At 36.6% G+C, this 61,797-nt stretch overlaps 4 protein-coding genes across 5 annotated transcripts; 2 read left to right on the top strand and 2 right to left on the bottom strand.

The window, feature by feature from the left end:
- Window positions 1–6,627: 6,627 nt before the first annotated feature.
- Window positions 6,628–10,398, bottom strand: LOC126370489 (uncharacterized). Its single transcript, XM_050015371.1, has 2 exons — window positions 10,131–10,398; window positions 6,628–7,604 (listed from the first exon to the last, which is right to left on the bottom strand). Exons 1-2 carry the CDS (start codon window positions 10,314–10,316, stop codon window positions 7,464–7,466), a joined length of 327 nt encoding a protein of 108 aa, XP_049871328.1. The 5' UTR covers window positions 10,317–10,398; the 3' UTR covers window positions 6,628–7,463.
- Window positions 10,399–18,591: 8,193 nt separating this feature from the next.
- Window positions 18,592–21,023, top strand: LOC126370475 (putative nuclease HARBI1). Its single transcript, XM_050015347.1, has 6 exons — window positions 18,592–19,141; window positions 19,220–19,350; window positions 19,449–19,647; window positions 19,748–19,892; window positions 20,453–20,699; window positions 20,833–21,023. Exons 1-6 carry the CDS (start codon window positions 18,917–18,919, stop codon window positions 20,960–20,962), a joined length of 1,077 nt encoding a protein of 358 aa, XP_049871304.1. The 5' UTR covers window positions 18,592–18,916; the 3' UTR covers window positions 20,963–21,023.
- LOC126370479 (uncharacterized) lies at window positions 20,287–23,369 on the bottom strand. The gene is made up of 10 exons (XM_050015355.1): window positions 22,872–23,369; window positions 22,620–22,800; window positions 22,312–22,494; window positions 22,103–22,171; window positions 21,930–21,998; window positions 21,599–21,685; window positions 21,396–21,482; window positions 21,201–21,320; window positions 21,017–21,108; window positions 20,287–20,401 (listed from the first exon to the last, which is right to left on the bottom strand). Exons 1-10 carry the CDS (start codon window positions 22,895–22,897, stop codon window positions 20,368–20,370), a joined length of 948 nt encoding a protein of 315 aa, XP_049871312.1. The 5' UTR covers window positions 22,898–23,369; the 3' UTR covers window positions 20,287–20,367.
- Window positions 23,370–42,562: 19,193 nt separating this feature from the next.
- On the top strand, window positions 42,563–48,351 carry LOC126370458 (roundabout homolog 2-like). Of its 2 annotated transcripts, none has more exons than XM_050015318.1 (17): window positions 42,563–42,859; window positions 43,299–43,491; window positions 43,792–43,895; window positions 43,977–44,133; window positions 44,323–44,524; window positions 44,611–44,797; window positions 44,881–45,005; window positions 45,086–45,217; window positions 45,313–45,510; window positions 45,595–45,898; window positions 46,015–46,130; window positions 46,204–46,415; window positions 46,493–46,656; window positions 46,754–46,885; window positions 46,958–47,109; window positions 47,194–47,639; window positions 47,716–48,351. In XM_050015318.1, exons 1-17 carry the CDS (start codon window positions 42,763–42,765, stop codon window positions 47,795–47,797), a joined length of 3,003 nt encoding a protein of 1,000 aa, XP_049871275.1. In that variant the 5' UTR covers window positions 42,563–42,762; the 3' UTR covers window positions 47,798–48,351. The 2 variants fall into 2 exon arrangements, with proteins under 2 accessions (XP_049871275.1, XP_049871274.1); XM_050015317.1 differs by having other exon boundaries at window positions 47,179–47,639.
- The last annotated feature ends 13,446 nt before the right edge of the window (window positions 48,352–61,797 follow it).

The raw sequence follows: 61,797 nt of genomic DNA, 5'->3' as shown, positions 1-61,797 counted from the left end.
AAAGCCTTCGTCAAGTTCCATAGAGTGGTCCGTGATTGTAATACTGATGGGCTCTATCGCGAGTTATTATGGTGTGGGACATTGTTTCATTCCCCTCATTTTCATAATAAGCCTGAAAGGCGGTTTCTCTGTATTGTTTCCGAGTAAGCTTTTATCGTAATTTACATGTCTGAAAATGGTAGGCTAATATTGCATTTCCTATTCTCATTATGATTACCTAAATGCGGCCATGAATAAGGAATAATTATAAAATGTTTACATTATACAATTAGTTTTTGGAATACCTACGTCATAAATCCATGGTAGATATACATGAGTACATTATAATCAATTAAAACACTGGGAATAGTGGTAAATCGTTCCACACTTGCGTATAAAGGTAGATGAGAGGAAGCCGACTAATGTAGACCACTTCCAAACTGTTACACAGCACGAAAATACACATTTTCAATATAGCCTCTGCTCCATCCACACGGCATAACAATAATCGTTTTCAATCAAAGGAGTTGAAATAAAGATATTTTTCTTTTACAACATGCAGTGTGCGGTAGTAAAGACTCCCCTTAGGTCTGTCGATCCCCCGTCATCCAACTGTTTTACTGCGTGTTGTTTCGTACATCGATCGGGGAAGAATACCTCCTTCAAGTATTTGGAGTACTTACGGAGGTCCAATCCCTTCCGTTTGGGTTGTAACTATTTTACGACTTTGAACGCCACGTTTGCCGCCTCAGGGATTCTACGTTTTAATGTGGCAATGCACCCGTACTGATATACCGACGTGTACTATTGATTTGGTGGTATAAACTGCTTTGATACTCAGTTTGTATTATCCTCGTACCTACTTGATTGGAACAGCCAAGTTATGAGTAAGGTAAGCTATCTAAACCAAATATGAGATTGTTGTGATATAAGTCTAAGTAAGTATATTAAGACTATATTAGAGTTATAGCCCCTACATATTTAAGTCTAAGTATATTGAGACTGTGTATTAATGTTTCACCCGACTTTTCTATTTTATATCGAAAACAATGGTAGATGCGCTTCAAATAATTCCGGTTGCTGGCAACCGTACAAATCTTATCAACCAAAAACAACCGGAACGGAAATAAAACGAAATCTCATTACAACAACACCGAAGAATCTCTAAGCAACTCCATTACCATTATCTAAACGCCCCTGAACAAAAGTCGCGTCTAATCAAACATCTATCAGCGGCAAAGCTAGGCTTAGGGGCGAAACAAACGAGCAAATTAGTCGGCTCGAACGTCGAGCCGAGCCGAGCCGAGTCTGATTGATGGATGTGGCCCGAGTCTTACGCAATTAGCCTGCAACAATCCGCCCATGACAACTATGCGATGGATTAAAGTGGTTTTGTTAAGTTGTAAACACATAAGCCTAGCGCCAGATGCTCAAATTTTGATTGATTTATGTTTTAATGTCACTTTCGTGTCAAATAAAATAATGATTATGTTGATGGAAAAACATGGCATCAAAATCATATCTGATTTTATTATAAGTCAGAACGGTTGCGGTATCTAAGTAAACCAGAAATAAAAAAAGTTAAATTTTCGTGTTCCAGGATACTTAAGTATGTAGGTAAACTATACAATTACGGAATAAACTCAATAAAAATTTTCATACCAAGTTATTTAAAATATCATTATTTAAACAGTGACTTCCCTTGCTAAAAACACGTCATAATTGTGAACTCTGAACTGTGCTCGAGATAACAAAGCTAAGCTAACTATAGGTTATTACTTATATATAACTTAAAGCTTTTCCAAGTGCGCAATTTCGTCAGTTAACCTAGACAATTTTATTCAATTGTGTTAACTCGACTGTTTAAAGTAGCCATTATTCAAATACCAGGAATACCCGAGCGCATAATCTGGACTCCGAAGATTGCCTCCCTTGATATCCCTCTTCCAATAATAGAACAAAGGGATTTCCGACTTAGGTGTGTAACATTACGAGTTCCTTTTGTTGCAATACAAAGGCAAGTTCGTTGACCCCAGATAGCCCTGGCTCAATAACACTGACTGGGCTAAAAATACACAATGAACTAGGTTAATGACTCCTTTTAGTACAATCAGCCCTTTAGGAGCGATAGCCGCAGTGATATTGGTCTATTCGCCAAATCTTGCTAATGGACATGGTGTTCATTGAAAGCAAGTGTAAATCATTGAATAGTAATTTTACGCATCATGTTTCACCCACAATTCAGCACATGCCTAAACCAGTGATTGTCGAATTTGTTTTCAAATTCATCTTTGGATCATAAATGATTATCACGTGCTCAGCGGTGAAGGAAAACATCGTTAGGAAAACCACATTCCTGAGAAATGCATTTTCGGGGTATGTGACCGAACCTGTATTGGGCTAGTTTTCCCTTCGCGGGTTGAAAGGTCAGACAGGCAGTCGCTTCTGTAAAAAACCGGACCTGTCAAATCTTTAGGCTTACCTAAGTAAGCGAACCCTGTGAAAAAACGGTATAATACCTATACACCACGAATTTATTAAGATGCTTCAAATGCAGAGAAAACTAACCTCTCTAACCTCAGTACGAGATATTTAAGAATTTATATCCTTAAAAAGTATATCGAATGCAGTAGAAGCAAAATAAGAATATAATGAATAGCAAGCAGATGCTGGTTCTTAAATAAAGACTTTCCACATTGAATTTTCTTCCTTGTTGATTGTTTTAAAATAACCCATTACAGCAGCAATTTCCTTTTACTGCCCTCGAGTGGAGTAACGCTACCTCTGGAGTAACAAAATAGCTTTCCAAACTGGAAACTCTTTTCCAATTCACCTTTAGAATATCGCGATAGACTTACAAACAGCTTTGCGTTAGAAAGTGCTGCTCTGAATTCAATTTTGGTCCTTATTTCTGTATTTATAAGAGATAGGTGGGTTAAAAGGGATTTTTTTTGGAAGAAAATGTTGGAAAAGTAGTGTATTATTGGAAATTCCTAAACGTAGGAACGCTCGCTGTATCGCGCGGACGATGGTTGTGCTGCGATTTCAGAGCTTCGGACGTGCAAGATTTTCCACTTCTCGTGACGTCACATTTTGTTTGTGCAGAAAATGGAACAGCGTTTAACTTTAAACCGATTGAAGATTATCGTTATAGTTATATATGGGTTTCGTGCGCGGTGAGTTTGACTAAAGTTGTTGAAAGTGTTACGAAACAAATACTTACCTATATATTTGGAAATCGCAGTCACTTATTTTTGCTTCTTTGCTTCTAATGCAAACGTACCTTTCTAAGCGATCCTCAAACATCGAACTTCATTTCTAAGTAGGTATCTATCTACTTTCTGCAAAGTAAATATCTTGTAAGTTTCGAAAGAGCCAGCCCTGAAAACTTAACATAAAATATTTTAAATGTTTCCATAATTAGTTAATTTAAAATTCACGAGGCGAGAGCATCTTTTGGCGGGTTATCGTAGCACGCAGAACTAGCAAAGTACAAACTGCCATAAAACAAAGTGTCGGTTATTACATTAATAACGAAGGGGCAGACCTACCCTTTTTGTTTATCCCCGGAGCGGCAATTTACGCTCTGATGGAAACCTACATACTATACATAACCAACTCATATTTTTATAAAGAATACATAGATATGTTACGCTATAAAGTTAATTTTGTTTTGGAAGAATAGTCCTTCGCAAATGCTTTTCAAGCTTATTATATCTCTGGAGTATTCTTAGTCTGTCACCATACGGTTCATCACATCCATATCAGAGGTGGCTACGGGTTGTCTTACAGCTTTGTCTACCTAAAGAAGAGCTACGTCGTTACTTTCTGTAGTTATGTATAATTGTATATCTATGTAGTATTATATATGTATCTTCGTCGCTAAAATAATTGAAAATTATGGCCCACCTTGTTATATTAACTTTAAGCCTACCCATTACCCATGTAGACTTTTTTACCCATTCATTTTTAGAAAGGTTTACCTCCAATTTCAACTGTCCATGGAAAGGGAGACATATCTAGCATCGCACCCTCATCCGTGTCGCGTGACCACTAGCGGTATCCCTGATTTATTAAGGCTGTACCCACAAAAACCCACTCGTAAGCTGTTTCCTTCCACATCCGATGCGTTTTCCACTCAACCTCTGTCTTAGTAGAGTTTTTGTTTAGCTGATTTATGGTACATGTGCGATGTGAAATACTAGCGTTTGTTCTGTTCGCGATAAAAAGTCAAGTTTCATGATGTATGTTAGCAAAAAGCGCAATAAACCAAGTTTTATCGGACTTGGTTTTTCTTTGTTTACTTGCTTGATTTTATAAAAGAATTATGAACGATTAAACACTTTCTGAGTAAGCTCGTTACGCCGCCGACACTTTCTTCACCTATTTAAGAAACAGAATGGTGTCAAGAGCATTTGGTATAAAAAAAGATTATTTGCAATTGAAAATTATATACTTAATCCTTTAAGAGTCTATGGATAATTTTCCAACGACTACTCTTCCCAAATGACGTTCCAAATGAAATAATTATGATTAATTATAATATAACTATGACAGAGTAACATAACACATGATATAGCATCAGGCTTTTACTCCCGAAGGGGTAAATAGAGGTGTATTGTATAGTACACAGGGTGTTAGTGACATTGCAACGAAAACTTTGAGGGATGATTCAAACCATGATTCTGAGTTGATATCAAGTGGACTTTTCCTTCGCAAAAGTATGGAACTGAAAATAATTAAAAAAGACACAATTTTTTATGAATTTGCCGACAGGAAATTCCACTTGATATCAGCTCAGAATCATGGTCGAAAAAAAATGGTTGATATCAAGCAAAAGTATAGAAATGAAGATAATTGAAAAAAACACACACATGCCAGTGAGGGGCGGGTTATTTAATGACTAGTTTTTAAGTTTGTATTTGTGACGTATTGTTTAAAGATAAATTAGGAATATCGATTAACTATTAAGATATATTAAAACCCTTATGAGTATTGAAAAAAAACTAAAAATGAAACTTTATTTTTGTGACGGAAAATTCCACTTGACATTAACTCAGAATTATGGTCTGAATCATCCGTCAAAGTTTTCGTTACGATGTCACTAACACTCTATATATACACCCACTCCTTGCTAAATACAGGGTGTTAGTGACATCGTAACGAAACCTGAGGGGGATGATTCAGACCATGATTCTGAGTTGATATCAAGTGGAATTTTCCGTCGCAAAATTCATCATTTTTTTTTAGTTTTTTAAAATTATTTTCAATTCTATACTTTTGCGATGAAAAAATCCACTTGATATTAACTCAGAATAATCAGCTGTTTCATCCCCTTCAGTATTCGTTACGATGTCACTTACACCCCGCACAAGTACATACTGTACCCATACAAGTAGGTATGGGTGTTAGTGACACCGTAACGAATACTGAGGGGGATGATTCAGACCATGATTCTGAGTTGATATCAAGTGGAATTCTCAGTCGGAAAATACATGAAAATTTTTGTTTTTCTTTTTATTATTTTCTGTTCCATACTTTTGCGACGGAAAATTCCACTTCATATCATCTCAGAATCATGGTCTCAATCATCCCTCAAAGTTTTCGTTACGACGTCACTAACACCCTGTATATTGTGTGGTTGTTATGACATAGTATTCTGACGGTATATATTTTTCTTACCTAAAAATGACAGCATGATTATAGCATGATTATAATATTATAATGATGTGCAAAAGTCTGATAAAATTTTATAATTTCAAGTTTATGATAGGTACACTGTTTTACAACATGGCGCGTGGACAGGGCATGTTAACATATTTGCTATTGTAATTATGATGAGCTTTCGAATACCCAACTCACGTCCAATCTCCATCAACAAACAATGTGAGCAGCATTCAGCCGTGGACAGGAGTAAAGGGCGTGAAATTAACTTGCAATGGAAATCCACGGAAATGTCCTCGGAAAAATATATGATATCACAAGAGAGAAAAATGTAAGCGTTTTTGTTTCACCAAATATAATAGTATTTTAATACGTAGGTGCGTAAACTTTACTCATCCCGTATTGTAAAATTCCCACTATTGGATAAATCTACAAAATTAACATACGTACATAAACTCACGCCTATTTCCCACCGGGGTAAGCAGAGACTATAGAATTCCATTTGCTTCGATCCTGACTCACTACTCTTGATTCCTCCACATTCATCAATCGCTTCATACACGCACGCCGGTTCAGAGTAGATCCAACACCAAAAAAGAAAATTAAAGGCTATCAAAAACCTATACATGGAGATGTAAAGCATACCTTCTATATATGATCATATTTCGTATCGTAATACACCTGTGAGTAAGACAATGACAATAAGAGAAGTTATCAAGTTAATTATTATAATAGGTACCTATATACCTAGATTATGATTAAAGTTAAATGATTTTCAATATTGTCACATTCTTGATTGTTTAGTTCCTATATGACATAGGTATTGTATTGACATTAGTAGGGACATTCGTACATAAACTCACGCCTATTTTTCATCGGGGTAAACAGAGACTACGGAATTCCATTTGCTTCGATCCTGACACACTCCTGCTTCATACACATTCATCGAGGTACATACGTACAGTATTAATGAAACTTGTATAATAAGTAAAAATCATTAAGTAATTTATTCTTATGATTACAAATTCATTATATCTAAGTACATTGCTTTTTACATAAACGTTAGAACACGTGCATATATCATTTGGTAGATAGATCGTAGATCTTATAGATAGTTACATTTACAATTATATTAATATACAAAAAAAAATATTGCTAGTTGAATTGTTAAAGTTATCATTCAATAAGTGCCTTCAAGGCCGTAGGAATTGGAACCAATTTTATTATTATACTTACATTCCTGATTTAATCAAATGGAAAAAAGAGACTCTTCGGTTAAGGTGTTACCCCACATGCACAACCGACTCATGTCGACAAAACGAAATTGATAGACAACATTCAGCATGGTAGACAAACCGTTGTATGAAGAAAATACATTTAAAAGAACTAAGTTTAACGGAATTTCAATTCATGTCTACCACACTGAATTTGTAACGTCATTTCTCATTCTATTATTCAGTACTCATCAATGCTTCAGCATAATAATTAGTAATTGATAGTGATTTGATTGCAAATGTTATGATAATTTAAGAATTTATAGTACTTATTGTCTGCAGACGTCAATCATGCGAATGCGGTAACCTCTAAGTACTTCGGGCGTTACCTTGCGGAAGTTCATTATAACTATAGGTTGTTAATAGCTATACGTAAAAAACAAAATACTTAATACACAACCTAAACAACTTTTATATGTGTATGTGTACATACTATATATTTGTGTATATATTAACAACCTTTAGCAATAAAACGCATTCAGGAATAAGAAAATTTGAAGTTTAGTTTATCCGAGCTCTTCTATTTTTGTTTCTTCCATGATCTGTTTAGACGTAGATTTCGACTTCGAAGTTGAGGGGGTGGTGTCGTTGGCTCTTCATCCGGACAGTCACGTGACTGTAGCCTACCCCCCCATCTGTAATGTTAGCACTGGCGTGGGAGAAGTCGTTGTCTACTGCTGCTATGCCCTGGGAACAATAAGCAGTGGTAACCATTTTGAAAAATAATAGAAATTAAGTGCATAATATCATCGTTACTTAAGTGTATTAACAATTCATCGTTAAGTAAGGTTTTTATAAAACAGGTGCCAGTTTGATCTCTTGTAAAAATAAAATAATAATCATCTTTTGTAAAAATATGTGGAAATAAAAACATTTGTATTTATTTATTTATTTTTTGTTGTGTGAGAACATGTTGAAGTATTGCATAAGTTTAAAGTAAGTTTTTTAACAGCTTCTGTGGCCTAGTGGTTAGAGCGTTAGACTCATGATCTGGAGGCCCGGGTTCTATTCCCGATGGGGACATTGTCGAAATCACTTTGTGAGACTGTCCTTTATTTGGTAAGGACTTTTCGGCTTGAATCACCTGATTGTCCGAAAAAGTAAGATGATTTCGTGCTTTGGAGGGCACGTTAAGCCGTTGGTCCCGGCTGTTAGCCGTAAAAACACCTCCACCAACCTGCATTGGAGCAGCGTGGTGGAGTATGCTCCATACTCCCTCCGGTTGATTGAGGAGAGGCCTGTGCCCAGCAGTGGACGTATATCTGGTTTAAGATATTTATTTCCCATAAGAATTTTACAATTCACTTATATGAGAACTTAGGTTACACGTACAAAAATATTGCGACGAGAATACAAGCGGACGATTATTATTTTAAAGGAAGGTAGTTCTCGATCATAACATAACTTTGAATACTTAGCTAGTTTACGATGCGGCAAAAATACACAGATCTGCGTTGACTAGATATGGTATGGCAATCGAGTTTTGGTAGTTATTTTATTAATTTATTTGAGTAACCATAATATTTATAGATGCTTTTTTTATTATTGTTATGTATATGTATTGTATAATGTTGATTACTTTGATGCTATATTTAAATATTTATTTTATTTTTAACTGTATTATGTATATATAGGCTGTTTATGTATGTATGTTTTTTCAGGGCAGACAGGGAGAAAAGTTGAATAGATCTCTTTAACTTTACCTATATTTTACTACTGAAGCTTTTCTTTAGGTAATGCTCTTTCACAAAGAACCACAGGTACTAATTTAAAATTGGAACACATATTTCTTGTTATAATACGTTAGTTAAGCTATAATATCAGTATGATTATAAGTCCTATGTACTTTAATACTCCTATTCTGATAGCCATATTAACCAAAACAATAGACAACATTTACAGCCTTTATCTAGCCTCCACTGAAGGCTAACACCGCCATTATAGACCTACAATCAACTCATAAGGAAAACCTGAATACCTGCGCTAAGGCCAAATATCACGTGTAAATAGTTTGAGTACTACGAATTCTAGAATACAGATGACATAATAGGAAAGTGAGATTTCGTTGCTAAATATGGACCAAGTTACGAAAATACTTTGCGAATTCTCAATTACTTAGTAATATATTTATAGTGTATATTTTTATTACAAAAGTGTATTTCTAGATTATATTAAGCTACCTAACCCGGTGTTATATATAATCACTGCCATGTCATGAAGTGATTCCTCTAAATGTTTACCTGTTTTTTAAAGCGACGACTGGGTATCGAGACGAATCTCCTAGTACTGTGTTACTAGATCCTGTAGATTATAAAACTCATTCTATCAAATACCTTGATAGGCATCAGTTAAGCATTGACTATTACGATTTTCGTCAGTTACATTGCATGCACGCAAATTATGTATTATTAGTTATTTTATGTCATCAATGGCCCCGATTCCTGCAGACATGTCTTAATTTTACTTTAAGTTATACCTGTCATTTTCTTATCCGCCGAAAAGGAAAGGGACGGATGATTGACAGCTCTTAATTTTAGGAAGAATGAGTAAATAAATGAATAACCCGGGCGAATTTTTAGACGGTTGTTTTAGATTTGTGCTTAAAATTGACGTGTGTTCCATAAATTTTATGCTTGTCGATTACCCATCCCTTTCCTTTTCGGCGGATAAGAAAATGACAGATATAACCTAAAATAAAATTAGATGGTATTTACAGGAATTAGCACCATTATTAAAAATAATTAATAAATGCAATAAAATTAAAATAAATAGTAATTTAAAAAACTGCAAAGTTACGTTTAACATAAATACTTATCCATTTTTAAAATGGAATGTTTACCTACCTACATGCTTACGTCAATGTCGAGATCAAAGTTCTAAACAACATTTTATTTATCTTTAGATGATTTCACAATTTACTTTGCTCAGCATTTATATGATCTATATTTTTAGAATACTTATAATAATTATTATTGTACCAACAGTTTCCAGTTTGTATTTAAGTATACGTATATATTTCTTATATACTTATTAGTAAATTCGAAGAAAATAACAATAGTCTTAATAAGTGAATCGTTAATAATCAAGAAAATCAGAAGAATAACAAGGAAAGTTTACAAGTGAATCATGTAACTGTTTTATTTGTAAATAATCGTTGCACAATAAAAATAAAACAAAACACAAGGTTATTTACATAAAGTGACTAGGCTTTACCTTAATAACTCTTTTCTCCGGATCTGCATAAGTCAATGTTTTCACTCGCTTCTTGAAAGGTATCGCGAAATCCTTCACCCTCTCGTGGAACACCATCTTCCTGTGCACGGTGTCACCGACGATCATATCGTATGCGCACACGCACAACACGCAGCAACACCAGATCAACGACACAACAAAACGCATCGCGCGCACATCTCACATAACTGGCTTAGTCTATGTTGTACCGACGACAGACGAACAATGACTGAACGCTACCGATAACCTCAAATTGCGATAATGAACCAAACACTCAAACGTCACACAACATAAGCATAAATGCAAAAAATATTACTTTTTCAACAAGATACTTTAGCTCGTTACGAATGCTGATTTGATACTAACAGATTTAGATAACACTAAGTAATTTGGTTGTTTGTTTGGAATATCAAATTATAACAATAGACAATCGATGTGATTGTTTGCCAAACTATTTGTTAATGATGACGTTATATTGATGTCAGTGTTATGAATTGAATTACGAAATAGGTGTTCGCAGATATTATTGTTAAGTTTTGATAGTAAATCGTCGTTGAATTGCATTAATCCACGTACTTAAATTGAAACATAACATCATCAGAAGTTTATAACAAGAGTTGTCTTAAATATAAAATACTTTTTTGGCAAGATTATTCATTACTGTGGATAAATCTTCAAGTTTTCCAAACTTTCTTAAAAGCATTTCACGTCATCGCATTCCGCCTGAAATCCTTGGCAAGAATTTTATCTTTTCTCATTTTTTTTCGCGTCGACACAATCATTAATCTACTTGTCACTCAGGAACTCTCACAGGGAAATTTCCGAAACTTTGTGAAACATTAAAAGGTTGCAGTTTTTAATAAGCCGTTGGAAGTTGTTTGAGAGTTGTATAATTATGGGGAATTAACAACACGTCATGTCACTTCGATAACTATGCCACTGTTTAAAATTGTAGGGTCGTGTTAAGTAATTGTTAGTTATCTACTTTGTTTTTAGTTTAAGTTGTTTTGTGGTACGTAAAAATGATACTTGACTTAATAATAACCTGGGCATTCGGTGACCATTCCGTCGTTTATCTGGATGAAAAATGACACTTAATAGGGCATTTTACCGGAAAAACGTGTAGTAAGTACTTTGGACGGACATAATGCTTAATTCTCGTTGTAGGTGTTGTTGCTCATAAATTATATTAGTTAGATATATTATAGATAGATAATATATATATTAGTTAATAAGACGATTCGTCTCCTTTAGAAGAATTATTATATCATTTTTAAGGTGCTTTGTTTCTCGTATTAGTAATATTTGCGCTATTTTACTGTTAATTTCTCTAAAAATAAATAAATAAAAATATTCTTGAACTTCAGCTTTATTTTCATCAAAAAAATAAATTAAATAGTCAATGACTGAAACGGTTCAGTAGTTCCAAAGAATATCCCCTACATACAAACTTTGCCGCAATCCATCAACACGAAATAAAAGCACGACACACTATAACTAATCAAAGTTTCGTAGATTGAAACTTGTATAGGAAGTGAAAGATTTATGCACCGTAATAACTGGAAGGGACGAGTCTCGCGTGGGCGGTCTGGGTGAGGCAGGCCAATGGCAATTTTTCGTATAATAACATTATTTAGTCGTGAAATGTGAAAGCATTTTTGGAATAGGTAATAATTACCTATGCCATATCCATATCAATTATGTAGGTAGATAATTATAGGTTGCTAAAAATTGTAGGTGTGTATAAAACTGGTTTGACGTGATGCATAGGTATAAGCACTTATATCAAGTTAGGTATAGCTACTCTAGTATACATTTTAATACAGGGTAAGGCCCTCTTTCGGTGAAGTCAGTAGAACTATTGTATTAATTATACACAAAATAAGCTCTCGACTATATTCTCAATTGTTTTAGTTAGAAGTATCTAATAATCACATATCACAAGAAGAACTGAGTGAGTACCCCTGTTATGTACACCAAGCTTTTGTCTCTATTCATTTATAACAACTTAACTAATGAAATAGGTACCTGTTTTCATGTGACTTATATTGCATGTGTTCATTACTAAACAGAATACCCAGTAAATTGCCTTGAATCACACTCACATATCAAAACGGTAGTACGAGAGGTTAGCAGTTAGCAGACAATTGCAATATTTACCATTGACGTACTATAGACAAAATTGAGGAGCTCGGTGGCGCAGCGGTTAATACGCTCGGTCTGCGAATGTTGAAGTTAAACAACTTTCGCCAAGGCCGGTCATAGAATGGGTGACCACAAAAAAAAAGTTTCCATCTCGAGCTCCTCCGTGCTTCGGAAGGCACGTTAAGCCGTTGGTCCCGGCTGCATTAGCAGTCGTTAATAACCTCAATCCGCACTGGGCCCGCGTGATGGTTTAAGGCCCGATCTCCCTATCCATCCATAGGGAAGGCCCGTGCCCCAGCAGTGGGGACGTTAATGGGCTGATGATGATGACTATAGACAAATAGACACACAATCACAATCGCTAAGAATTTTAATAATACGAAGTCAATGATCTTTGCGAATTCATTTTCTTTCATAAATCAACTGCTTTCACTGAGTTTTAACATATTGGTTATTTATTTTCAATTTGAATAAATTGTTTTTGCTCCAAAACAATTATGTATATCAGAAGCCAAAGTTCAGTGGAATATTGAGTAAAGGAAACAGTTTTATTTTTTCTCAATTTCTACAAGGAATCTCCTTGCTTCGAGTCAGATTTACCGGCTTCGATTCACTGCCGCCGGATTCAATCTTTATAGGACGCCGATATTCTTTCATACGACTCTTGTTTATTTATTATGTTATGTTTTTCGGAAACTGTTTTCCCTTTTGAATTTTGTTCAACTTGGACGGGTATCGCAGAATTGAGTACCTTTGTGTGAGTATAGGCAATCGAAAAGCGACAGTTTGTATAGGTACCTACGTTCTATAATCCAATTGTCATCACTATCATGCATAATATCTACATCAACAATATGGCTTACTTTAGACACAGGCCAATTTCGTGACAACATTTCAAGGCCTCATTCCATTCGATGTTCAAAATTCCAAATTCAAAATTCATTCCATTCGTAGTACAAATGACAACTTTATACGCAGTTATTCCGTTAGTTATCATTTCAACAGCAACAACAGCATTCTTATTTTGAAAAATGTGTCAACCCGTTTCAAAACCGAAGCGAATAAATTGAATAACAAAAAGTATTATGTAAAATAACTTACAGAGAGAGAACTGGCGACGACGATAGTGCCGCGTGGAAATCCCGAGTAGAATCAGTAAATCCCCTGTAAATATAGGGGGTGAATAAATGCGAGTGTTGCCAGCGGAATCTTTTTTCATTGCTCGACTGTGATATATTCGGCCATCCGAAGGCTATCGAGCTTTTCTTTTTAAAATATCTACCAATCCGTTTTGTCCTGCACTCCCGTTGATAAAATGTGGAAATGAAATTTTGGAGTGATGTATGGGTAGAAGCTCACGTTGTGTGATTTACAGTGGATTCCACATAATGTATTTTGGACATTCCAGAATTTGTATTGTACCGAGATTTTGTATTGATGTTCGGAAGTCGTGCTATGCCGTTGGTCCTGGTTCCGAGCCCAAAACACCTCCGCTCCACCAACCCGTAGTGGAGTAGCGTGGTGGAGCATGCTTCATACTCTCCGGTTGATTAATAAGAGGCCTTTGCCTAGCAGTCTTCTTGTATCGTATGGGTTGTGAGGTGGAGTACCAACCTCATCAACCCTGGTGTCAGGGTTACTATTGAGCCGCCAAAGGCCCCAAAAATCCACCATTTGTTTTGCCTAGCAGTGGGATGTATATTATGCTATTATGTTACATATGTTATGTAGCTTGTTAAACAGGGAAACGTTTAGAAGCAACAACCACGTATTTTCGCTTATATGTTCACCTCATTTTCCGTGAAAACACGACGAACAAGAACTTGCATTAAGTTTTAGGGGAAACATTTACCCACCTATGTAGTTGTAGTTATGTTCCCCATATTGTGGCACTCAAACTTCCTCCTTGTGCATTAACTATAGCACGGAAGCACAGTGTAGATAAACAAATAGTTTTGCAACTACTTAGGTGATACTTTAATATGCAAATACTTTTTGTGTCACTAGCTTTAACCGCGGTTTTCTGTGTTTAAAAATTACTCTTCTTGCCAGAGTATTTTATATTCTGTGAAAAGTTTGTAACGTAAAATTTAGACTGTCATATTTCTAACACCCATGATTCTGTAGGTTTTTTGAGTACTTTGATCTAAAACAAACTATATAACTAAACCCATCCAATCTAAAAAATCAATTAAGTAATCAATATTTGGTATTTGTGTACATTTCCGTTGGCTACCTACCACGGAAACGTACTAATACGTAGTATATGTGTTTACCCACAAAGCTACCCAACTGCATGCATTTATTCATAGCGGTTGTAGTTTCCTACTTAGTATAATACTTGTTCCCAAGTTAATTTGGAAACACCGAGGCTGTTATGTATGGGGCCTTTGACAATTCGACGTTTCCCTACTTGCCGAATCAGTTTACCCAGCCAAATGTAATTGGAGTGAAAGCCTTTGAGATATTGGAACTAAACAGTGGATAAGGGAGACCTACTCAATGTGTCAGTTAATGTTTAGCCGAGTAATTGTTACCGACATCTCGTTAATGGCTGTTATATGTACTTCCGTGAACAGAAGCCTGAGACAGGCAATCAAGTCTACAGTACTTTAGCAATTGTTTTGCAATTCAAATATAAACGCCTAAACAATTTGTACATCGAAAATCAGAATTACTTAAATATAAATTTTCTTAAGGTACTTTCTTACGTTTAATTGAAAATAAAATTATGTTGAAACACAACCTTACTCTTGTGATCATGGATAGCTTTCAAGATAAATATTTATACAAACAATCTAGCAGTTTATGAGTGAAAAATAGGTAGCAAAGTAAAAAAATATAAGTAAGTAAGTAAAGCGTAAAACGAGGTACTTAATAAAAAAATAAGAAAACAGGTTCGATCCACAGACAAAATTCAACTTTTAAATCCTATCTTGGTGGGCCTGTCTATTGGCTTAGAACGCAGGACGTTTTGATGCGTCGTAAATATCAATAAATTACGCTCTAACCGTTTTAACTATTTTATTTGATCGTTAAAATACTATGAAGTTGTCACTTGTCTCTAAATAGACGTCTCAACCCGTCGATATTCTCTACTAAGGTGGGCAGCCGCAAAATGGGAGATAACAATTAGTAGCACAAATACCTACTTAATAGATTTTTGTCAACAATGTCAAACATGTGTAAAGTATATTGTATTAAATTAAATGTGTTACATTTATACGATGTAATTATCCAATCAACACTTAAGGCAAATTGTCTATTAATATTAGGTAGATTGACAGTGTTTCGGTTCGTAGCACTTTGTTACACAGTGCATCAACTTGAGGAGTAACATTTTACATATTTATCGAATTTGTCCCCTCGGGTGGTTTGTTCGGCTAATGGAATCGGTAAAGAGACGCGATCAGCGGATCAGCTACTTAATGATATTCACCTCCTCGGAAAATCGCTTCCTTTCCCATACACAACGCGCGTTTACCGAAATTTAGCGCGAGGGCGTTGCCATGGCAACCAGACGGAGGCTCATGTGGCCTCCTAAACTTTAAATTGTATTACCAGCGCGCAACGCAAATATCTTTGAAGCCCTCTGTGCAGCCCTATCAATCTTTCATAGAAGAATCTGTTCGTAAATTCAATTTCTTCCCATAGGATTTTCTTCTATGAACTTATGCCAAATTGAGCGTATGAAATTGGATTATTAAAACACAATAATATCTAAGATAAAATATTGAGACTTTATAAAAACTTTTAGGTTAAAGTACCTTTTTACACATAAAAACGTAGTTAAGAAAGTTCGTTTCTTTAGCAAGCTAAAAATATCGTATTCATAAAAATCATACTAGCATAATTCTATCAATTTCAGCATCCCCTTTTAATCCCAGCGAAATGGAATTACACGGAGTGCGCTTCCTCGAAGAAAATCCGATATAAACGCGAAACTTATTCGGGGAGAATACAAGTATTTTTTTCTTGCCCTTTCAAGTCGAGAGGCGTTTGGTTTCCGTATAAACAAGACCATTACCATCAGAACTATGGCTCATAGATTGCGTTAATGTGGCTCGTGTAACGTTCTTCGGAAATAAAAAGGACGAAAACACTGTCACCGAGGGGAAAACAATAATTTTACTGCTTGTACTGTTTATTGTGTGCAAGGCTACTAGAAGGTATCATTACCCGTAGGTATATTTCTATGTAGATGTATCGTAAATCTATTACTAATAGTCTCTTTCATTATTAATATGCTAAACTAACGACTATTTCCGTAACATCCTAATTCCAATATTTCCGAGCTAATTTGGCATAGTATTAGTATGGATAAGCCTCAGTCAATCCATCTATTCGATTGCATAGAATCAGTGAGGCGTCGCGTCGTGGCTAAATCCGGAACATTCCGGATATGGCGGGGATAATTGCCGCGTGCGAATCGATAGCCGGACGTCCGTGCGGGTCGCTACTAATTGCTCAGATACTCCAATGTCTATGGGAGGCGATGACTGATGGCAGGATTAGCTAGCTTTAATGGTGAAACGACAGAAGTCGGAGGTTGCTTACACATACGTCAAGCACGCAAGTCATGTCAGATGTTACCTTTGATAAATTATTCGTAGCATTTGCATTAGATAGCTCAGCTAGTTACCTAACCAGATTGTGGTGAATTATTTTATACCAATATCTACAGAAATACGTTTCTGTGTATACCTGACTAGAGAGTCAGTACCATACGGCATTATCGATAATCTATCTGCAATTTCCACTAGATTGACACGTGATACACAGTTTTGAAATCATGATATTATCGGGAACCAAATGTTTCCGCTGTGTCTAGACCATAGAGATTAATCTATGCTCTGTGGTCTAGACTAATGCTCAATCTATAATTTGTTGTTCAATGCATCCATTGATATATGAATATATGTATGTCTAATCATATCTATTATATCTATTGACATATGAATGTATGCATGTCTAATCATAACGTGTGGTGTCTAAATGTGGGACTAACACTTAACAAACTAACGCTAGTAAGAATGGCACGAAGAGCCATTCAATGTTAGCACGTTGCTAGCTAGGAATGAAACTTATCGATCGAATTCGGAATATAGAAATCCAAAAGCGAACAAAAGTCTGCTAAAAGGGTCCTATCATTGAAAATGGCAGTGGTTAAGTAAATTCCTGCTCTAATGTCCGTTCGTTATAGTCTGGAATGCGTTAGCTGGATTCGATCTATAATTAGACAGATTAATGGCGTTATCGGTTAACTAGTAAAACCTAGATGTAATCACAAAAATGGAAGCCGAAAAATGCTGCAAATAATGAGAATGAATATTAAGTGGATGAATGGGTTTTGTAATGAAGTGCCTAATAATAACCCATAATTTGGATTTGCACATTATAAGTATAATTAAGTCATTATCAAGCGAGTAACTCCGGATCAAGTAGCTAATATTCAAAGACCTGATTATAGATTACAATTATCGATTCATGTATTACAAACAAGCTAAGTAGCTACCTAATATTCTTGTATGTCCTAAAACATGGATCAATGGAATGTGAGCTGTAGCTACTTGTAGCTAGGTCAAAGTCGTCCACAATAGATCGATTGTGTGCCACGCACGGGGCCGCACTAATTGCTGGATTGGTGACGATGACAAATGACAGTCGTCTGGTTCAGACCACCGATTGTTCTTCCACGCTTCACGTCACTTGACGTGCCTAAGTAAATGGGGGCATATCCATATTAGTCTAGACTATACCCATGTATGATTATAATTTAATAATAACTGTTTTTTTTTTTATTGGCTGTAATTCTGTGGTCTCTTTATAAGTAAATTAAAGTATTAAAAATATTATTAAACTAATTTCAAAATCAAAATCTAACACTAATACTGATAAAAAAGGGCTTGCTTCATACGAAAGACATCAACGAAATTATTTTTAATAATCCCTTAATAATGATCCATAATAATGTTTAAGCGCCGATTTCAGAATTCAGATTCCAACATTGTATTCAACATAATATTATTTCTTACTTTTTTTTGCCTTCGGGAGAGTCTGGGGCCAAGAGCAAACCCATCAAAGGTAAAAAAATAATAATTTAGAAGACAGTTTAATTTTATTTTTTATTTTTACTACATTTCTAAGGCAACTAAGTGTGATTAGATAGCTCGTTGAATAATGTCAGATTAATGTAAGGTGACTTTTGAAACTCTAGAGACTCAGCAACAAAAAGGACGTGTTATGAAAAGGATGACACATGTTCCTTTGTTGTAACTTACTCAAGTCCGCACCAGCGGGCTCGGCACGACTATCTACTGCCGCGCGGCGCGGAATTTATCCGAGGGCTTGGACCAATAGGATCAAAGAATGCTATCCACGTGGATATATTAAATCGATGCGTGCACGACGTCGTCGTACGAGTAGATAGCAATTCCGCTAACAACTGTCACTTGCCGATAGTGGATAGTATATCCAAGTGCGTGCACGGCGCCAATATGGCTGCCGTCTGATTTCTACGTATGACATTTCGATTGACATATATTTATCTGCCTCCCGAGAGTGGCAGATAGGCTTGAGATAGGCGTCGTTAGACAAGTATTTGCAAGTTATTTTGAATAAAAATGTCGAGGGGCTACATCAGAAACTTAATAAGTTTTTATGAAGAGAAGAGGGAGAGAAAGGAGCAGCGGAGCGATGTTAGGAACTGCGCGTATATTTATAGTTTGCCAAGAAACGAGTTTCTTGGCAACTATAAGATAAGCCCGGAAATGGTTGAGTACCTTCACGAGGAATTGGAGGATGATTTATCACCCCTTAATTCAGAAGGCTATCCAGCCGATATTAAGGTAAGTAATTTTTTTTCCTGACTTAAGAGGACACTTTTTTCTATTGGATTTTTAAGTGACTTTATTATTATCTCCTAGATCCTAACCGGCTTACGGATACTTGTCAATGGCCACTACCAGCGAGGTAATGGTCAGGATCAAAACACCTCACTGGCTCCAACAACAGTGAGCAAATATTTGACGCAATTTATAGATGCGGTGAATAGAAAGTAAGTATTTACGTAAATTATTTTGAATTATGATAATTTAACAACAATTTTAATATTTTTGTTTATTCTAACAATTATTATAATTTGTACTTTCACAGGCTCAAACCAAAATGGATTGTTTTTCCGGGGTCTGAAGAGGCTCGGCAAGAAGTGGCAGGAGGGTTCAGGCAGAAGTTTGGTGTGCCAAATGTAATTGGTGCCATTGATTGCACACATGTGTCTTTGTTCCCACCACCTGGGTTGACAAAAATTCAATATAAGAACCGACATGATTACATGTCAATCAATGTGCAACTGGTAAATAATACACCATTTTACTCCATTACATAATGTTTACATAACAATTACCAGCCCAGTATGATGTGGTATTCTGACCATTGTTTATTGTTGATTTTAGATCTGTGATGCAGACTGCCGGATCCTCAGTTGTAATGCAAATTACCCAGGCCGGGTCCATGACCAATTTATTTTTAATAACTCATTAATAAAAGATGAGATGAGGAGGCTATATACCAACAGGATTGGAGACTATTTTCTATTGGGTATGTTACATAATCTTTTTATAATTATCTTTCATGCAACAATTATGTTAGTAATGTCATGAGGTGGCTGAAAACAGGGAAGAGTTAAAGGACTGATGGCTATTAAATTAAGCTATTAAATCACTGATTTACGCGAGACACAATATCAAATCTGTTGTCTGGTACCACGGCAGATGAGTGGTAAATTAATAATAATATTAATAAGTAAGATTACATTTAAAATAAAAATTCAATAATATGAGGTATTTATATAATTTCTTTTTTTTTAAATGAGATCAAATTATATAATTAAATAATCATTGTAAATCAGTCTTAATTAGTCACAAATCAGTGTTTAATTCACATTAACAATTATAATAGATATTCTCAATCAAAACTAAACTATCACAATTGTGTTCTGTGCATATCTAATCTATCTAAACTTAACAAAAAAAATAACAACAACAATATTATTGTATTATCTTAAATTAAAACTTTACAAAAACTTCTTTAATCTTGCCTGACGAAGTCTGTAACAAAAAAGAACATAAATAATATATAAATGCTTTCATTATTTTCAGGAGATGCTGGCTATGCGTTGGAGCCATGGCTCATGACTCCAATAAGGAACACCCAAGTGGGTTCTCCAGAGGCACGGTATGACAACTGGCATTGCCGAGCCCGAAACACTATTGAACGCACCAATGGTTACCTGAAGGGCACGTTCCGAATGCTGGGTTTGGATAGGAACATCCACTACGCCCCCGAAAAAGCCTCAGCTATGATTTATGCCGCATGTACCTTGTACAATATCATGCGGCATTTCAGGTTAGTTTCTCTTGAATTGAATTATCATTATTATGTATGATCCTGTATTTCTTAGCCCTTATACGAGGCCTGTGTGTGTTTGAAACATGTGCCTTATGCTCTAATATTATTAATAAATATTTTTATCTTTTAGGCTACCAATGGAACTTGTGGCGGTGCCAGCAGAACCAGTTACATTGTATGAGAACAATAATAACAACAATCGGCGACTGCTTGAAATAGCGCTCAGTAAGCGCCACAATATAGTAGAAAATTACTTTTGAGTAATAAACAAGTCTTTTTTTTATTTAATCTAGTAATTGGGTTTTTTTACTTACCGCTCCCTGTTTTTTAATCTGTTTTGCAGAACCAAATTATTATTTCTCTCCTTCAATAATTGGTTCTGTGTCTGTATGGTGTTGACTATATCCTGTAATGAAGCATTTATATTTTGAAATTAATTCACATTACTGTGATTGATTAATATAAAAATTCAAACAACAAAGTCGCGCGTTACTTTACTTTTAAAACATTTGTCGTTGCTTGCTCTGCCGCAAGAAACTCGACGGCCCGATCTCCTAGCCCAATACGCCGCTGCTGTGATGTGGAAGTGGTAGGGTGCACGTCTCTATGAGCAGTATTCTGGAATGAATGGGTTTTAAAGTAGTGCTTTAATATATTATTAAAATGAGAAAGTTGGAACCTTCACAAACTTACCTGGCTCCGTGTGAAGGTCGACGTGTAAGCGGGTAACATAGGACTTTGTCCCGGGGCCTGCCTGTGTTCTAAATTAAAAACTGGCATCTGGAATAAAATTCGGCTTTTATTTTGGTGCTATAGAGCCTAGATATTTCACTCCATTACGTATACTGTATGAACATGATTTTATAAACATTTACAAAAAGAAAATCGAGTCTTGCCTGTATTTGGCTCTGTGTGGATGTCGACGTGGGGTTGGTGGGACTTTGTGCCCGAACCCGCCTCTGTTCTTCATTGAAGACTGGCATCTGGAATAAAAGCTAGTTTTTATTGGTAATATAGTGGAACAAGAATGTATATGTATATATATATTATGTGATGCAGTGGAAATGAGAGCTATGTGTGGGGTGACTTGACTACTGTAAGTGGAACTCCGTGGACTCTGCCTACCCCAATGGGAAACAGGCGTGATCGTATGTTCTGCTCATTAGGTATACTGGATGAATATGATTTTATGTAACTTCTGATTAAAAAAAGAAAATTGAGTCTTGCCTCTATTTGACGCACTATGGAAGGGACGGCATATCCCAGAGCCTGCCCCTGGTTTTCGATGATTTCAATCTAAAATAAAAGTAGCATTTTATATTGGTGTTACATTACTCCTTAAAAGTAATTATAACTGAAATTCTAAACATGTACACCTCGCTTGCTATTTAAATACTTGCCTCTATTTCATTATTCAATTCCTGTGACTGACCCATTGACGACTCCACAGTTTTATGAGATGGCAGCTCCTAGAAATGGAAATCACTTTAATGTTGGATTTTAGGATTTCATTTATCTTTTTATGTTTGTATATTTTAAATGATAAAATATAATGAATAAAGATAATATTTGTTCACTATATTTGATGTTCTAATTCACTCCAACTTACCCCAATACCTGTCTCCTGTGAGTCGCCACCTATACCAAAAGCCATCTCTGTGCCAATGACACCTAAAATTTTATTTGTTGTCTCGGAGAGGCTTGGCACAGGAATTAAATTGCCTGTGGCGGTCAAAGCCTTACGTAGGCTCGCTCCTTCGCCCCTTGCTTTTTTTTTTAAATCCCGCCAAGTCTGAAATTTTTTTGATTACCAATTAAAATTGTGCTTTACTTCAATACATATAATAATAATTACAATCTAAAATGAAAATATTAAATAAATTATTTACAACAATATTTAAAAAGAGCAATAATTACATGTCGCCATTGTTCTATGGATTTGTCAGGCCCATGTTCCCTCAGCAGCATCCGCAGCGTTTCCCACTGCTGTAGATACTGCTGGCTGCCCAAGGGGCCAGTGAACTCCCCGTTGGCAAAACTGGGGTGTGTACTCATATAATCAACTAACATTTTTTGTTGAGTTAGAGTACTCCTTATTCTGAAACAAGTTATGATGATAAAACAAGATTCTTCGTAAACCAAATAGAACAATTCGGATTTGATACTTACTTCTTTTTCCCTAACTGCGGGTTCATTTCCAAAAAGATCACGAAAATTTTTACTTCACAAAGTTCAAAAGAAGTTGACGACTTTTCTCAGTTCGTTTGTATTTTTTATGTTCGCGTTTTTTTTTTTGTTCGCGTTTTTTTGTCATTGAAACAATCACAAGACTCATAATAAAACAGTAAAAACTTGTATAGCGCTATCCTTTTCTAATCTTGTGAGTACGTCAAAAATCGCATTTATAAACCAAAAAAAGAAAAAAGATTACGAAATGAACGAATGATTTAGAACAGCACTATTGGGGGTATAGTGTTAACAAATGAAAAAACAACACTTTTATTTCAGATAGCAACATTTTTTTATGCGACGAGTTATAATTTTATCCACGGTAGATAGTGGATCGCGCTGTCAAACCGTGCCCGCAGAGAAGATAGAAACTGCATATATCTTAAACCATACCGCGCCGCGCCGCGGCGCGGCAGTAGATAGTCGTGCCGAGCCCGCAGGTAGGGCTGCTAACCTAGGCAAGTAGAGGTGTGTGATGTGCTTAATTTGTTGTTTTGACTTTGACTGCAACATGAATATTTATTTATTCAATCTTACAACTATCATTACACTAACGGCCTCTGTGGTCCAGCAGTCGAGCATTGGACTCACAATACGGAGGCCCCGGGTTCAAATCCCGGTGGGGACATCACAAAAATCACTTTGTGATCCCTAATTTTGTTAGGACATAACTGACACCTGATTGTCCGAAATTAAGATAATCCGTGCTTCGGAAGGCACGTTGGTCCCGGTTACTATTTACTGATGTAAGTGAGTAATCGTTACATGAGCCATGTCAGGGGCCTGTGGCGGCTCAATCATAACACCAGGGTTGATGAGGCTGGTATTCCACCTCACAACCCACACGATAGAAGAACAAGAATAACTTAACGTGCCTTTCAAAGCACGGACCACCAGTAAACGTAGTAAGTATTTAAATCCAGCAAAACATACGCCAACTAGTCAAACAAACAGCAAACACGTAAGTACATTTCTCTTAAAACTAGACAAACAAATGGTGCAAGTGTTTTTGTTCCCAGTACCGACATTTAACAACCCTAAGACGTAGTATCTTGCGCGAAGACGATACTTCTGTGTGTCGAGTTGACATAATGCTTTGTGCCGAGATTTCAGGCTCCTTGTAAAACATACGTTTCAAGTCGCTGCTAGCGCAATATCACTTTGTCTTAGAATCTCAACTTCTCTTATATATCATATAATGTACAGGCAACTCGGGTTCATTCCCTTGGGTCTGGATCGCATTACGTTGAGTTGATTTGATGTTTGAATTTGATATCATAAGATATACTTTGGCTTTTAATATAACACAAACAGCCTATATACGTCGCACAGACCTCACCTCAGTCAACTGGAGAACGTATGTAACATACTTGCCCACGCTGCTCCACTGCGGGTTAGCGAAGGTATAGACCAACAGCTAAACGAGCCTGCTTACTTTTTCAGACAATCTGGTTCTTCAAATCTGTAATGTCCTTCATTAAGTAAAATTGTGATCATAAAAAGCTATTATTCAAGAATTACTTTATTGTAACGAGTTGTGTCTTTTGTGTATTTTTTATTATGTTTTATGTGTAACAATCAATTATTAAATAATTAATAAATAAATAATAAATACCTTATAATAAACTTACTAACAGCCTCCGTGGTCTAGTGGTTAGAGCGTTAGGCTCAAGATCTGGAGGTCCGGGTTCGATTCCCGATGGGGACATTGTCGAAATCACTTTGTGAGACTGTCCTTTGTTTGGTAAGGGCTTTTCAGGCTTGAATCACCTGATTGTCCGAAAAAGTAAGATGATTCCGTGCTTCGGAAGGCACGTTAAGCCGTTGGTCCCGGCTATTAGCCGTAAAAACAGCTCCACCAACCCGCAGTGGAGCAGCGTGGTGGAGTATGCTCCATACCCCCTCCGGTTGATTGAGGGGAGGCCTGTGCCCAGCAGTGGGACGTATATAGGCAGTTTATGTAATAAACTTACTAACTTGGGTATTTACCCAGCAGTGGGATATAGATTAGGCTATAGAAAAAAAAACCTTAAATGTCAGGATCATAATAATCTCCGTTCACAAGGTATGGGTTATCATCATTGGCCCTAGGACACACTCACAAAGTAATTTCGATAAAGGTTATAGATATGGAAGTAAATGTAATGCAGAAGTATGACCCTAAGTATATTATATATCAGTTTTAGACAACACGTGGAAAGTTCCACTGTGATATTATATTATATATGTAATCAGTTTTCTATTATTGCAGAAACTTTGCTAAATATATTATACCTACTTACTTTAATTTCTTGCATTTTGCGTAGCGTTTGCTGGATGTAACTTGTGGTGACTCCAATATACTTACACTACATTTGTAGAGAGTGCCAAAATCCTTCTCTCATAAAACGAGAAGTCTAATTTCTAAATAAACCCAATATTTTACAACATTTCACAAACACGTGTTACTAATACAGTTTTATAGTGTAAGTTTGGGCATAATGAAGTTATAATGTCGTTAGTTGAATAAGTTAAAACACCATTATGTTCCGCGGCTTGTGAACACAAACCCGAGTTATACCGATGAGGCTAATACCAGTAAATACATCGTTTGCATACAGATTTACTAAGCTTACCTACGGTTTACTACCGGCCGCTTAGTAAGCCTACTAACTTAAGTAGCACTTAAGGGCATAAATGCTATTGTAGATAATTTAATCTGTGTTAATAGTTATTATAATCCTAATTACACATCATCTCCCTAGCATTATCCCGTTTTTCACAGGGTCCGCTTACCTTACCTTAAGATTTGACAGGTTCGGTTTTTTACAGAAGATACTTACTTGCCTGAGGTATGTATTGGAACACCCGTCCAATACATACCTCAGGCCTTAAACTAAGGCCACATACCTCCGAAAATACGTCTCTCGGGAATGTGGGTTTCCTTACGATGTTTTCGCTCATCGCTATGCACGTGATAATCATTTATAATCCAAACATTAATTCGAAAACAAATTCGACAAACATTAGTTTGAGCCTGTGCTAGGACCCGAACCTGCGACCTCAAAGTGAGACGCAAGCGGTCTACCAACTGGACTACCACGGCTAATAATCATAATCATAATGCTAGTTATACATCATTAACCAAATAATTTTCACTAATTTTCATTTCTTATTCTTTGACATAACAGAAACAAGTAGGTAGTCCTAAATCCTAATGTTCAAAATGTTCCAAGTTTTATGTCTTGTAGGTTTGTCTTTAGGTGACACTAAGGGATGAGCACATTTTATTACGTGTTTCAATTGTAAGTTATAACGGCCTCTGTGGTCTAGTGGTTGAGCGTTGGACTCACGATCCGGAGGTCCCGGGTTCGAATCCAACAAAAAATTACTTTGTCAACCCCTGTTTCGTTAGGACATTACATGCTGATCACCTGATTGTCCAAAAGTAGGACGATCCGTGGTTCGGAAGGCACGTTAAACAGTTGGTCCCGGTTACTATTTACTGACGTAAGTGAGTAATATGAGCCATGTCAGGGGCCTTTGGCGGCTCAATAATAACCCTAACACCAGGGTTGATGGGGTTGGTAATCTACCTCACAACCCACACGGTAGCAGAAGATCCATTTACCTAGATGTTTTAATCCTTTTAGTCCCAAATTGACAAGTTTAGTAAGCACCAACTTAAGTGTTTGTTTAGGTACTTTGATGTAACTAGTAATTGTATACGAAAGACTTTACAACTTCACAAGCCCTCTTCAAACATCGTTCCAGAGAGGTCGCCGGCAAAAAGCAGAGTGTGGTGCGAGTGTAAAACTGACGACAAATTGTGGGTTTTTTTATCATAATTTGTCTTAATTGTCTATAATAAAATATTATTCTGGTTTTATAACTTTAATATGTATAGGTACGGTCACGAGTACTAATATGTATACACTTTGAAACCATGTCACATTAACTTTTTTGACAAATTAAACCGCGTCATTAAATATCAAATATGATAGAGTGACAGGGTTCTAAAGTACCCACTTTAGAACCCTGTCGCATATGATATTGCTCATGACTATACATAAATACATTTAAGTCATATTTGTCCGGGAAGGTTGCGTAAGTAGTTTTAAGTAAAACGCACAATCTTACAAACTTTTATTATAATTTCATATTTTTTATGACAAATATACTTAATACATGACATAAACTCACAAGTACTCATGACTATATCCTCAATTGGGCTAGTATTAGCTACATTTCTGTCAAAAAAACAAACTTCCTTCTAAATATAAAACAAATGAATGAAATAAAAAAAAAACTGCCAAGCGGTGCCAAGCAGTTTCATCAAAAGCTTCAAGATATTATGGTAAATAAATAAGGAATTCATAACTAAAGCGGCGCATCCACTGCAGCGGAATCGGACTTTAATTTAATCGGCAAATCCGAATATTATTAATATTATAGTAATTCGTAAATGCTGACGCTCCGTAGGGTCCGTTCGATCCACCCGCTTCATTGAATGTAACGTTCTTCTTATGAGAAAATCCTGATGTCATAGTTGAGTCCCTTGGACCTCTCGCTCTTCAGCCGGATGGTGACGAAGGTGAATCCGATGCCGCCAGCGATCACGTTGGCAGTCGCCTGAGACTCCAAGTTGTCATGGGCATCGATACCCTGGTAAAGGAAAATGTAAAAAATAGGTTTTTTTATGGAAAGTGGATGCAAGTTGTTTTCTAATCTGCTCTGCTCGGCTCTGCCCGTCCAATTAGGAATCATGGGTGTGACCTTGTAGGTTATATGTAGAGGTAGGTATGTAGGTGTGTCAACATAAAACGCTGGCTGTATCAGAGACAAAAGTAAAAACGGGAGAGAAACATATTATGATGTATATCTATAACTATATGTATCTATAACATAACAAAAACTGTATTGCACACACAGGAAATACAACAATACAAAACAAAAGAGTAATGAAAAGAGTACAAGAGGCGACCTTTTTACTAAGTAATACTCTCTTCCAGGCAACAAGCAAAGGGTATAGCGAGGTAAGGAAGACGAAATGGCCCCCATGGCCCATGACGGAATTATCATTTGTATTGGTATTGGCACTCTAAAAGAATACGAAATGTAAGGTCGTTGACCCCTGACCTTGACCTGTCTTTGAGATATTCGAGAAAGTTCGTACGCGCGCCGAGTTTTTTCAAAATTTTTTTTCCGAAAAACTATAAAAGCTAGAAGGATGGGACCAATTGCGTATAATTAGGGATACTTTGAAAAATATTCTGTATTTTTTTCAGAGTTCTGGTGAAATGACAACTGTGCAAAATAATTAAACAAAATATAAATATATTTTTTTAGTACTGTTCTATTATGTTTACCGCGCCAAAAAAAATATATAATACTCTTTGATTTATATACTTACACCACACAAAAACTGATCAAAATCAAAGAGGCGCTTCTTGAGTAATTATGAATTTACTTAGTGTGCGTACGGCTGGTAGGAACTAATTAAAGAGGTCGTTTTTAGATTAATTATTATAATTACATGTTAAACAGAATTTTAATCATCATCATCACTATTTTCATTTATTACAACATTGATTGCATCATTTGAAAATATTTTCGACAGAATTTCAGCAGGACGTAAAATGCGAGATAGATATCTCGCATGAGCTAAATAATATAATTATTACACTTGCGATATATGAAAATCGACTTGCGAAAATCGTATTTTGGGCAAAAGAAAACCCATTTATGCAAACTGTTTACAATCTGTACTACGAACGGGTTTATAGTTGATTTTGCTGGGCCAATTTATGGTACGGAAAATGATGCCACTATTATGAAGAAAGTGCTACAGGATGCTAAACTTAAAACTCTAGTTCGTAGTACAAATTGTAAACGGTTTGCATAAATGGGTTTTCTTTTGCCCAAAATACGATTTTCGCAAGTCGATTTTCATATGCCGCAAGTGTAATAATTATATTACTTAGCTCATGCGAGATATCTATCTCGCATTTTACGTCCTGCTGAAATTCTGTCGAAAATATTTTCAAATGATGCAGTCAATGTTGTAATAAATGAAAACAGTGATGATGATGATTAAAATTATGTTTAACATGTAATTATAATAATTAATCTAAAAACGAGCTCTTTAATTAGTTCCTACCAGCCGTACGCACACTAAGTAAATTCATAATTACTCAAGAAGCGCCTCTTTGATTTTAATCAGTTTTTGTGTGGTGTAAGTATATAAATCAAAGAGTATTATATATTTTTTTTGGCGCGGTAAACATAATAGAACAGTACTAAAAAAATATATTTATATTTTGTTTAATTATTTTGCACAGTTGTCATTTCACCAGAACTCTGAAAAAAATTCAGAATATTTTTCAAAGTATCCCTAATTATACGCAATTGGTCCCATCCTTCTAGCTTTTATAGTTTTTCGGAAAAAAAATTTTGAAAAAACTCGGCGCGCGTACGAACTTTCTCGAATATCTCAAAGACAGGTCAAGGTCAGGGGTCAACGACCTTACATTTCGTATTCTTTTAGAGTGCCAATACCAGTACAAATGATAATTCCGTCATGGGCCATGGGGGCCATTTCGTCTTCCTTACCTCGCTATACCCTTTGATATGCCTGTGAAATTAGATTTGAAATTGAAAATTATAATGATGAATAGTGCAGCACAGGAATACTTGTAATAAAAAAATCAAAGTTAGATACACTTACGAGTAGATAAACTACATAATGGCATTCACATATTATAAACATATTTATTCAGTATGAAACACGGAACGTTTTCCTTCGTAAATATTAACATACATCCTCATTATGACAGGTGATAATGTGCACTTTCACGCACGATTGACCAAGCCGGCACTTTAACTATGAATACACTATTAGTTACTACTACTACATAAGTATATGCTTTAACTACGTGCTAACATTTTGTCTAACACTTAATAATATTTTAAGTACTCAATGTTGCGTGTAACCGGTCCTGTCAAATCTTCAGGTTAGGTTAGCAGATCCTATGAAAAACGGGTCAATGCTAGGTGATGATGATGTTGTAGGGGACGGCAGGCGATAGCGTCATCCGGCTCGAAGGACCAATCTTTAGGGTTCTTACTAGACTAGTGTCATTTATAAGTAAGCGCTATATTCAATAGTCAAAAATAACAATAAGTGGCGTCGTGGTGGCCTCTGTGGTGAAGATAGAGTTTTGACATTAGCGCACCCGCGCCGCCCGCCGCCGCCCGCCGTCGCCTGGTGTATTTAGTTACATACAACACTGAATAGTATAAATTCCCGCGCGTATATAAGTAATAGGACTAGCTGGCAGGGCCATAAGTCACCAGAAAAATAATGAAAGAATTTACCAGATTTAGATTCATGTGAACATGAATATCTGCATGAAAGTCTATATACTTACCGCTATAATAATAAAAAAATTACAAACGGTGAACGTGTGTATAAGTTTTGACAGTCACGGAAAGTTCAATCTAATTATTTCATTATTCGATTCAATTATGCTTGGCTGGGAAATACTTTTACACAGGTTCACCGCTTCTTCATTTATTATTAAGGTAAGCCGGTTATAATAATAATTGTCAGATGCCTTTGTTTGAAGAATATACGTGATAATCTTATCTCAGGTATTATTACACTTTTTTAATTAATTTAAAACTACTTACAGCAATTTTATATTGTTCTATGCTCGTGTACACAATGTACTTCAGTCTCCTCAGGTTGGATATCGGAGGATACTGAGCAACCGTCTGATGTACCACTTGTCTGTTTTCCGTCTCTCCTATCTTCATGTGTTCACAGTTTGACATCGCACAGGCCAGCAACATTAGTAGAATTTGGAACTTCATTTTTTTAAATTCAAATTTAATTTGAAAAGAACAATTTTTTGAAGTAGCTATTTTAAATTCTTTTTAATAAAGAAAAAAGTAATTAATAAAACTTTTCTTTTGACTGAAAACTAATTTCTATCGAAACAAAACACTGTCGGCTGAATATCGAGTCGTGAATGCAGAATGGCGGGAACTGCTTCAATCTAATTTTCACTTTCGTTTAGCATACGAAAGGTGAGGGAAGGAAAACTGCACATTCGCGTGCCAAGGAACCTATTGCAGTCGTACATTATGGAGCTGGTGGTAAGAAAAAAAAGTCAGTGACATTTTCGTTTAGGAAAGAAGTTTATGCGATTTATGCACGCGTTTGAGCCACATAACTGCAACGTAAAAGGCTGAAGCACTTCATTGTAACTGGTACTAGGAAAAGAAACGCATTATAGCATAACAATTGAAACTGTATGGGAGAGATTTGCATTTTAAATGTAACGTGAGTACATACAATATGGTATGTTTACTTATATGCTTATTATGATAAATAAAGGAAGTACTTACGCTGGAGAGTTTTCGTGCACCTCTGGGAGGTAATAAGAATCGCTCTGTGCTATTCGCGTTGAGCTAAGTAGGTAAGTAGGTACCTATCTTCCCGGGCATATTGTAAACACCGACAGAGAGCCGTTCTTTCTAAGACCATTATAGACGGCTATACGGCCCACCACCTATCACGTTGGTCTAACAGAAAGCTCGATGGAGTGTGGGTACTTAGTTTATCCTGCGATAGATGTACCTTTAACTAACCCAGTTAAGTATATAGTCGAGAGCTTAATGTAAGTGAGAAGCGATGAATTGAGTACTTATGGCGGCTACGTGCCTAAAATGTAAGTACCTACTAGATATTTTCTTTTATAGTCCCAATTGAGTTGGCAGAGCCACACGTAAGTAATCACTAGGCAACATGCAGCTCTCCTTTATATGATAAAGAAGAAAATACATTATCTATGCACTTAGTCGTCACCTCTTAAAACTTGCGACGAACAGCGGTGATCCCAGCGGTTCAAGAGGAGTCGCTAAAAGCATGTTGTCTCCTTCAATTTGTGTCTCCTGTCACTTTCTACTTCTGGGTCGAGACTGATGCAATTTGCCGCAAAGGTCTATGAAATATTAGTACCACGCCGCTTGATGTGAAGGGGTAGAATGCTTTATGACTCCTGCCTATGTATATTCAGATGTAGATAGGGAAAATTAATATCCACCTGGTTTTCCTTGTAGTTTTGCATGGAATAAAATGTCATGACGATTTTAAAATAAATCTCTTTATTTATATCATACGTAGGTACAAAATACTTAAGAGTAAAATTTCTTAATAATGTATTACTTTTACAATAAATATCTAGAAATACTATTTAATACATTTACGATTCATACGTTTCTATGAACTGACAAATCGAACCCATCTTGCATTAATTTTGTTTGCGACATGTAGATCCATATACGTAATACACTTGATACAAAATGGGGGCTACCGAGAGGTGTTATGGATTGAAGGATAAACGGCGGAAGTCCAAAGTGCCAATAATAATTCAGAGGTCGCCGAAGTCGTAGATAATGAAACGTAACTAAATAAATTGATAAACAAACAACTTAATATTCAATAATCTCTAACGAGTAGGTAGGTACAATCAAGACCGTTACAACTTAATCGGAAAAAATAAAAGTGATGAATTTTAACCAAATAAATTTTCGAAACTTTCGCTTTTAATAAAGCCTTCGAGTTCGTTAGAACATAATATTTAGTCTACATAATGACTGTGATGATAGAGTTAGCACTTTCTACGTGTAATAAAATCGTTATGGACCTACTAATACATACAATTAAATACCATCTTTTACCGTAATAGGAACAGTTACACGTACCTAATAATAGGTAATACACACTTTATAGCACAAATAGAACAAACAATACAAACAATAGGTACATACCTATATAAATAGTAGAATAGGCACATCCCTACTCTACAATCAGAATCTCCCAGATGACATAAAGGTTTTCCTTCTTAGTTCCTTTAAGACTGCACCCCCGGATTTCTGTGTGAGCGTTCTGAGGTGCATTAAAAACGAACGTACTTAGTCAAATTTCCGGCCCAATAATACTCCTAGTACGTACCGCTTCTTTATGTGTTGAGCATATAATCGTTAGACCGAATAAACCCCATTGATTAACTATTGTGTCTGGAAATCTCGGCCTTAGGAGGTTAAAGGATGTATAGCTAAGCGTAAATGCCGATATCGTACTCGAGTCCCTTGCCTCGTTCGCTCTCCAGCCTGAGGTTGACGAATGGCTGGCCGACACCTCCGGCTATCACTTCAGCCGTTGCTTTTGAGTGTAGTTTATCTAACGCTACGATGCCCTGAAAATAAATAAAATTGTGCAAATATAGATATACTAACATCTATATTGGTGCTAATTCCTGTACACACCATCTAATTTTATTTTAAGTTATACCTGTGATTTTCTTATCCGCTGAAAAAGAAATTGACAGGTAATCGACAGGCATAAAATTTATGGAACACACGTCAATTTTAGGCAGAAATAAAAAAAAAAACTTCTATTATGGTATATTGGCCAAACCCGATTGAGTTGAGTTGACACACACGTCAAACGGGTTGCAAATTAACAGTTGTCAATCATCCGCCCTGTTTCTTTTCGGCCGATAAGAAAACGACAGGTATAACTTAAAATAAAATTAGGAGGTGTCTGCAGGAATCGGGGCTATTTTCTATTAGTAGAGTAATCGCTATTACAATTTTGCAGTTACTTAAGTCCAATCAACACTGGAGCATCGTGGAGTACGCTCAATACCCCTCTGGTTGAATGAGGGCAGACTTGTGTCCAGCTTATCTTTTGTATGTATGCAAGCCCAACATCTAAATTAAATTATGCCTATGATATTAAGTGATTTTATTAGGTATTGACTTAATTAGTCACATCATTAAATTAGTTATAATATACATTATATACGTACACATCACTAACGTAGTTACAATGTATATTATTTAATGTATATTACAACTACTTTAGTGATGTGACTATTGATATTTGATCGTTTTTTCACTAACCACAACTCAGGAGTGCGCCGAATACGGCTGCGACAATATCGTGATTTTCAAGTAGTATAATAAATACACTGTTAACAGCACTAGAAATCCACGTAAAACCCACCGCAATAAACAAGTGGCCATCGCTAGAATATTCACTAAGTAGAAATCGATCATGTAAGTAAACGGTAGCATGAACTAACTATCAGATTCATAGTAATCGCATATCTGATATAGTCCTGCCTACACACGCCATGAATGATTGATCGAACCAACCACTTGACGTGGGTGATGGTTGGTCCTAAGTAAACCCAGTTACGAACACTAACTTACTGTCCGTCAAAATTTACATTGATAAACTAAGTGCCGTTAAACGGTTTATAAGTAATTAGGAACAAGGTACACGATAATCTTAGATTTTATGGTTGTGTTGTCTTTAAGGTGTAAGGTAGGTAACTGAAATTAAACTTACACTAATCACTTTTTGCTCGGGACTGCTATAAAAAACATTTTTCTCCCTCTTCACAAAAGGAATGCCTGTATATTCTGCTATAGTATGATGCAACAAGGCTTTATTGGCCGACTCGCCGACAATCAAATGTTCACTGTTCACAGTTGCACAAGCCAGTAACAAAAATAGAATTAAAATCTTCATGGTTGCGAAAATGGAACACGGTGAAAATTTTGAATAAATATTTTAGTAAATCGAACGAGACAAGATGGCTTGTTTATGATGCTGGCACACACGTTTTGAATGTAGAACAGAGACCAACCGAATGACTGGGTGTAGATTTAGCTGATTGAATAAAATTGATCCTTGCTATCTCGAATCATATGGAAAGGTCGAGAAGGGATAAGAGCTGTATGAATAATACAAGGTCGAGGTAACTGTTTCCCTTGCTCGGTGTCGAATACTCAGGACTGCTTCAGGCAGCTCTTACAAATATGATCAATCCGATGGCAAAACTGTAAACATTTTATTGGGAACAAATTCATTGAAGCACAAAGTTTTGATATAGGTTATTGACGATTTCAATTTGGAAATTAAATTAGAGAATTTAATCATATAAATCATACCTTTGTTCAATAAAAGTTTTCGTATTTAATATAGGAAGGGTTGCACGCACCCAGCCAGACAATGGGTCCGTCGGAAATCGCGGGCTGAAGGCATTTTCTATTTTATGCGAGGGTCGAGGGACTTTCCTTCGTATTATGAGCTCAAGCCTTCAGTAGGTCTGTTTCCTAACTTTAGCTATAACATAGTACTGGGTAAATGTTCTGTGTTATAAGCCCATTGTTTCGTTTACAAAATCTTGGTGTTTCACCTTATGTTAAGACCTAATTTATTTCTATACAAATTTAACTTTTATCAGGCATTTGGCTAACCAAAGGTTAAGGAACCTGAAATGATAATTAATAATAATTGTTCTTGACGATTTATGGCTCTGAATACACCAATAGATGTAATTTTCGACGATACTAAGTTCAGTCAAATTGTATGATAATTGGATTCAATTTTGCTTCACTGTCAAATACTTGAACCCACGTTCGTCCCTGGTTTATTTTTTATTTGTAAGGTGGTAATTGTTCTCTCTACATCTAAGCCTGCTGAAGTAACCCTGGTACGTATTAGTCGGATCCATTCTCCGTCTTCCGGCTGTAGAACAATCCTGACCGTGTTTTACTGACGTCAGCAGGTTCGCTGGAGGAATGTTGAGGGGAAGAAGGGTTCGTTATTGTTAGGACAAACGAACGGTATTTACTAGGTGTTTGACTTGACGCTACCGGTCTTTGTTACTTATTTGAGGAAAATGTTTGGAAGAAAAACGGTAAAATGAACCATGCTGGTTATCGTCCCGAGCTTGTATTTAAAATAAATACATAGCATACATACATGACATAGCATTACGCCTATTTCCCCGAAGGAGTAGGCAGCTGCTAAATCCCATTTACCTAATAGGATGCGAGTCTATTGCCATTAATCGGGCACAAATCCTGGAAACCACGTGGTATCAATTATCTGTGATCAAAACATGAATTCAAACTCATTAAGTCAAACTCTGTGGTTTAGATCCCGTGCCGGGATTCGTACCCGTACCACTACGATGTAAGTCCCGCGTTCTCCGAACAGGGCTATCACGGATCCAATATACCTGTACTAAGTATATTATACTTGAGTGACATCGTAACGAATACTGAGGGAATGATTCAGACCATGATTCTGACTTAATATCAAGTAGATATCTCCGTCGCAAAATTCATGATTATTTTGTGTTTCATTAAATTATTTTCAATTTGATACTTTAACGATGGAAAATTCCACTTGATAACTACTCAGAATAAAGGTCTGAATCATCTCTTAAAGTTTTCGTTACGTTGTCACTAACACCCTGTATTAGGTGTGTCTTCTTATGTCATATTTTATGCATATTAATAAAGTGAATTTGTTGGCTGTCATTGAATGATATTAAAAATGGATAAGTAATTTAATTACACCCACTTATCTACCTGTTTAGATATCATAACCTTCATGCGTCTGCACTAAAAAATTTCATCTTCATATAACGGAAGTGGGTGCTTATGATAAACCGTCGTCGTTCATATAATGACCTCTCAGGCGAAAGGGAACATATTCGCCAACTTTCCTATGTAATGCGCTCATTTATTTGGCACAATCTCGTGAAGTTCGCGCCGTCTGTGTAATACTAGTGCTGATCTTCTAAAAGAACGTCGTAAGTCTTTCGAAGCTTATTTCGACTTCGTAGATAAGATAAGGAGTATTGGAGTTTTTGCGACTTCGGTAAAATACCTACTTAAATTCGACGGATAAAAAGAAATACTTACTTGCTCGCGATTGGGGTAGCTTTCATGTGAGTCGAGACGTTTTGCTTATAGCTTTTCAGCTCGAAAAATGTAACATACTGTGAGAAACACGGTGGTATCTAATAGATTTATATTTTGTATACATAAACAGCCTATACACGTCCCACTGCTGGGCACAGGCCTCCCCTCAATCAACTGGAGGGGGTATGGAGCATACTCCACCACGCTGCTCCACTGCGGGTTGGTGGAGGTGTTTTTACGGCTAATAGCCGGGACCAACGGCTTAACGTGCCCTCCGAAGCACGGAATCATCTTACTTTTTCGGACAATCAGGTGATTCAAGCCTGAAAAGTCCTTACCAAACAAAGGACAGTCTCACAAAGTGATTTCGACAATGTCCCCATCGGGAATCGAACCCGGACCTCCAGATCGTGAGCCTAACGCTCTAACCACTAGACCACGGAGGCTGTTATATTTTGTATAAAAACATTAAATTATATACATATTTTTTTTAAATAAGGCATCCACCACAAGCTTCGTCAAAGATTTCTTGCATTGATTAAAGCATTGATTTCAAAATCGGGTTCATTTCATAATTTAAAAATTCAAAATAGTTATACCTATGTATACTTAATAGTTATACTTACTTATTATTCTTCGAACTTAGTTTATGTTCAACGCCCTTATCTGCAATACTAAAGGAGCCAGTATTTTTTCATAACGAATGAGGTATTTGCTAAAAAAATGTTTGTCGGAGATAAACAGGACAAATGTTACAGAAACGTGTCTCTTAGGGGACTCCGTTATCGTGTGGAACATCTATGTGCACACTATTCATTACGCGAATCCAAAGTAGCTTTCTTAAAAAAAAAAATAGTTGTGTGCAATAAAGTGTTTTATTATTATTTATTATTAAAAACAATGAATATCTAATAATATTAAATGCGAATTCAAAGTTGAGCGAAGTGGAAATTTATCATCTTTATTTAGATTATAATACGTATAAGTGATAGCCTTTTATATTTTGCTCTACCCATTCCGGTATTAATACTCTAGCGTTATAAACTTTGGTTGATTACGGTTCAATATTATCATTATCACTATGTTCTTAAATTTAAAACTAAATACTTATTGCAACAAACATCTTACCTAGTTCAACGTATCTTACAGCGCAAATACTTTGAAATACCTAGTTACCTATTCGTAGTTTTACATCCAATACTATGACCAATATTTATTTATTATGTGGTTTTTCTTGCAGCTTCTTTTCCGCGTCTATACAGGTTGTAAGAAGCTGTAGTAGTTTTAGGCGGATGAGACTTTCGTTATGTAAAAATTGCCGATTCAAAGTGTAACTATGTTACCTATTGAACAAAGATATTTTTGAAGTTGAATTTACTACCTTATAAAGCTTCATGTTACAAAAAGAGTGAGAGATATTCGAATTATTCGAGTCACCCCGGGGTAACCGAGGTGATGCGTCCTGATAACAGCGCCCTGTGGTATCTGCATTGTTATTTGTTACTCATTGTATCCGCTGACTGTCGAGATAACCCGGAGCGAGATTCCATTCTTCTTGCAAACTTGAATGAATGACAGGGAATATCCGCAATTTCTCAAACACACGATTAAAAACTGATTTTTATTGTGCGTGAGAAAAATACACTAAACTCCAGCCAAGTTGTTCATGTAGTACCATAAAATATAACGTCAAATGAAAGCAAGAACTATAAAGGCATCATCACTAATTTAAGAGCCACGCTCTTGTTGGTGTAGCATTCTCGATGGCGCCCAGAGTAGTCTATTTCAAAGCCGTACTACACTCGGGCTCCTGTTCTCGGCCTCTGAATAGTACTGGCAATTACTGCTGCCCTCTGTCAGGTTCCAGGTTACAGTCTCTGTGACTTGCCCCTTCCGTCGTGCATTGCCGTACCGATAGCTCCCATCTCCGCCTCTGCAACCGTTGAAGTCTTCACCTGTATCCCTGGGCAAGGGTTCTACGTTAAAAAAAAACCTAAAAGACACGGGTTGAAAAAGAAATAAGTATAGGAAGTCATTTAATGTGAAGAGAAAAGACTTGTAAATCACGACATCTTCATTAGCGAGAAAATAGAATCCTAGTCGGTCGCATAAGTTCGTCGGAGTCAGAATCCGAGAGTTTTAATCTCTAATCTTCGCTCGTTTTAATGATTTAGTTGGAATTTAAGTACGAATTAATGACTTGACCAAAAATATCCTAAACAAACTTTAAATCCGTCATTCAGAAATATCCGGTGGAAAATCGAGGGTACCTACAGCGCGTTTTTATTTTATCCAGAAGGCATCGCAATATTTATTGGAAAAGATAAACTGACTTTAAAAATAAAGTAGATACAGGTAGTATAATCCAGAGGCGAGTAAATTTACTTCCTAGTTGTACCCTCAAGGCTTGCTACTGAATGCGAGGCACGTCCAGGGAGCTCGGACTGTAGTGTCAGGTGAAGCAACGACGATACTGATCATCGGCACGTGCTATCCCGGGGCAGACAGACAGGTATACAGAAAACAGGCGAGATTATTGCTAACTCTGATACAGGTACAGTAGGTAGTAGTTTTAGTCATATGGTGTTGCTGGTGTAGGTTACAATTGCATTTGAACAAATAACTAACTTTTACGTACCTAATGTTTTTGCCTATGGTACTATTAAGAGATAAGGCATTGTTACTCTTGTTCAGAATAATACAAATAACTAGCATATTGTACAAGCATAATTATTGTGCGAAACTATACTAAAAATACGGCCACGAAAATACTACAGCACTAGCGATGAAAACAAAGCATCTTGTTTTTTTTGTTAAGTTTCTTTTGCTTTTACCTAACACTGAGCTCTTGGATATTTAGATCCCAACTCAAAAATGGTATCACTCGGCCTTATCGCCTTAAGCATTTTTTCTAACATGAAAATAAAATCACAAACGTGTAAAGTTATACCGCACAGGACGAACAAATCACCGACACGTGCCAGTTCTGGCTGCGACCCACAGATAAACACGGAATAAATAGCTGGGGGTTAGTAAAGCTATCGATTTGTTAGAAAAATATTGGCTGATGCTATAAGTATACTTACTTGGAGATACTATCAACACCGTTCAAGAGGGAAGTGACGAATCCTATTTCACTGGTCTCCAAGAATGGAGTTCTTAAAATAAAAATGACACTTAGCATGAATCGAGATAAGAAGAAAGACGAAGTACAATCGGAAAGTCACCACTCAATCCCCCACATGCATTATTGATAGTCAAGCACCACTAAAAGAGGATTTAAACCATCATAAAAACTCGGCAAAATAAACGATCGGGGTGCTAGCAAAATAAATTCTCATTCTGAAGCGGGCGTGTATCGGGCAAGCGCCTCAAGGGCTACTAATTCAATCAATTCGCTGACCATAAATAAACCTTGGACAGTCCGCGATACGACACGGGTCCGCACGTAATTGAGAAGTCCAAGTACTCGGCTTCAAGCGACAAATCAATTAAGCGCGAAGCAGATAAAAAGGATACATTAATAATGAAAAGGATTTCGAAATAAATAAGCTGATACGTCTCCAGTAATGTAAAATCAGCGATAAGAGCTAATTTAATATGCGATAAAAACGGGCACTGTAAAGATTTTTTACTTTCGTTCGCTTAATATACTTAGAACTGAAAGAAACGAAAACGGTTGTTGACTAAGAAAATAAAGTAATTGGAAACAAGAAACAAAGTCGAGTAGAAAAACAAAAACAGTGTTCCCTTAATAAATAAGCAGGAAATTGGATACCAATACCTAAGAGGGGATTAAGCTCTAATTCCTGTTTTCGTTGAGGGTGTTTGCCAACAAATGGGAGTGACGGTGCTGTAGAAATTAATCGTGAAAAATCTGGGGCTAAAAGGAGCAGTGTTAATAAACCAAGCCACGTGCGCTGTCTATTAGTTGTTGATATTAGAGAGTTGGAGGTAGAGGGCGATCAGACACAGACAACATTTTCGTTGTTCATCAACCATTACATTAATTAAAACATGCCTTGAAATAATGGCTTGCTTAACTATAGATTCTTTAATATAAGTATGCACGGAGTGTAGACCAAACTACATTAGCTTATACGTACTTATATGAAGTTATCAAAGGGTCAATTTCAATTGTAATTGACACAAATAGCCTTTCAAACCAGCTCATCCTTTCAATATGCGTTCCAATAAGCCAGTTAATTGAACAGCTCCACATTACCCTACATCTTGGCTGTATCCCGAAATAATCTCTATAGATAGTACGTAGTTAATGAATATTTCAGCAGAATAGAGTTAATGAAGGAAACCTGCTTTGTCCCAAACTGATAGCTTGATTACGTAGAGGCTGATGAGGCGAGGGGTGCCGGAATAACGTTAGCTAGATAGCGTTATATAGAAGGCTTCTTCTTCTTATCGTGTGGGTTGTGAGGTGGATAACCAACCTCATCAACCGTGGTGTCAGGGTTATTATTGAGCCGCCAAAGGCCCGTGACATGACTCACGTAACGACTACATACAGTAGTAACCGGGACCGACGGCTTAACGTGCCTTCCGAACCACGGATCATCTTACTTTCGAACAATCAGGTGATCAGCCTGTAATGTCCTAACCAAACTAGGGATCACAAAGTGATTTTTGTGATATGTCCCCACCGGGATTCGAACCGGGGACCTCTGGATCGTGAGCCCAACGCTCAACCACTGGACCACGGAGGCCGTTATTGAAGGCTGTTATAATAACATCATGTACAAAATTATTATAGAAACCGAATATACTTCACAAGTAAGAGGTTCTTTAATGAAGTTGTCTCTCGGAACCCGAACACTATAATATATAAAAATCTCATTCTTAACTATGTGCCGGTGTGCTGTCTTATGCGTAAGTAAGAGCAAGACAGACACACATGCGCCATCCCACTTACTCCTTAGCAGCTAATGAGCATTTAAGACTAAAGTTAGACCCAGAGGGGTGAGGTAAATCTGGCAACTAATTGGTGAGGGTAAGTTAAGCCTAATGAATGATAAAGACTCTCATAATGAGCATTCTCAAAATCTACATGAATTCATTTGAATGAATGATAACTACAGAAATTAATTTGAATTTCGATAACATCAAATTATATTTTATATTTATAACTTAGCTTGTTAATTACGTCATCTAGGTAAAAGATTTCTAAATGTCTATCTCAAGATACAGATCTCCGCTAATCATATAATCGACTAAAAAGACCCACAAAATCCTGTTAGCATAATTTTACGGTAGCGAACTGTAGGTAATCCAATCAACTAGTGTATCTAATCTAGTCATTCCTGTGTTGTCACTGGCCACGGAACAGTTAGACAGCTATACGTGACGAGCATACACACAGAACCCCAATTGACGCCCACCGAGACACGTGTGTCGAATTGTTAGTAGATAAAGCTAATCTCTACAAATTTGATGGAAGGATATTCTTTGGCTGGCGATAGAGATAAAAGATGGCGGAAAATTTTAACTGTAAAAATAATGAGTACCTGTACCTGAAATGTAATTAATAAAAAACACATTTCCGTTTTTTTTTGTAAGTATATCTAAGTAAGTATTCGCAAGTTTGTAAGTATACGCCTTGACAATGACGATATAAGATATCCAGCGAGCTGAAATACATCTTAAAACTTTACAAAAAGAAAAATACTATACTTAAAGCTAAAAAAAACTTCGACTGAAATAAAAAGGATCACGACAAATGGATGGATTAATTAAAGAACTTTTTGCAACTCAATGCAAAGGGAAAGCTCAGGAAAGCCCCACTGAGTCGGCGCGAATTGACAATATATAGTGGGGGGCAGTCACCCCTCCGACGTCGCGCGGATAGGCCGCGTCGCACTGCGCTTCGAATACATCGCGATGTCCGAACTAAAACTATCGCACTTCAAACCGTCAACAACATGATTAAAACTATCAAAAAAATAACTCTAAAAATGCTCTGTGAAAGTAATTCTTTTTTCTAGTCTAGAATAATTATGTAGAATGAATGTAAAGTGTTAAAAGTGTATAATCAGTGTTAAGCATGGTCGCGGGACCAATTAAAACAAAACGTGCATGGAACCAGTTCAAGAGTGCTGTGCTTTTGCATCTTTTGTTCACTCTTCCTTTTTCGACGAGAGGTAAGTGAAAGATAACAGATAAACGCTTATTAAAAGCCGCCGTAAAAGCTGTACGCGTTTCATGATCATTATTTTTTAAAGCCGCTTATAAGATACTAAAATTAAACGTTAACTCTTTTATCGGTAATGTATATTTAAGTATATTGATTTTAATAGTTAGCTAATAGCTTTTTATTGTGATATCCTAATTGATTTGCCCGTTCGCGTACATTAATTACATGGTTTGATTATTTTTACAATCAGGTTATGCAAACAAGTATATTTTTTATAGGTACCTTAATAACCACAATTATTTTCTTAATGAAGTTGCAGCGTTTAGTCCAGTTTATCAAGTTATTTGTTTCGGGTTATATTTAGTGATTAATGACAGCCCGTTTTTGTGTTTATGTAAATGTTGTCTAAAAATAGTTTTTTAAAGATTTGTTTTGCTTTTATTAAGCTCAAAGTCGTGCGCCGCGGATAAAGGAACATCCAGCTGACACAATAGTTGGGAGGAGCGAACCTGCGACCTTACGGTGCGTTGCTGAGGGCAAGCCCAAACCAACCATCTTGTGGTACAAAGATGGCGCCCCACTCGCCCCAACCGATCATCCCCACAGGGTCCTACTCGAGGATGGGCTTCTCTTCCTTAGGTGGGTTTTCCTAAAACATGTAAAACTTCGCCCGTCAAATTTTGTTACTAATAAAATTTAATATCCACTTTTACACAACAAAGTTTTTTATGAACTTTTACTCTGTTTTCGACAGTCCCAAATATACTTCCCCACCAAACAGCGGCGAAGGTACTTTTAATTCCGAAAAAGGTCTTGTTTTACGACATTCATAAATTCTTGAAAATAAATCACCTTCCCCCCTGTTCGTTGAGACGAGTGACTTGCGAACTTAAGGAGTAAGAAACTTATATTAGTATCTGACTTAGATAACTTTTTTAGGGTTATGCGAGGCAAAAAGGAGAGTGATGAGGGAGTTTATTGGTGCGTTGCGCGAAATTCCGCCGGAGAAGCGGTTAGCAAGAACGCTACTCTCACCATTGCCGGTAAGTTTCATATTATGTTTGTATCATCAAGCCGGTACAGAATAGTACAACTTTTTGTTTCAACCATCGGTTTTGTTGCAGTCCTCCGCGACGAATTTAGAACTGAACCTCGTGATGTCAAAGTAGCTAGTGGCGAGTCCGCCATGTTTGAATGTTCTACGCCTAAAGGAGTTCCTGAACCATCTGTCCATTGGACTAAAGATGGCCATACTTTAGACGTAGAAGAAGTAAATGGGAGGTACGTAAGATCAATCACTATAATTACTCTCTGATTGACTTAATCAATTTTATTATATACTTTATTAGCCTAGGATTTCATAGATTGATTGCACGGTTGATCTAGAGAATTATATTTAGGATATTTTTCATCATTGAATTTTCATTCTTTTGGATTCATTCTTTATTAAGTATGTATGTTTATTTTCAGAATGTCTATAACAGATGGTAATCTAAAAATCCTAGAAAGTCTTCCGACAGATAGTGGTGTGTATCGATGCGTGGCATCAAACGCGGCGGGCGAGAGACAATCTCGTCCTGCCACGTTGCTCGTGTTACGTAGACCACATTTTCTTGTGAAACCTAATAACATAACTGCGTTGTTGGGACAAAACATCGAATTCCATTGTCAAGTATGTAGCCAACCTAAGATTTTTTTTTCAAAATACTTACAAAATTTTCTGAAAATAGTATCATTAAAATTTCCGTAACTTTTTAGGCATCACCAGAATCAGATGTGTCAGTAACTTGGTCCCGTGACAACGGATCGTTATCGCCCTATGCAATAGTACGGAGAGGGTCGTTGAGAATTGATCGTGTAGCGCCAACAGATGCGGGCCTTTATACCTGCCGAGCTGAAAGCCAGGCGGGCTCTAGCGTTGCAAGTGCTATCCTTACTATACATTGTAAGCACAATCTCCATTATTATGACAGTAAAATTTTATGCAAATGATGTAAGTAACAGCGACTAAGGGTGATATCTTTACAGCGCTACCTCATTTCACAAGAGTGCCTTCAGACCAAACGGCATGGGAAGGGGAAGCCGTATCGTTCCCTTGCGAAGCGGAAGGCTCTCCGAAACCAATTATATTTTGGACCATGGAAGGATCTCAGGTAAAATTTAATTAGTCCTTAATTCTACCTCCTAGAGACGTAAGATCTTTATAATAATAAAATTATTTTCAATTTCATAGGAATTGGTATTTCCAAAAGCGAATCAACATGGGTCTCTATATTTAGATAGAGTTACAACACAATACGCCGGTAGATTGTCTTGTGTCGCTGTTAGTGCTGCGGGGAGTGCTCTTCATACAGTCACATTACAGGTAAATTTACTTTATTTATTAATATTTCGTATAGGTACTGTACATACCTACCATATGAACTTATTCCGTCATGTGTATGTGCGAATTTATTCAAGGTGCTAAAGAGGGAAGCCAATTCCTTCAAAGATGATCCTGACTCATCATCTCCGTATCCAGAATTGAATAAGCCACAGAACCACCCACCAATGACACAATATGAACTAGTCCAAGCTCGGCGTTACTTACAACAGGATGTTCTTACTTTAAGAAGAGTTGAAGGAATATCTGCTACTACGATTAAAATAGTCTGGGACGTAAGTTAACCACATTTTTATAGTACTGCAAGTATTCATAAAACCAATTAGTACGCGTGTGTTCTAATTATAAAATAATTCCAGGTCATGACTGATTACAATGAGTATTTAGAAGGAGTAAAGATTTGGTTTAATGGAACTTCGATAAACAAACCGCATGCATTGGAATCACAGAATACACAAAGTACCAATGTTTCGGTAGACAGCCTAGCAGAACTTACGAAACTTGAAAATTTTACGATGACCACAGTACACAATAGCGGATCATCGAGCCATGTCTTGACAGGTTTAATGCCGTATGCTCAATATGACGTATTTCTTATGCCATTCTATAAATTATTACTTGGAAAACCTTCAAATTTGAAGTCCGGATTCACTGAGGAAGATAGTAAGTAAACTTCGAAAGTTACTCCATTATTCACAAACTTATTTCATTTTAAATTTCAAACAGCTATTTTGCTTATTCAAATAAACCCCTATTATTCAAGTGTCCGTATGTTTTAGTTCCATCAGCGCCGCCACAAAGCGTTTCGGCGGGAGTGATAAATGCGACGTCGGCTTGGATTCGCTGGGACCCACCTCCTGTGCATACTTGGAATGGTGAACTGTCTGGTTATTTGGTTAGTCCTTTTTAGAGATTATGGAGTCTATTTATTCTGCACGGTTGATCTTCAGATTTAGTTGTTATTTCAGATCGAGGTTCGGGTGGGTGGTGGTAACGTCGGTCGCGTGGTGGGTCAGATGTCGCTGGGCCCGCGCACGCGCGCCGCTGCCGCCAGCTCGCTGCGTGCGGGCGGCCGCTACAGCGCCCGCGCTGCCGCAGTCACGCGCCGAGGACACGGACCCTTCAGCGCACCCGCGCACATACACATGCTGCCCACACACACGCAGAGACACTATGTACAGTAAGTTTTTCAACACTCACTCTCTAGCCTTGAAAAACTTTTTTGGCATGTTCTATAAACGATATAATTTATTTCAGAACGGAACCAGCAACAGACAAAGCAATATTGTCAATGTTCCAAGAAACTTGGCTCGTAGCGCTATGCGCAACGCTACTTCTATTAGTTTTAGTTGTTGGAGGAGTTACTTTCTATATAAAGCGACGACACTCAAAGCAAAGGAAAAGTAGTCAAAACACAACTGGTGAGAAGATCTTATATTCACATACCTACCAGTACGTACCAGTGCACGTATTTGCAAAGCGAAGTGCAGAAAATAAAACAAGAATATTTGTTTTCAGGGTCGGCTATTGCCAATGCTCAGCAATGTTTGTTAGGAAAGGAAGCCGTGTGGCTACGCGAAAGGCCTATGTTTGAAGGCGCTAACGAACCTAGAATAGAAATTTTAAACTGCCACCAAACTCTTATCCATGGTAAGTGACAGAGTCAGAAAGTCTTGCTAATTTGATTTAAAGCTTATGTTATTAACACGGTATACTTTGCAGGTGGCCATTCTGTAGGTACCATGGCTATGGAGGCAGAATATAGTCTTCCACAACATCCGAGTTCAATGACCGCAATGCCTCAAGAAGAGCAAAGGAGACTAGCTCCCGAACCCTACGCATCCAGTGCCATTTATACTGAATTAAATTATCAAGTAAGCATAGTTCCGTATTAATCTAAATCAGTCTATAGAAGAAAGTCGATTATCTATTAAATTAATAAGTGTTTGAAATTGCAGGATCAAACTGATGCCGAAGATTCTTGTATGAAATGTGCTGTAAGTCCTGGCTCTTATGACGACAGTATGGTCAGATCATACAATGAAAGCAATCAATTTTCTAATGAGGACTGTTCCACTTGTTGTCGAAGCAGCAGTTCAACCTTAACTAAAGATTATAGTGAAATGACCAAATGCGGAAACGAAATTGATGAAATACAAGAAATGTCTATTGAAGAATGCCCGTCTTGTAAAACGAATGCTTCTAGATCGTCCAGTCACCACGACGGTAATAAAGATTGGGCAGTAGCTGAAGTGGAGTATGATTACCCACAGTGGCATTGGCTAGGCAGGGAAAACAGTTTTAGACATGGGACACAAGATACAAGATATTCTAGCGGAGGAAGGAGTGAGCAAAATTGCCGAATGAACTTATGTGACATTCTTCCGCCACCTCCTTATGAAAGGTTTGTACAAAGTCAAATTCTGGAGTAATATTTAAAGAAATGTATTAGAGTTTGATGAAATATTTATTGTCAACAGAGATTCGCCGTATCGGGATATGCACGCGTTTACCAATCACTCAGGGACTTCAGGTTGTTCAGGTCATTCATACAGAAGTTAATTTTAATTTTGTCTTGTTGACAAATCATCGCCATAAATATCACTAGTACGTAATCAAAGCAATACTAATTTTAGTGGTTTGTAAATATGTAAAAAAAAAACTGTGTACGGTTCTTGCATGTTATACCACCAAAATACTGATCTCGATGACTACTGTAAGTTTTTTATTTCTTATTCGGACTGTGGTGGTATGGTAATTGAAGAATTCTAAGATTGTAGTTATTGTGAACGTGTTACATAGACTGCATTATTCCTAGTGTAGGTTTCATCTTTATAGTGACTGTGATATAGTATAATTTGGTATCAATTTTGTTTTGTACATATTTTTAACATAATATTTGATATCCTTATACAATTTTAACTTAACCTATTTATTGTGTGTAGTGAGTTTAGCGTTTCAATTTAACGAATTTTCATTCATCTCGAAAGATTGATTACAGTTGTGAAATAAATTTTTGTACTGACTTTGAAACTAATTCGTATAACTCATTATTGATAAGAATAATTTGTACATTGCCAAGACCGACAGCATTATTAAAACACTACGCATTTTCATATTTTGTTTCAATCTTTATCTTGGAAAACAAACATAAATAAAATTCGGCCTATGTAGTAGTACGTCATCAATATTGGCTTTGCCCTATTTGTTGTACTAAGATCTTCTTTCATCTCTCGTAATTTCTCATTATACTTACCTACTTGCATTTTTTCTTTAACAGGTGGAACATTTCCCGTAGTTTACGATAACGTTTACTGCTGCCGAAAGGTTGTATACAAAGGATTAATTGCCCAATACATAGGTCGTTTCCTAAGCAATTAAAAACATTTTACTCAGCAGTAAAAGTGCGAATCGCTTGTAAATCGTTCCCAATGAATCGTTTACTCAACGTGTTCTACGAACAGCTATATTGAATTCAGTAGAAAGTATGTAACGTATCGCTTTTTGACTAGTTTAATTTATTCTGTGTAATTGTTCCAAAATAGAATTTCTAGAAAGGTTGCAAAGACTATTAACATACATAAATATATTTTCACTCATGATAATATCAAGACCAGACTAAACAAACTAATTTTCCGGTCTAGTCGGCAGCAATAGTTAGCTGTAATACCTTTATAGCACACTTCTACGGTCGAGACAATGTTAAGGCTTTCATAGTGCTGTCTGATGAACTTAGAGTCTCATTACCTGGCCATACAACTGCAACTGCCATAACAATTAAAGCCTTAATCAGCTCAGCTCATAAATAACTAAACACGCATTTTCGTACCCCGTCGTACGCTACATCTGAAACGTGGGGAGTTGCTATGGCAACCGGTTCACCCTGAGTGCACCCTTGTTATTAATACCCGTAATTACCGTAACTTGATTGCATTTCACACCAGGTGTTAGATGACGCCTCTTGTCAAGAAATAACAACTCGTGAACGACTATTAAGTGTTTAACTCGGTGAAATGGATATAGCTGTAGTAGAAAGTTAGCAATTTGTTCCGTGATTTTCTTTAGAAGTAACCTAAAAAAAGTAGTAAAACAGAAGATTCGATTCAATAGCGAACGATTATCGTTGTGTTTTTAAGGGATTAATATTTTTACATTCTATATCGATACGTGTACACTACTGAAATTGAAATATTTGAGACGAGATTCAGCAACCCTAATTCACTCAAGAAACAAGCCGTGGAAAAATCAGGTTCCTCGCCCTTCCTATAAAGTAAAACCTGACTTGAATCATATCTCCTGGAGCTCGCGATTTTTTATTTTCTTTATTAATCAACACTCCCTACCGTACAATTTTCAAACGTGAAGTGAAGAGCCCTCTGTCGCGTTCCAAAGTCAAGGGGCCCTTACAAACGACAGAGAAAAATTGAGAGAGATGTACGTAGTTGTTTTTGTGTTGTGAGCTGTTTGGAGTGACAAGGAAAAACAAATGGATGTCGAGTTGTTGGAAAATAATGACTACTTTGAGAATGCCGCCAGATGATTGCCTAAAGAAATAAGCCTTATAAAAGTACATTCCGTATTTTATTAGCTTGAGTACCTCAAGGTGCTGTTCTTGGTCGACTTTTTATAACTATATAGAGACAGCGGCTTGATCGCCAAAGTAATGTCAGCATAAAATAAAGATTACGAAATATAACATCCTAGTGTACTAACACTTTTATGCAGCTACTAATACTGCTACGACAGCTTCACACTATTACGGTACATACCTAAATAATATTATGATATCATATTATTATCACCTGTTATAGAATCCCGCTTATTGATCGCAAAGGAAAAATATTATGTTAATTATGACCGCTACGGGGCACTTTTTGAATGTGCTACTATATTTAAGCTCTTAAACATATGTGATGATGACATGGATGCTAAGCGTTTGCGTAAGGACGTTACAATTTGTGTCACAGCTGGGTGGCGAAATATGGTTAACGATTGTTATCAGGCGCAGACCTTGGCTTAAAACTAATTAGCAGAGAGACTTCATAAAAAAGAATTAGATGACTACATTGAACTGGCTGGCAACGTAAATACGAATAGGCTTGTAGCTACAAATTTGTAAGGATTATTTGTATAATTATGTTAATATATTTAAATTTTTCAAATAACATTAAAATGCAGGTCAATCCAATGACATCAAATTATGCCGTTACGAACACTGATCTTTATTTAAACGACGCATAATTTCGTCGGCTCATGTTATAATCATGGCTTTATACGTTATGCCAGTTGTTTGTGAAGAAAGTCACGAATATCAGAAAATATAATTACAAAAATGTCTGTAAAATTTTGAAACAGTAAGCGGGAGGGTGCATGAATTATCCATTACACAGCCAGGACTGAAGGTACCTTTGGAGCCATAATTCGTACTCGTTCGTACCGGGGTTCTGTAGGATATTTATAGCCACAGATAAGGCCTACAGATGGCGCGGCTACGGAGTTTTCCTTCCCCTAATACTTGTTGAGTTACGGTTTCCAATTTCCAGCTCTGCACTTCAGGTGAGGGGCGTCCCGTCTGAATTGTTGGAACTTATCGACACAATTCACTACGATTCCGAGACACTTTCTATTTGCCTTATTTTTCTTCGCTTGCTAGATGCACGGCAGGTACTTGCTGAAATATATTTGAACTTTAGAATTCCAAACCTCTCTATAAAAAATACGACTATATAAAAACTGATAGAAACTAAAGTGCTTCAATATAACTATGAACAACAAGACAACGCTTGATCACTCTTTAATTATAAATAATTACTTTTAAACAAGCCACGGGCTTCTAAACCAAAATACACTCCTTGAAAACGTAAGACAGTAATTATGTGAAGTTTAAAAGCGATTACTACCCCAGCATTAGTCATGGGGGTAGAATCAACACGGAATTATGATATCGGTGTACGTAACGTAGTGGTCACGCGATCCGAGGTGCCTGCTTTTTGGTGATTTATAGGCCGAAATACAGCGTGACTAATACCTTTGTCTATGGAAAATACTGCCACAACTGTTTTTGACATTGGGAATGAAATATTTGGCCGCGCTGGATATTACGCGTCGGCACGAGACGCTTGGGCGTTTCGTTATAATTTACGCATAAACTATTATTAGTACAGGTACATTTAAGAAATCTTAATTATTATAAAGAAAAAGCTAATTTCTTGATAGAATAATAACTACAAGATTAAAAGTAAAACGCTTTATATATACTTAGACAATAACTTCAAACTAGTAAAAAATCAAATAGCAGGTAGGTGTAAAAGTAAGTAGGAGTCAGGTGAACAATTATCAACAATTCCACATCGCTATAACTTAGTGAGGTATTCTACTTTAGCTAGAGTATTAAATTTCTCAAATAGCGGATGCTTCGACAAGAATTCCTTTTATTCGTAACTCGAGAGTAAAACTGAGACCACATCGTAGGTAATTTTATTCACCTTCTCGGATAGTTAATATTAATATCTAATAACGTTGACATATCGCCTACATAGCTGCAAGTTGTAGCATTAAATATTAATAATAAGGTCCCTGCGGCATAGATTAAGCATCACAGTCGCGCGACAAATTCATGGACTTCGATGTAGAGACGTCAGAATATTATCTATATAGACAACATACTCAGCGTCTCTTGGACGAGGCCCATATCGTTTGTTGCGTCGCTCGCGATAGCCTAACCCATGCAGCGGGGGAGGTACGCGATATGTATCACAAATGTAAATTGCAACAGTACAGCTAAAGTGATACGTCACACAAGCAAGAGATTAGGGTTATGTGAGATCACCCGCATTGGGGTCAGTAGCTAACTACTACAAACATTTAAATGTAGAAGATACGTAGGTCTATATGTTCTACCGGGTGTTAGTGACATCTGTATACTTACCTACCTATAGTTAATTTAGGTAGTACATATTCTAAATCGACGAGTAGGTACGTTATCATCATCATCAACAGCCTATATACGTCCCACTGCTGGGCACAGGCCTCCCCTCAATCAACCGGAGGGGGTATGGAGCATACTCCACCACGCTGCTCCAATGCGGGTTGGTGGAGGTGTTTTTACGGCTAATAGCCGGGACCAACGGCTTAACGATACGTTAAGCCGTTAGGTACGTTATGCATGAAGATATTTAATGAGAGTGAAAAAAGCGAAAGTAGTATGACAGAATCGTATAGTAGGTAAGTAGAATTCCATGGTATTCGCCTATCTAATGATAAATAGGCGTGATATTATGTATATATTTGTGTATAATATGGAGTACAAAAATTCTACTAAGCTGATTTAAGATTTTTTGTAGATCTATCTGGTCTAGTAAATTTTTGCCTAGTTTTTAAGAGGTTAAGTCCATCCCTATAAAGTACTATATGCGTATACATAGGTATACATAATATCTTAGTATATTATATCGTTTTTTACCGACTTCAAAAAAGGAGGAGGTTCTCAATTCGACCGTATATTTTTTTCTGTAAAACAAAAACCCAACCAAATTGTATTGCAGTAACGCTTACTACGTGATGGAATGATAAAATATCGAAATAGTGGCTTATAGACTGATCGATCACGAAAGTGAGCTAATTAAGTAGGTACTGTAACTAGGTAGAAACATAAATTTTACTAAGGTGCAGGTATGACAATTTTATTTGATAGTCGAATAATAACGAAGCTACACAGCCAAAGTAATCAAAGTAGCATGTGCCGTTAAAATGAATCCCTTGCTTATTAGACCCAAAAGTTTGGCACATTTCGAAAACTCATTCAAAGTTCACGACGATTCACGTGGGAGCGGAACTGAGTGGGTTCGATAAGGGATATCTTTGTTTTTGACAAATTGTGTTGTACCCTTTATACATTTGGAAATGGTAAATCACCTAATAGGAACCTACGTAATTCAGTTGGTGCTTTCACTCCAGTTTTACAGCAGTTTGGCATAGCCAACCAACAACCAAACTAAAAAAATAAATAATAATAAATAAAAAATTAATATATTAATTATTATTTCTTATAATTAATTTATGTCATCCTGAGGGCCATTTTATTTTTTACACACTCTAGCGTTTGAGATGTGGTGTTGGCGAAGAATGAAGAATAAAGAACCATAACAGATACTTTACAGAACCAGAGAGGAAATATAATTGACCACCTGATACGACACGATTTATTTTTAAAGAACATCAATCAATCAATCAATCAATAATACTTTATTGCACAACGACATATACAAAGGACATAAACATACGAATAAAAACATAAGTACAATAGGCGGCCTTATTGCTAAATAGCAATTTCTGCCAGGCAACCTTAGGGTGAAAGAAGTTAATGCATTGGAGCACGGGCTGGTGCAATAAACATATAATGACACGAACAGTAATAAAAAGAAAAATAAAATAAAATAAGAAAATAGTAATAATAAATAATATATATATATATATATATATATATATATATATATATATATATATATATATATATATATGTATGTATGTATGTGTATATACATACACACATATACATACATACAAATAGCCTATACAATATAATAATACATATAAGGAGAATAAGAAAAAAACACTCATAGAAGGAAACATTTAAGAAAAGAGAGGAAGGGGTAGAACTAGGAGAACATTTATGGAACAAAAGAGGTGCAGGTCGTGTCGTATCAGGAGGAGGTGAATTTTACGCAGTGGATTGTTGATTACTTAACCGAAAAGAGCTTATAAATATTGAAGAGCAAAATGCACGTCTATTAATAGTCATTATCATCAACTTTTAGCAAGCCACTAGTTTATCTTAATATCGGTAAGGACGTCGGGTTCATTTACAGTACGCCAAACATAGCACTCGAAAACTACTTTACGTAACATTTTCCATACGAAGTAAAATCGTAAGTAACATATTCCATGAAAATCTTCGCACTAAAATTACCAACACATAAACCAGGTGTATTGTGTAGAGGCGTCTGCACAGAACAGAAGTTGCAACTGACCATTAAACGTAATTCGCACCTCGCTTGGTGACTAGAACAAGCGGACACCGCCACCGTACAAGAACGCGTATACACATAAACCTTAGAAACACTCTTATCAGTATCGACCAACAAATTCTCGACACTTTAAACAGACAAGTAACAAAGTCGTGGAATTAGCCGGCGAGGGTCGCTATCTGCGGCCATATTTTTAACTAAATTACAAATAGGTACTGCCGTGCCATCAGTTGGTGCCGTGCGTGTTATCAGAACTGGGGGATCGCGAATGGCTGCTTGCTTTACACACTAGAACAACTGCAGCTTGAGAGGCCATAGAGTAGCTTGTAAGCAGTGGTATGTAGAGCTTTTGTTTGCTATAGAATTGTAGAATGAAATCTAATTAGGTAAGTATTTAGACATAAACACTACACTTAAAGCTAACATAGAACAATATGTCGGACACTAGAAAGTTAGTCCACAAAAGTTATACAGATTCGCGTTTAAATTTTCATATCTTTTTAACAGCCTTCGTGGTTTAGTGGTTAGAGCGTTAGGCTCACGATCTGGAGGTCCGGGTTCGATTCCCGATGGGGACATTGTCGAAATCACTTTGTGAGACTGTCCTTTGTTTGGTAAGGACTTTTCAGGCTTGAATCACCTGATTGTCCGAAAAAGTAAGATGATTCCGTGCTTCGGAGGGCACGTTAAGCCGTTGGTCCCGGCTATTAGCCGTAAAAACACCTTCACCAACCCGCATTGGAGCAGCGTGGTGGAGTATGCTCCATACCTCCTCCGGTTGATTGAGGGGAGGCCTGTGCTCAGCAGTGGGACGTATATAGGCTGTTTATGTTATGTTATGTTATGTTTAATCTAAGATCAACAATCTTAAATTCATAAAAAAAAATGGAAAAGCATAATATGCAGATAAAGCTGCTTGTTAAAACCTTTTTGGCGAGCAACATCGTCTCAACCAGTTTACAGTTTGAAAATCTCATCATCCCCCTAGCATTATCCCGTTTCGATTTGACAGATTCGATGTTTTACAGAAGCGCCTGGGTGTCTGACCTTCTAACCCACGAAGGGAAAACCTGCGCAATACAGGTTAGGTCACATACCTCCAAAAATGCATTTCTCGGGAATGTAGGTTTGAAAATCAACAGTTTGAAAATCTATTGTGATTTATTATACCAACTGAAGTATTTAGTCTGCGTCTCATCTGCTACATTCATGATTCTTAGTCGTGTCTAGTGTGTACGTGCAGACGACGGAAGCGTTTTTTCGTCTAGCCTCCCTACTTGCAGACTTTCCGTCGGTTTTCCTGAAATGATAATGTCGTTAGCAGGCTTTTTGAGGGTCTCAGGCCCTCGTCCTGGATGTTTGAAGGTGCTAATGAGGCTTTTTACTGTTGTTAACAAGTTATCTACTTCATTTTGCAAAATATTCTTCTTCTTCTATCGTGTAAGTTGTGAAGTGGATTACAAACCTTACCAACCCTGGTGTTAGGATTATTATTGAGCCACCAAAAGACCCTGACATGGCTTATGTAATGATTAGTGACTAATTTGTACATCAGTAAGTAGTAACAGGGAAGATTCCCTTTCATGCAAGAAATATTTTACAGAGTATAGTAACTATATACTTACCTATGCTTTGATTAACTTCACCAAGAGAAGCAAGGAACGAGGTTAGCTTTATTCACGACTTCTTTTTAGCAACGAGTGAGAGGATTGAAAAAATACACAATGAATAGCAAACCTCAGAGAGAACAGAATTAAATCCTTTTTATTTTTCACTTTGCGAGAGGTGCTCGTTGCGAAACACAAAGGCTTCCAATCGTCTCTCAGTGCTAAGTCGTTAACTGTTTTTCCCCCATTCAGGAGCAACAAATAAAAATCAAATGCTGCCGCTTTCCTCGATCGAGTGTTTGTTTTTGTTATGTTTGCCTGAGCCAAGCCAACTGTTGTTTGCATAAAGCGGATCTCCCGATGTATGCCCTCGTAAGAAAGCGTGCCGGGTGGTCTTTATCATTTTTAATGTAAACACACCGAACAAACACTATATTATAATACTAAATTTTAAAACAACATTGGCTTTCTCACACAAGAACTCGATAAACAGTTTAACGACAATGTGGAAGATGTCTACGAAAATCAACTTCATTTGGGCGCTGATGATAGCATAACGAAAAATGAGCCTTAAAATAGGTATACTAATAGCTCTATGCTACATCTGATTATTATAAAAGCTATTATAGCATCGTCTTAAATAATATAAGACATTCGAACGCCAATAATAGTTCTACTACACAATTATCGACTCGACACCGCAATTTCGTATCCATCAGTCAAACATACAATAATAGCTGCCTTCATCGCCGATGACACTAGTCAGCTTTTATGATATTTATTATCCATAAATTATTGTTTGTACTGGATAAAATACCTACTTTATAGATAATTATTATGCCTGGAGCTGGCCACATTGTTGTAGAATAAAACGATTGCACAGAAGTAAGTAGATCAATTTGAATAAATAATTTAAGGAGTCTACAATAAACATTTATGGACGGATCCGACATTTGGTTATTTTACAAATACTTGACGTGTAATGGTCCATGGGAACTATGTTTGATGTTTTACGGAACGTCAAAAGTACGATCAATCGTTGAGCAACCGTTCTGTATTTGTTTAACGACGCTGTGCCAGTATGGTAATAGTGGTCTAAAATATGTGTATAAATATTTTAGTCGAACATAAAAGTGCTCGAATGTGTCGTAAATGCTCGCAGTCACTGTTTGCTTTTTTATCGTTCGTACATAATATTTTACTGTACGATGACATGCGGAATAAAATCGCGCACGACTTAGCGCCGAGCACTGACAGTTTGAAGTGCTGCAAGCTTTATAAACCATCTTATGGTCTACGCAATATAAAAGTTTAAATACGACCTACGGGTTGTCTGCGTGTCATACACAATGAGAGGGCAGGTTGTTTTTACTAGAGTCCGCCAGTACCTTACGGACGGACTCCCTGCTGCGACTGAGAAGCGAAAACCAGCAAGCTTTTAGAGCCACGCTATTAGTAGATGATGCATTGATGTATTAACTCATTATAATACAAACCATTCTAAAAGTTAAAGGCTTCATAAAAAGCGCATTCGCTTTCATCACCCGCTGAGAGATTCATCGAAAGGAAGATGAAGTGTGTGCCGTAAATACCTAAAACAAAACATACAACACACGAGGCATCCTCTTAGTGCTAAAGACGGCGTTAACAGTATTCTGCTGCTTGCACTTAGTAAGTTGCACACAGGAAAGTGTCATTTGCAGCAACAGAATATACCTTTGAGTAAAATTTTCATTAAGCAAGCTAGAAAGTTTGCTATTTCTAGAAAATACATCGGCGTTTTATGTTCGAGGCGGACAAATCTAAATTTTGTGCGCATTTGGTGTCTGTTGTGTTAGCACATTTTCTTAAAGAAATACATTGCCGCACGTTTACTTTCTTATTTTTATTACTCAGCAATTGTTTGTCCACGTTCCTCACCAGCTGTAATGTTTGGCTATGCTAATGAATGGTAAGCCGGTAAAAGAATTCTCTAGGAAGCAACCGAGGATTCGCGGCACGTTGTATGAAAAAACAGTGGCATTTCTTATTTGTGGTAAAAAACGGGACACAAACAAGGCTGTTAACGACTTTGCATCGACGATACAACCTCTAGACTCCTAATAACAGACGACCGGGTTCTGTCGACACATCTGATTAATATCAGGTACAAGATGTTGCCTGATAATGTTCGACTAACCATAACCGCTGCCGTGACTTTTCGACATGTTAGCCAATCCGCGTGCTTCCCTCACCCCCTTACCTCAGTTAGTTGACTGAATTAATTCTATGCAAAAAATCAAACAATAAGCCTCTATGTGGTAGTACTATCTATGAGGCGCTGTTATGTCGCTGGAGGCGTTAAACAGCATTTATGTTCTCGGGATAAACAAGAAGTAAACCACTATGAGCGCGTAAACAACGCCTCTGTGAAGAATGGAGAAAGGACAGCTTTATTGTTGGGAAATCCTGGTTATTTAATGTAATGTGCGGCAGTCAATATTATAATCAGTTTTTTGGTGGCGCAAATTGTTAGTTGTCCTCCACCATTCCGCAGTGGAGCAGCGTGATGGAGTATGCTCCATACCCCTCCGGTTGATTGAGGGGAGGCCCAGCAGTGGGACGTATATATAGTATGTAAATTGATAGAAGCAAAATAAAGAATGCTTGCTAAACATTACGTAACAAAAAGGTTGTAAATATCCTTGATTTAAATGGTCATGATGTGGTTGTACTGCTGTACCTCCTTAATTTAATATTCACATTGGCATCAAGCTACTTTACATTTCATCACCAAAAATGAGACCATAATATCCTAACAAAATCTCCGCTAGCCATCATACCAAAACATGCAAATTTATTCAGCGAAAACTAAGTGACGAAGCGGCTTTTCATTTTATTCGTATAAAAGACGTTGTAATATCAATAATTCATCTCAAACTAAAAAAGCACTCGGTGGAAGTTAATTAAAATGTCCCGGAAAGGGAGGTCATTACCGGGGATGAAAAAGCTATTTCCCCAAGAATGGGTTTTAAAGGAATCGACGAGGTTCTTGAGTCCATTTCGTCGAATGAGTCGTCTGAAGCTTATGGACTTTTGAATCATTCGCTTTTACGGATTGCTGCGAAGACTTTTATTGATGCATCTCATCTGGTAACAGTTTATCGTTCCAACTAGATGAACTTGGAGATTTCCTTATTTTATCGCCCATTACACAATTTACGACGCAAAATTTCCGTTTCTGATGGCTAAGTTTTGTTTTAAGAAATAAAAATAAATAGAGGGTTGTAGCAGTAAAACTGCGCTTGCTATATTTAATCTTATCAACTCTATTAGGTATTCTATGGCCGATAATTCTGCCACAATCCCCTTTAACTTACTTTATTTCCACGGCACTTTACTATGTACTTATTATTCTTTTATTTTTTTTTACTCCAAGGTTGATTTTAACACACTTAACAGTAATAAATATATGAGGAGCTTGGAGGCGCAGCGGTAAACGCGCTCGGTCTGCGATTGTTGAAGTTAAACAACTTTCGCAAAGGCAGGTCACGGGATGGGTGACCACAAAAAAAAAGTTTTCATCTCGAGCTCCTCCGTGCTTCGGAAGGCACGTTAAGCCGTTGGTCCCGGCTGTATTATCAGTCGTTAATAACCATCAATCCGCACTGGGCCCGCGCGATGGTTTAAGGCCCGATCTCCCTATCCATCCGTAGGGAAAGCCCGTGTCCCAGCAGTGGGGACGTTAATGGGCTGATGATGATGATGAGTAATAAATATACAGAAATCCGAAACCGTTATCCTTGACGGAGTAAGCGGAGCCACAAGTAATTAGAAGTCCTAAGATGGATATGATGAGTACACTATGCTGAATTATTATGGTACTTATTGGATAGCCATAACGTATGTTTTCCTTCAAGTTAGATAAGCGATGTATTATGTTCGAAATTTTTCTAATTAACGCTTATATCAAAAGTTTACTTATAAACGAGGAGTGACGAGGGAAGTTGGGCACATTAATGCAGAATAACGAGCGGATCGGGCCCAGGGAATTAGGGTGCCGGGGAGGCCCGGATCCTGCCAACACTAATGGGAGTTCCACTTCCAAAGGTCACAGTTATACAAGTTAACTGATGCATCGGTGCTTGTTTATTGCTGGCTATAAATTGCTTCTGAAAATTTGCTCAAATTTAAAAAAAAAAACGCAACGTCTGTACAAGATTGGATCGTGTACTAGGTTCAAGATAAATTATAAAATTCTAAATAAAGACAGATCTAAAACTAACGAAAAACATTTTCTTTTTTCTATTTAACTTAGTTATGAATTGTAATAAAGAAAAACGTAATAATAAGACCGTCATTTTATCACGTTTTTCTATGACGTCACAGTGTGTTTTTTCATACAAATTCCATAGTAATTTCATGTTTTGACGTTTAGTAAAAGTAACTGATTTGACTAGTTGGAAACTAACCTATTGCTCTAACCAATCTAGAGACTCGGACACGCTGATGGGTAGAGGACTAGAGTTATTCTTAAATGATTTTTGAGACACTTGAGTTTATTAAAAACCTAGTCACATATGACATTATGACACTGTTATATTAATAACTCATTGCCAAAAAAAAAAACATGAATGACCGAGCGAATAGAGGATTTATAAAACTTACATCATTTTAGATATGACGTAATCCTCGATAAATAAATAAAACAACTAATTAATACAAGCGACACTTAGAATGCACATCAACACAAAGGATCAGGTCATGAGGTCTGTTTCCGTCTCCTTTGACCATAATTTTTGTGATGCGATGAGCATAATTATTGATTTGCGTCTGGGTATAACCTGTATTTTTGTAGGTACCTTTACCTGTCAAGATCTTCATAGTAAGAGCAGTGGGAACTGCATTCTAATGACATGAAAAGAGTACTACTACTCAAGTTTTCAATTATTTATGTAAGAATATTAATTTATCACAGTTTAATTTCAATTTCATCATTTAAAAAACAACTTTCGAAGACTCTATTTAAAACGAGATTATCAGAATCATTTAATTAATTATTATTAAGCGTGAATGAATAATTTATAACATAGTATGCAACTCAATATTACCTACTACAGACAAATATTAATGTTTGCAATTAATTTCGGTTAGACACGCTTCGATTTGGACAGTCTGTTAATAAACGCAAATACTATTTATTTCGAAAACTGCATACTTAGCGATTAGTTTCTTATATTAATTTTCTTATAGATGCGCTAATTATTCATGTTATTTAAAAAATAATTACAAATTAAAGATACGTTACTTATTTACATATTAAAAAACAAAATAATATACAAAGTTTCAAATAATAATTAAAAAAAAATAAAAAAATACAGAAAATACCCACTTAACTAAACATTGTAGCTGTAGCAGGGATCTCTTATAGATTATCATTTATAAACCCGTCATAATTTAAAAAGAACTGTTCTGGAAAAGTTCTCATGTCTCATCTCAAAGAAAAGTTATTTTTAAATTATGACGGGTTTATAGAGAGCCTTTGAAACTATCTACTAACTACTAATAAAATCTACTTTTGTGGTCTAACTATTAACGAAGCTACCTTGCCAGAACAAAGTTCATCGTGTTCAATTAAATAAGAACTTTTTATTTAATTGGACACGATGAACTTTGTTCTGGCAAAGTTGCTTCGTTAATAGTTAGACCACAGAAGTAGATTTTATTACTCATTCTTTAGGTATTATACCTATTTAATTATGTTTATAAACCCTAAACCACTGAATTTGACTTTATGTTTGGATCATAAATATTGATATCACGTAGTTTTCAGGATTTGTGCCTAGTTAATTGCAATAGGCTCGCTCTCATGGGACTTAACACATACAACAACAAACAAACAACAAACATAGCGGCGAACTCCTTCCTCTCTGCCTAGCCCTTCAGGGAT

Source organism: Pectinophora gossypiella, chromosome 10 (assembly GCF_024362695.1).
Source record: "Pectinophora gossypiella chromosome 10, ilPecGoss1.1, whole genome shotgun sequence".
NCBI classification, from domain to species: domain Eukaryota; kingdom Metazoa; phylum Arthropoda; class Insecta; order Lepidoptera; family Gelechiidae; genus Pectinophora; species Pectinophora gossypiella.
The sequence above is the reverse complement of the archived record's forward strand: the minus strand, read 5'-3'. Positions and strand labels throughout refer to the sequence as shown.

What these genes read in the sequence shown, in the direction of transcription:
- LOC126370479 (XM_050015355.1), bottom strand. Translation starts at nt 22,897, where the DNA reads ATGAACCCGCAGTTAGGGAAAAAGAA. An exon ending in CCACACAGAGCCAAATACAG is followed by an intron (nt 21,483 to 21,598) that starts GCAAGACTCGAT and finishes ATTTTATTCCAG; the next exon opens with ATGCCAGTTTTTAATTTAGA. An exon ending in CAACGACAAATGTTTTAAAA is followed by an intron (nt 21,109 to 21,200) that starts GTAAAGTAACGC and finishes GCTTCATTACAG; the next exon opens with GATATAGTCAACACCATACA.
- LOC126370458 (XM_050015317.1), top strand. Translation starts at nt 42,763, where the DNA reads ATGGTCGCGGGACCAATTAAAACAAAACGTGCATGGAACCAGTTCAAG. An exon ending in GATGGGCTTCTCTTCCTTAG is followed by an intron (nt 43,492 to 43,791) that starts GTGGGTTTTCCT and finishes TAACTTTTTTAG; the next exon opens with GGTTATGCGAGGCAAAAAGG. An exon ending in CGGATTCACTGAGGAAGATA is followed by an intron (nt 45,899 to 46,014) that starts GTAAGTAAACTT and finishes CGTATGTTTTAG; the next exon opens with TTCCATCAGCGCCGCCACAA.
- LOC126370475 (XM_050015347.1), top strand. Translation starts at nt 18,917, where the DNA reads ATGTCGAGGGGCTACATCAGAAACTTAATAAGTTTTTATGAAGAGAAG. An exon ending in GCTATCCAGCCGATATTAAG is followed by an intron (nt 19,142 to 19,219) that starts GTAAGTAATTTT and finishes ATTATCTCCTAG; the next exon opens with ATCCTAACCGGCTTACGGAT. An exon ending in TGTCAATCAATGTGCAACTG is followed by an intron (nt 19,648 to 19,747) that starts GTAAATAATACA and finishes TGTTGATTTTAG; the next exon opens with ATCTGTGATGCAGACTGCCG.
- LOC126370489 (XM_050015371.1), bottom strand. Translation starts at nt 10,316, where the DNA reads ATGCGTTTTGTTGTGTCGTTGATCTGGTGTTGCTGCGTGTTGTGCGTG. An exon ending in CGGAGAAAAGAGTTATTAAG is followed by an intron (nt 7,605 to 10,130) that starts GTAAAGCCTAGT and finishes TATTGTTCCCAG; the next exon opens with GGCATAGCAGCAGTAGACAA.